The sequence below is a fragment of the Rhipicephalus microplus genome, chromosome 6 (genome assembly GCF_043290135.1).
Source record: "Rhipicephalus microplus isolate Deutch F79 chromosome 6, USDA_Rmic, whole genome shotgun sequence".
Classification (NCBI taxonomy): domain Eukaryota; kingdom Metazoa; phylum Arthropoda; class Arachnida; order Ixodida; family Ixodidae; genus Rhipicephalus; species Rhipicephalus microplus.
In genome coordinates this window covers 12,553,652-12,623,951 of record NC_134705.1, presented here as the reverse complement: position 1 = coordinate 12,623,951, position 70,300 = coordinate 12,553,652, and the positions used below count along the sequence as shown (strand labels likewise).

Sequence of the window (70,300 nt, the reverse complement as noted above, 5' to 3'; positions counted from 1 at the left end):
AACTATCTAAACCTTACAAATTAATACGTTATTCATGAGCACGCTAAGTAAAACTATGCTAATCAGCCCTTAATAATATGATGACAATTAGTACGGTGCTAATCCTAAATACGTTTATTAGCTTCATAGTGATCATGACCTTGCTAATTGTGTCCGAGATAATTGCCTTTTGATTGAAACCGTTTTAATGAAAAAAACAATCTTTGTATTGTTCATTAGGCCTTAGTCAATTATTACAATCAAATGTGGGGCAGAGCTCATGCAGTCTTCACATCGAAGTGGACCAAGCACATGAGTAGACGGCAAACTTGAAAGGCTGCAAGAAGATAGGCTTTAACAAGCTGGCCCATGGCTCCAGCCTTGCACAAGTAGTGCAAGCTCACCAACCTACTTTACACCCAAAGAAGCTGCCGCTAAGCGTTCGCCGCGCCAAACACTTGGCAGTCACACCGGCATTGTGACAGTCAGGAATTGATCTGGGGCCTTCTCACAGTCAACGCGTTTGTATCTGAGTTGACGAGGCAATCAGTTTGATTGACAGATGCCCGCGGCGAAGATCAGGTACGCCCACCTAGTTTGCTCTTGTCGAGGAGCAGTACTCATGTCGCGCGGAACGATTATTCTATAAGCTTTATCGCGCAAACTGTGCACACGCGCATGCAGAAGTAAAAGTGATATTATCACGTGGCTCTTTGTAAGCCTCCTGGTTTCTGTGCTGAAGGTAAGTACTGGCAAGATGCAGCTGTTTTATATCTGCCTCTTGAGGACTAGTGGCAGATTTCCTTTTATGATTTCAGAATGCTTGCAGAACGCGATCCACTCCATCCCTATTCTTCTAGTTATTTCACTTTCAAGATTCGGCACCACGGTTATTACCTGTCCTAAGTAGACATATTCCTTTAAACGTTCAGCGTCTCTCCACCTAACACAAAGTACTGTTCTCTGCCGAGACTGTTGCACATTATTTTATTTTGTGCATAATTATTTAAAAACCCACTTTTCTGCTGTTTCGTGTCCAGTTCTGTAATCATGAGCTGTAATTCGTCCCCTGAGTTACTCAACAAGAAGATGGTAGAATGCGTCAGGGAACAAACCGGGGTGGAGAATATTATAAATGAAATCAAGAAGATGAAATGGACAAGGGCCGGGCAGGTAGGCAGGATAACTGCTGGTCCTAAAGGGTAACTGAATGAATTCACAGAGAAGGCAAACGCACGAAGGGGAGACAGAAAATTAGGTGGGCCGATGAGATTAAAAAGTTCGCAGGAATAGCGTGGCAACAGAAAGCACAAGGCCGAGTTCATTGGTGGACCATGGGAAAAGATTTTGCCCTGCAGTGGGTGTAGACAGACTGATGATGATGATGATGATCACGCGGCTGCGATGTCTCGCATTCCATTTTACCACGCTCATGACGTATCCAGTCACAGCCGTGTGGCAATTTCCATGCTGCAGGTGGAAATAAAGAGCCTTTCCAAAAGAGGACAAACGCCCACGAACACGCTTGGGGGAGCACTCTAAGGCAAAAGGGTGTTAAAAGGGTGTGTGGTTCGTTCTTTTGGGGACTAATGGGGCTCTCACAACCGAGTCTAACAGTTAGTCCCCTCAGACGAGCTCAAATAACCAACATTTAGTCCTCACATTTACATCTTAGTGAGTAACCGTTAATCTCCACAATCACACCTTACCGGGCAACCGTTAGTCCTCACAGTGGCACCTTGCCGGACGAAAGGTTGATCCACTCAAATATTCCAATCGGACGAAATTCTTGTCCCTAGTTCAAACATTGTTTTAAATGCGAAGCATTTCTTAGCGAACTTCGGTGACTTTGAGCGTATCTATCTACCTATCTATCTAGCTGCCTACGACTTTTAGCTCTCCTGGCCGTTTGGATAATGGTATCGATACCAAACTTGGTATGGCATGGCATGACTGTATGACGAGCATATTCGATTAGTCGTAACATGAAAATCGTGATATTTATGTCATGAGTGTCATGCTTTGCATTTCATTGTCTTGCTGCTCTTGCGGTGGCTCGTTCACATGACATGTTGCAAAACTGGCATGGTGTGACATAATTACATGGCAAACACAAGCGACAGACCCTAACGTGGAAATCATGACATGAATGTCATGTTAGTCATGAGTAATGACTACACGCCACGCTCATGATGCGCATGCCGCCGTCTCGCTAGCTTCACATATGCCAAATTCGGCGTTACGTGATTGGAATGGATGACAAAGGTATGATACTGGTGCAAGCATGTCAAACATGAGATGCGTGTCATGTAACAACATGACTGCATGCTACGTTCATGATGCGCTCGTGGCCGTGTCGCTAGCTTCACATGTACCAAACTCTGTATTACGTGAGGCGAACGGACTACCTATGTAAGTGACATATCCGAACACGATAATCAAGACATGCGTATAATGTAACAACATGACTACATGCCACACTCATGATGCGCTCGGGGCCATTTCGCTAGACTCGTATATGCCCCTTTTAGTATTACGTCAGGTGAATGGATGACGAAGGTATGCGACTCGTGCGAACATAATAATCATGAGATGCGTGTCATGTCAGAGCATGAACACATGTCACACTCACGGCGCCAATACACTTAGACGTGAGCCGGTGCGCGTGTGCTCCAGCGTTCGTTTCGTCGCGTCATGCCGGCGATGCCACGCCAGGCGCCTATCTGCCTGGCACTCGCAGGCGCTTGCCGCACTGCGTTGCTTTGACGCATGCGCGTTTGAGCACCTTGGTGTCCCTTCGTCACGAAGCCAGGCAGACGTGGTGCATTCTGGGTAACGTGGTTGGTGCGAAATGCATCATGTCACGTTTTGCACCGGTTGCCGCCGGGTTGTGCCGAGAGACGCTGGTCGCGTTTGGCGTCAGACTATAAAGTGTTCCGTTTTGCTAGTGTAGCGTCGCTCCGCCCTGCGTGCGCTCGTCAACGTTTTGGTGAAGTTTATTGGGCTCTTCAAGATGCTCTCCCCGCCGTTTCGCTAGCTTCACATATTCCAAGTTTGGTATTACAGGACGTGAATGGACGACGAAGATATGTTAGTGGTGCAAACATGATATTCATGAGATGCGTGTCATGTAACAACATGACCACATGCCACGCTCATGATGTGCTCGTGGTCGTTTCCCTAGCTTCACATATATCAAATTGGTATTCCATGACGTCGATAGACAGCGAAGGTAAATTACGCGTCCGAACATGATAATCATAATATACGTGTCGTGTAAAATCTGACTACATGCTACGCTCACAGCACGCTCGCAACCATTTCGCTAGCTCCACATTTAAAAAATTTGGTATCAGGTGGCGTGAATAGATGATGAAGGTGAATGACACGTCCAAATATAATAATTATGACATGGAAGTTATGTACGGTATAATGTACCTCCGCCTCGTAACGTTGTTTTGATTTTAAACTGACATATAAACCTTCCTCATTCGTGCTTCGCATATCATCGATTCCCACTGCACGTGGGATCTGCCAATTTTTAAATGCGAAGCATTTATTAGCAAACTTCGGCGACGTTGTGCCGCCGAAATTCACTATCTATCTATCTATCTATCTATCTATCTATCTATCTATCTATATATCTATCTATCTATCTATCTATCTAGGAGCCTATGACTTTTAGCTCTCCTGGCCGTTTGGATAATGCCAAACTTAGTATGGCATAACATGACTATATGGCAAGCATATCACACTAGTCATAACAAAAAATTGATGACATGTATGTCATGAATGTCATGATTTACAATTCATGGTCTTGCTGCTCTTGCGGTGGTTTCGTTCAAATGACATGATCCATAACTGGTATGGTATGAAATGATTGCATGGTGAATACAAGCGACCACCCAGAACATGAAAATCATGGCATGCGTATCATGTAACAACATGACTACATGTCACGCTCATGATGTGCTCGCGGCCATTCCGTTAGCGTCATATATACTAAATTCAGTATTACCGTACATGAATGGAAAACGAAAGTACGTGACTGGTGCAAACATGATTATCATGAGATGCGTGTCATGAAAAATAACTTGGCAGCATATCCACGGAGTGTATGATGGAGAGTGGGGCGAAGCATTCGTCCGTTCATGCGTCCGTCTGTGTGACCGTCCATGCGTCCATCCGCCCATCCGTGCATGCGTCTGTTCATGCGTCCATCCCTGCGTTCGTCCATGCATCCGCCCCTGCATCTGTTCATGCGTTAATTTATTTATTTATTTATTTACGATACTGCTGACCCCAGTTAAGGGGTCTTAGCAGGGTGGAAAGAAACGTGTGCTACATTTCACAATAAAACAGACAAAACGAATGCATAACATAGGCCAATTCACAGTGGCGCGTGAATAATATCTTGCGAAAAACACAAAAAAGAAATGAAGAAACCGATACACGCATTGCAACAACACACACTGCAAAAAGAAGAGTACACATTATTGTCCGGCGAGTGCAATATACACCGAGAACCAGAACACGTATCAAGTGATCAACAAGACAGAAAAGTTTAAAAGTCAAGTAGGCTTTCAAATTTGTTAATATCAGTTTGCTCGACAACATGACTTTCAAGGCTATTCCATTCATTCACTTTTCTTGGAAAAAAAGAATACTTAAAGACATTGATTCTCGGCTGGAAGGGGGTTAAGTTCAGCGAGTGACGGTGGCGGGATGAATGACCTGAAGAAAAATACGTTAAGTATTGATGAGTATCGCTTTTGAGAAGGTTCTTCACAATTTTAAAAAGAAAGCGTAAGCGGCATAATTTATTTCTGTCTGCAATGTTCAATAAACCAGCCTTGACTGTCAGTTCCGAAACTGATGCACGGCCATAGCAATTAAAGATAAAACGGACTGCTTTATTTTGTACACGATTTAATTTAGATAAGTTAGCCGCCGTGAAAGGGTCCCAAATTACATTTCCATAATCGATAATGCATCTGTCTGTATTTCCGTTCGTCCATCTATTCAACGCTCCAAGTACCACCATCTTGCATCTTTTCATCATATATTCCCCATATAGAAGCACCGCCATCCAGCGGACTTTCCAAGGACTAAACGAGAGTTAGCACACGCACACTTTCTTACGGCTTGCGCTTCGTATGACTTTCCCACCTTTAACCACCTCGAGTTCATGGTATATACTAGTTCATTGTATTCATGGCATTGCGGCTCAGTGCTTGTTAAACCTTTCTAAAACTAAGGAGGTTACACCCAGCGAGTATAACGTAGCAACCATTTCTTGTCAGATAGTGCTCAATGTATATGCGAATGGCTGCCAATGGGGACCGCAGCGTGCGCGTTAACTAAAAGCCGAATGCTCTTTTCTCTCATTCCCCATTAGCAGCCATTGGCTTGTACATTGAGCCCTATTTTTATTGTTTAACAACGCACAGAAGAAATCTCTCACTGGCACCACCTTGGAGGTCAAAATGTTATACTTGTTACACACTCTAGCGGCTACGAGGGATGAACGGGTGCCGTTCTGAGGAGCTTCGCCTCTAAAACATGGCTAAAGGCCACGCTCATGATGCGCTGGTGGCCGTTTCGCTAGCTTCAGCTATACCAAATTTGATATAACGAGATGTCAATGGATGACGAAGGTATGAAACTGGTGCAAACATGATTCACATGACATGCGTGACGGCGAGGCGTTAACCACTGAGCCACCGCGGAAACATGATATGCGTATCATGTAACCACATGACTACATGCCAAGCTCACTATGCGCTCTCGGCCATTTTGTTAGCGTCAAATATGCGAAATTTCGTATTATGGTACGTAATAGAAGACATTGGTAAATGACACATCCAAGCAAGATAACCACGTCATGCGGTTAATTTAACAACATGACTATAAGGCACACTCATGATGCGATCACGGCCGTTTCACTAGCATCGCATAAGCCGAATTTGGTACTACGTGACGTAAATGAATGACGAAGGAATGTGACTGGTGCAAACAGGATAATAATGAGATGCATGTCAAGTAAAAACATGACTACATGGCACACTCAAGGCGCCAATACACTTCGACGTGACACGGCGGGCGTGCGCTCCGGCGTTCGTTTCGTCACGTCATGTCGGCGTTGCTACGCCCAGCCGCCTGTGCCGCGCTGTGTTGCTTTGACGCATGCGCATTTCAGAGCATCCGGTGTCCCTCCGTCACGAAAAGAGGCAGACGCAGTGCTGTCTGGATAACACAATGGGTGTGAAACGCAGCGCGTCGCATTTCGCGCCGGTTGGCGTAGGGCTGCATGGACGGACGCAGGTCGCGCTGGTCGCGCGTGGCGTCAGACTATGGAGTTCTTACGTTTTGCTAACGTATAGCGTTGCTGTGCCAAGCGTGCACGCGTGGCAACGTTAGGTTGGAGTATATTGGGCCCTTCATGATGCACTCGCGGCCGTTTCGCTAGCTCCAGATGTACAAAATTTGGTGTTACGTGACGTCAATGGATGAGGAATGTATATGACTGGTGCAAACATCATAATCATGACATGCGTGTCATGTAAGAACATGAAAACATACTAAGCTCTTAGAGTGCTCGCGGCCGTCTCTCTGGGATTCACATATACTAAATTCGGCACCACGTGACATGAATAGATGACGAAGGTAAACGACACATTTAAACACCTTCACCTCGTGACGTTGAGGGGATCTTAAAGTGACATATCCACCTTCTCCATTCGTGATTCGCATATTGTCGATTCCCACTGTACGTGGAAACTGCGATATTTTTGTTGATTTTCCGCCAGGCCTAATACTTTTTTCACCTGTTTTTCTGTGCAGTGAGCAACAAAATGCGCAGAAAAGAACACGCAAAAAAAATAGTTAGCCACCTATGTGTAACTGCTTTCGCAGTCACGGCAACAACGAAAGACAAAAGTGAGAAAGGTGAGATTGGGAAGCCAACTGTAATGGCGACCAATATTCAGTGAGTTCCGACGCTAGCGAAAGCCCCACCAGTCCGGGCTGGTGCACTTGCAGCACGCGACATACTACAACCAAGTTCTTTACGAGAACCCTCAACGTGTTTCCGACGACTCCCAACACAGCGACGAGGTCTCAGCCCAATATCGTCAGCCCGTAGCTCATCGCGGCGGTGAAGACAGGCGAGCACTCGATGAGCGAGCGTACGGGAAGCCGATGGCAATGGCGGCCTATATCCAGGCGGTCGCAAAGCACAGACGCACTGTAGACGTTGAAGTTGACCTTCGCGATGCATTTCGTGCGCGCGATATACCACACGACCGAGCCCGTTACCGGCAAGCGCGATCCGCATCGCACACGCGACAACTAGAGTAGAATAAAGAATGATAGCCTACTTGCCTTAGAATACAGCGGTTTTTTCTGCCCTGAGTCAGACTGAAGTATATATCCGAGAGGCCTGTTGCCTTCTCGGCCGCCATATTGGCCTTTCCAACTGTTGCTGTCGTGTGTTGGTCGTGAGTATCTTGAAGCCTGAGATCTACAGCGCTGCGTGGTGACTTGTCGAGACTTGATTGATTGATTGATTGATTGATATGTGAAGTTTAACGACCCAAAAGCACCATATGGTTATGAGAAACGCTGTAGTGGAGGGCTCCAAAAATTTCTACCACCTGGGGTTCTTTAACGTGCACCCAAAAATCTGCACACGGGCCTAAACATTTCTGCCTCCATCGGAAATGCAGCCGCCGCCGCCGGGATATGAACCCGCGACCTGCGGGTCAGCAGCCAGTACCTTAGCCACTAGACCACTCAGCGGGGCGACGTGTCGAGACTTTCTGCATTCTTCATGGGTGCAGTACGTGATACGCAAAAGCAGCAGCACACGCTCGTCCAAGCGTACACACAAGCACCACGTCGTAATTCTTATATCGTCGAATCCAGGCAGCCGTGGTCGAGCACTCCGAGCACGACGCAACACGAACCGTGGCTGGCAAAATACGGGGAAAGACTGAGCCTTGTTGCGAACGACGGACCGATCCCGCCGAAGCCACCACTGTTGCGTAGCGTATGTTTATCAGCTCGCGACTGCTTCTGCGCAGAGCCGATAAGACGAGCGGACGAGACGACGGTGAGTTAAACAAGGTTTATGTACAGCATATATACAGAGGCGTTACAATTTCGGCACTGGGGCTGACAGAGACTCGAAGAGCCGAGTTCTCCTCTCTAACACATAGGTCAGCCTTTCGCCTAAGACCGCTGACTCACACACATGTCGGCCCTCCGACATGGGGACTCCTCTCTCTAGGACTGCCGATCGCGACGCGCCGCAGGGCTTCTTTTATTTACACCGGGTCCACCCAAAATGTCCAATCAGAAGCGCCGCTGGTCGTCAGGGCAGATTCCGCCAATGGGGGCCGCCGCGCCATGCGTCAGACCACCCGACACGCGGCCGCCGGCTCGCTGTCACGCGCGCAGCTGACTCAATGCACGTGGGCCAGAGGGGCGCCGCGCGTGTTCACGCCGTCGAGGTGATCGCGCCAGGCCGACTGCGGGCTGGCCTTGACCCAGATTGCCTTTTTCAGAGGCACGGTCGTTTGACGAGGACTCGCTGGCATAACAGCACCCCCGCCGCCAGACAATGCACCGGAAAGACGAGCTGCTTCCACGGGGCTCGGATGTCAGGTGCGCTCGTTCGCCAGGTCCCTCCAGGTTCGCCTCCAGGGCCATGGGGAGAATACAGCTCCAGACTGGTCCGGGAACACATCCCATTTTTGACGACGGATCCCAGCTCCACTGGCTTGTCGCCACAACTTGTCGACCAGCTTCACTCGTCTCTTCTGACCATCTTCGGTTTCAGCACTTGTCGATGGTTCTGCAACTTGCCAAGAACGGTTCGACAACAGACAACACACGACACAAGCAAGTGCCCTCGGTCACCCGACAGAACACCAGACAAAGTATAGTACAACATATACCTATCTACGTGTCTATCGGAATTTTGTTCCCTCTACATCAAGAGGCACCTGTGGGACACAAGACTCTTAAAATGACAACTCAATATTTTTTTTTCCCACGTACACCAACGTAACGAATTAGAATACCACAAAGTTGGCCCCTTGAGATCACTCTGAACGAGAGCGCTCAGCCCAGGTCGTGATGAGGTCAAAATTTTGCCCCGAATCGCCAGCAAGAAACCGAAAGGTTGAGAAGGTACTAACTAAACGCACTGCTCAATGCACCTGCATTAACGTTTACCTTTCCCTTTTTTTTCTTTAGCGAACGTCAAAGTTGCGCTGTGGAGCAACATGCTCCACCTCAGTAACCGGCCACTTTTAGGCGACGATACCTATGCGGCACCAAGAGCGGCTCACACTTGCGACGTTCCACAGGAGAACAACGATACGGCTTGCTAGGAATTGGTTCCTCACAAGTTAGCTCTATTTCGTGTTCGATCACCGTCGTGTCTCCGGGACGGTCCGAGAACACATATCCAAACTCGGAAACAATCCTTTTCAGGTCCTCCTCCTGGACTTCACTTAACCTAGGCTTTAGGTTCAACTCCTCCCAGATTACTTTCGATCCCCCTTCGAATATATCAGTAGAACTCCAAATTTCTGCTCCCTCTTCCTCTGAAGCATTCAACAGCTGATTGACGACTGCTTTCAAGTTGTAAATTTTGTTCTGCCGCCTTCCTACTTGCACCTCATAATTTGTATCGCAAGGCTTCGATAATACTTCGGCGGGCCCTTCCCAATCAACCTCAAGCTTGTTCCTTTTGAACGGCTGCAGCAGCATTACCTGACTCCCTACTTCAAAAGCACGCTTCTTCACCGATTCCCCGTAGTGCTCCTTCGACAGCACTTTTGCCGCGTTTTTCTGGCTTTCCACTAGCGCTTCAATTTGGCTTTCCGCTAGCGCTTCAATTTGGCTTTCCACTAGCGCTTCAATTTGGCTTTCCACTAGCGCTTCAATTTGGCTTTCCACTAGCGCTTCAATCGAGAGATCCTCACTCTGCTCTCGAATGAGCGTTTCTCGATCAACTCTCGGCAGCTCGCTCCAACTTTCCGCTACAGGCGAGAGCATTGCAGCCCTCTCTCTCTGATCCAATGGCGCCATGTCGTCTCCCCTTTCTCCGGAAACCGCGCCGGTCGTGTCGGCGACGGGCCGCTCGCGTGACTGCTCACATGACTCATGCGGAAACTTTCCTTTCTGGGGTTCCGTCGACCCGCCGACAAGGTCACTTGAGAGTTCACCGCATGGAACCAGGTCCAGCTTCCGCGAAAGCTTTCGCGCTTGCGATCGCGTGAGGGCCATGCACGCTAAGTTGGGGAAGAACGATTTGCCCTGCTCTTTGAGGAGCTGCTCCGAGTTGTTGGAGAAAAGATAAGGAAAACGATCGTTCAGCGCGGCAGACACAGCCGCTTCGGTGCGAAGCTTACCGAACGGGCCTTCAATGACAACCGTGGCGATTGGTAAGCGAACACTCTGCTCCTCGGCGACTTGCCTGATTCACGCGCATTCTCCTGTGAAGTCATCCGGAGACACCAATGAAGGATGGACAACGTCCATGGTTGCCGCTGAGTCTCTAAGTGCTCGGCACGTTTTCTCATTGACCCTAATTTCTTGGAGATACGGCTCCAACAACCGAATGTTTTCTTCTGATTCTCGGATCGTTGCGAAGGCAAACTTTTCCTGACAGTTTCTCGCGATGTGCCCTTCCTTTTTACAGTTGTAGCAGATTAGCGGCTTCTGTTTGTTTTCCGATTCAAATGCCTGTGTGGTAGAAACCTCACTCGATTTCTCCGCTTCTGTTTGCCCTTCCCCTACACTGTCCTTCGTAAGAGACGGGTCCTTTTTGAAATTACGGTGCGGAACGGGTTTCTGTTGATCAGGTTTCCTTGAAAAGCCCTCTTTCCTTTCATCCTTTTCAACGCGCACTGCCCTGCTATGCAACTTTCGGCGAGTATAATACTCCTCAGCTAACTCAGCTGCCTTATTTAACTGTACTTCCCCAAGTCTGTCCTGCAGCCAAAGTCTGACATCCTCCTCGATGCAGCGGTAGAATTTCTCCAATGCAACGCATTCCACCACTTTATCGCGGTCGTCATAAACACCTTCGCCCTTGAGCCATTCAATTAAATCGGCTTTAAGACGAAACGCGAAGTCAACGTGTGACTCATTCCCCTTTTTAGCATACCGGAACCTTTGCCTGAAAGCCTCGGGTGACAACTTATAACGTCTCAAGAGCACTTCCTTAACCTTGTCATAGCTCTCGAACGCTTCCCTCGACAAGCAAGTTATCGCGTCGGACACTTCGCCGGGAAGAAGAGCTAGCAGGTTCCGCGCCCAAAGAGACTGCTCCAAAGCATTTCGCTCACAGACGTGTTCAAACTTGACGAGATACTTCGCCATGTCCTCGCCTACTACGAACGGTGGCAGTTGGTCCCGAATTCTGAAACCGCTGACCTGAATCGTCGGAGAAGCTATGCTAGGCGCCTGCGAACACTGTAGGATTGCCAATTCTAGTCGTTTCAACTCTAGGCGCTCTTGTCTCTCGGCCTCCTCGCGCTCGCGAGCTTCTCGCCTTTCTTCACGTTCGCGAGCTTCGCGCCTTTCTTCACGTTCGCGAGCTTCGCGCCTTTCAGCCTCCTCACGTTCGCGAGCTTCGCGCCTTTCAGCCTCCTCACGTTCGCGAGCTTCTACTTCTCGCCTTTCAGCCTCCTCACGGCGTGCTTTGATATCCACCCAGGCCTCATCGACTTCCTCAGCCGACACTCCCTCATCCTTCATGATCTCAAGGATCGCTTGCTTTCGTTTCGCACGGCCCAAAGTAATGCCGAGTTCCTCACAAATTTCGATGAGTTCCTTCACTTTAAGGTTCTCCATCGTTCACACTAGCCTCTTGCTGTTTCCCCTGTTAAGAATCTACTTGCCGTACCCACTATAAGCCTACTAGCAAGACGCGCAAGCAATTTTTTCACACTCCCGTGTTTACCCCCTCCGCATTAACTTTGGTTTCAAAGCGCTTCGACTTGGCTTGAAACGATCAAAGCTCACTTCAATGCTTCACACAGCCCTTCTCTAAACTACTACAACCTGAGCTAGAGTAGTCTGGTGAACTGAGGGGAAAACATCAGGCACTCACCGCATCGATGTCGCTGACGCCGGCCGATCCCGCAGCTGCCAACCACTGTTGCGAACGACGGACCGGTCCCGCCGAAGCCACCACTGTTGCGTAGCGTATGTTTATCAGCTCGCGACTGCTTCTGCGCAGAGCCGATAAGACGAGCGGACGAGACGACGGTGAGTTAAACAAGGTTTATGTACAGCATATATACAGAGGCGTTACAATTTCGGCACTGGGGCCGACAGAGACTCGAAGAGCCGAGTTCTCCTCTCTAACACATAGGTCAGCCTTTCGCCTAAGACCGCTGACTCACACACATGTCGGCCCTCCGACATGGGGACTCCTCTCTCTAGGACTGCCGATCGCGACGCGCCGCAGGGCTTCTTTTATTTACACCGGGTCCACCCAAAATGTCCAATCAGAAGCGCCGCTGGTCGTCAGGGCAGATTCCGCCAATGGGGGCCGCCGCGCCATGCGTCAGACCACCCGACACGCGGCCGCCGGCTCGCTGTCACGCGCGCAGCTGACTCAATGCACGTGGGCCAGGGGGGCGCCGCGCGTGTTCACGCCGTCGAGGTGATCGCGCCAGGCCGACTGCGGGCTGGCCTTGACCCAGATTGCCTTTTTCAGAGGCACGGTCGTTTGACGAGGACTCGCTGGCATAACAGCCTGCAGAGGAGGATAAAGATGGCTGGTCACCTTGGCAACGATTCTCGCGCTACCTGATATCCCCGGGTGGTTCATCCCTTTAGAGTGTGTTTGTAGACTAAGTGGTTCCGCGTGGCACGCTTCACTCTGTGGTTGCTCCTCAACGGTCTATCCATTCATCGCGCGCGCCTAGTTGGCTCCGTTACTTCTTTTTCGGCTGTGAATTGCTTGGCTGTGAATGCTTTTCCTAAGTCAGTAATTACTGCAGATGGAGCGCCATGCCTCAGGACTATATTTTCAATAGAAAACCAGGCTGCTTCACTTGCTGTGCCCTGCTCCAACGCCTTAATTTCAGCGTAGCGAGTAAGATAGTTTGTGGCTACAATTATCCATTTGTAACCAGCAGCCAAACTTGGAAATGTTCCTAAAAGATCCATTCCATCTCGAGCGAATGGAGTTTCCGGAACATCAATTGGATGGAGGAGCCCTGCTGATTTGACGGCTGGCGCTTTCCCATACATTGACACTCAAGACAAGTTCGAACGTGCTGATGAACGGTTGCCTCCAGTCTCGACCAGTAACACTTCTGTCTCACTCGACATAGCGTTCGTGTGTTGCCTAAATGACCGGATGTCAGTTCGTCATAGCACGCCTCTAGTACTTTTTTCCTGAGTGTGGTGTTGGGACGACAAGTAAGTAGGTGCTGCCACTCGGAGAAAAAGTTCACCTTATAAAGGACCCCACTGCGAAAACAAAACGATGCTACCCCTTTTCCGAAGAGCTTTGGCCTAGCATATGTGCGTCCCTCCAAGAAATAAATAAGGTGTTGCAACGCAGAGCCGTCGCGTTGCTGCTGTACGATTGTAGACGTGTTGACTACACCGACAAACGCCGTACAGTCATAATATTCGGCATATGCGTCTTCTAATGGGGCGCGAGAAAAGCAATCGGCGTCTGTGTGTCACTTTCCAGATTCATAAACTATAGCCATATTGAATTCTTGAAACTTGAGGCTCCAGCGCACCAATAATCCTGATGGGTCTTTTATTTTCGCCAACCAGCAAAGCGAGGATGATCGCTGATGACTTTAAACGGGCGGCCGTACAAATATGGGCAAAACTTCATGACCACCCACACCACCGCAAGGCGCTCTTTTTCAGTGGTGGAGTAATTCTCCTCTGTACAGGAGAGAGTCCTACTTGCATAAGCGATTACTCGTTCGGCGCCATCTTTCCACTGAACGAGAACTGCTCCTAAGCCGACAATGCTGGCGCCGGTGCGAACCACGGTCGGAGCGTCGTCGTCGAAGCGTTCGAAAACTGGCGGGTTTTGAAGACGTTGTCGCAGCTCGTTGAACGCTGCCTGCTGCTCTTCACCCAACACGAACGGGACGTCTTCTGGGGTGAGCTGTGTCAAAAGTGATGCAATACGCAAAAATTTCTCTATGAAGCGTCGCTAATAGGCGTGCATGCCTAAAAATCGCCTCACTGACTTTTTGTCTTATGGCGTGGGAAAATTTGCAACAGTGGCTACTTTGTTTGGATCAGGCCGTACACCTTCACTGCCGACAAGGTGTCCCAAGAAAAGGAGCTCTTCGAAGCCAAAGTGACATTTTTCTGGCTTCAGCATTAGTCCGGCATATTTTATCACTTGCAATACCGTGTGTAGTCGCTTCAAGGGCTCGTAAAATGTCACTGAAAATACAATTACATCGTCCAAACATACCAGGCTCGTTTGCCACTTCAGGCCTGATAGGGCTGTGTCCATGAGCCGCTGAAACGTTGCCGATGCTGAGCACAAGCCGAACGGGAGAACTTCACTATCTGGTGTCATGAATGCTGTTTTTTTCTCGATCTCTTTTGTCAACTTCTATTTGCCCATATACGCTCCATAAATCCACCGACGAAAAATACCGTGCATGGCGCAGTCGATCGAGAGAATCGTCTATACAAGGCAGCGGGTAAACGACCTAATTCGTAACCTGATTGAGCTTGCCGTAATCAACGTAGACACGTAAGGTGCCGTCTTTTTTATTCAATACTACCAGTGATGCCCAAGGACTTTTTGACGGCTGAATAACGCCATCCCGGAGGATCTTTCGCACCTGACTTTCTATGGCGTCACGTTCCCGTGGAGCTACTCGGTATGGGTTCTGCCATATGGGTCATGCCGTTTCATCCTTAATTATGTGATGTATCGTCAACGACGTTTGGCAAGCTCTGGACGTAAAAAAAAACGGTACTGAAACTCACTAATAAGCTCCAGAAGGTTTCGCTTTTGCGGGGGCAGTAAACGTGGGCCGACGACGACGAATAGAGCGGCTAACCCAGTGACGTCGGCTTTCTCCACAGTCAAGCAGCCTGCAACCTCTATGAGTTCCTCTACGCACGCGACTGCCATACCTCTTGCAAGATGTCGTCGCTCTGTACTGAAATTCGTAACCAGAACGTGCGTGTGTCCACAATTGAGGCTTACGATGGCTCTTGCAATAGATAGGCTGTAATTTGTTCAGCGATGTGGTGGACGTTGCCTGGGTGGTCGCATGTTACAGCTACGAGAGCACTTGAATGTGGTGGAAAGGTCAGGTGATCTTCGAAGACGCGCAGATAATTACGTCGCTGGTCATTACATCTCAAATCTGAAACTTGATCTGGGGCCATCAAAAATGTAACTGACCTGTCTGGAATGTCTGAGATGGTGCCGTATTCACACAGGAAATCCATCCCCAAGATCAGGGGCCGTATTTACAAAACGCACTTTCAAAAACACTTTTGCACAAGAGAAATTTTGTTACGTAAGCCTATTCACGAAAAAAAAACGTCGTAAGAGGCCACCGTTGTCACATCGGCCGCTGCAATCAAGCGCGCTCGGATTGCCCTGGAACATGTCAGCGATGGTAAGGCAGTTGGTATATTTGCTTACGTCACCGAAAAGTGCTCGTAAGTGGATTCACGAAGCAAAAGGTTCCGTAAAAACAGCGTGACTAAAAAATGCTATGAGTGGTCCGTATACCATTCTTAGGAAATTTGTGGCCACTTAAAACCTGCCGCCACGGCGGCGTACTTTGGTACCCTGGCTGGTTTTGAGTCAACTCACGCTCATGAAGGGCTGCCTGATGACTTCTCGTGCGTTTTCATTTTTTTCGGCGCTTTGAGTTTCGTCTGTTGTTTCCCTTGCACGCTGTGGATGGCATTGGCAACTACCGTATTCCAATGAGTTCGAAGTCTCAGTAATCGAATAATCCAATTGGGCGTCAGTGGCATAAAATTACGGATATAAAGCATTGTGGTTGGATGAAAACCAATGTGCTACGTGAATGGTCGGGACATTCGAACGCGGCAAGGCATAAGATCAACCTTATTTGTTATGTTGTGTTGCGCCCAATCTCATCCAATTAAAAGTACGACTCGAGATCCTTGCCTCAAAGGTGAAAATTACAATCAAAGAGGCTAAGTGGAGAACATTCCTTGCACGCTATTTGAAATAAAAATTAGGGGAACTTTGCAGTGAGTGGTGCATAAAGCTGGTGATCTAGTGTACTTCGATTGGCTCTAACTGTCCAATGGGCGGGATCTCTGAAATACAGCTGTCGATACAGTTTGAGACTATGTTGAACGGCGCGTACTTTGTAAACCGAAGCGTTAAACTTAAGGCCATTGCTTAAGTGTTGCTTGTCCTCAAACCCGTACTCTCACCTTCTCATCTTCTTGTTTCCCACGCACCATTGTAGACTGGAACGGCCTTCCCTACGCCGTCGTTGCCACCACCAACCCAGATGCTTTCATTGATGCTGTAAAAGTGCACCGCTCATCCTGAATGGTCATGTATCATGTATCCTTACTGTACACCCACCCCTTATGTAATGCCCCCACTCAGGGCCTTTAAGAAAGTGAAAGTGAAAGCATTAGGTGTGTGCGTGATAACGCATGGAAATACAAACAAATCAAGTGTTTTCAGCTTCAATGTTCTGAAATCGCTAAGGACCGTGATAATATGGAAAGCAGTTGGGATAAAATTACCCTAGTAACAATAAATGACAACGAAAATATGCAAACCTTCACTATTCTGGAGCATACCTTGGCTGAATTCGTCCCTGCGACAATTACCAGCCGTTTAACTTGGCGCACGAACATCATTAAAAGATAGAGCGAGCCACTGACATGTATTTTATGCGCCGCAGCGACCACTTGACCTTGGAATAAGTGCGTTGCGAAGACGAATCCCCCGTCGCATGCTCCGATCGAAGCAGACGACAAATGCGAGCGGACGACGGTTTGGCCGACTGGCACAGCTTGTGATTGGTTGTGAAGAAATACCCTCAACATCAGCTCCCTTCATGGCGTTGCCAAAACACTTCTTCATCTGACACGCCTGTCGTGTTCGTCCTATTATCCCCCTCGCACAAAAGAGCAAAATGAGCCACGCCATGAAAAATGCGCTAGTACTTTCTAAGAGCTATTTTACAGCTTTTCCTTACTCTATGTCCTCTTACGTTTTCAGCAGTTGTCAAAAACAACATGGTGTCGTAAACAGAGTATCGATCGGTGAGAAATTTAGCAAACGCCTCTCGCTCGAGTTCTTTTAGCGTTCGATTGGATGTGCTGCGATTACCGCTGCTTTTTTGGTGCTATTAAGCGGTGTGAAAATCAGTGGCAGTTTATTGGTGTACGGTGACGCGTAGCAAAGTCTGTGCCTAGGTGTGTTTCTCAAGCGAGATCGGCGCCTGTGCATCAATGACAACTAGCACTCGTGAAGGCTGCAATGTGTTTTTGTGCGCTGGTAACAGTTCATTCGCTTCACTTTTCAGTCTCTCAGTTGGGTATATGGTATGGTATGGAGAACTTTAATGAAGTCCTGAGGATCAGCCTAGGACTGATGCTGGCTGCTTCCACGTAGAGACAGTAAAGCCAAAACCCTCTGCCGCCATACGGGTTCTCTGGACAGCCCTCAGTTGGGCGCTGTGCGACATTTCGGATTTACAGCGTTTTGGCACCTTACTTGAATGACACCAAGTACGTACGGAAACGTATGAACTACGCGCTGTGTTCCGTTCTTGCTTCGCCACTGGTTAGCCCGTACGCTTCTATTTTCTTGTGAGTAATCTAGTGTTCGGGAGTGAAACAAGGTTCGTTGTGAACAGTGATGCTGTGTTGACGTTTCCAAGACTTGTGAAGAAGCTGTGCTCGTGTGACCAAATATTAAGAGACAGCGTTGATAACTGTTTTGCCTTGCGAAGTTGCGGTGGTGGCATTACGGCATCTCTAGTGCGGTGGCGGCACTACGGCATCTCTCATTATCATATGGTAGTTTTGGAACGTTAAACCCCACATATCTATTAATCAATCAATGTTATATACATACATAAATTATGAAGAGGCCGGCATATACATCAGAAGCTTTTTAGTGATTTGATATAAGTGAGCTCTTGTTTGATTATTAGGATGGTCCTGCCTATTTACCACGTTTGATAGTTGGAACGTTGATGGGAATGTATTTTCCAGGAGCCAGGTTGCACTTGAGGAATTCACGTTATTGAGAAAATTAGTTCTATAGACGATTACCTCTGTGGTTGCACTATACTTCACTAGGACATATATATTGCGGTACGTAAATTGTACATGGGGCTTCAGTTTGTTTCAAAGTGATTATAAGAGATTTGATCACTTTGAAAAAGTGATAGCTTCGTCAAAGAAGTATTAGAAGTTACTGTTTTTAATGATTGTTTATAACTATCTCGTTTTAGGCTTAGTTTAGTTTGTTAAGGTCCTGTGATGCATCAGTTGCAGGCACTGGCACATAAAGCCTCATCATGACTACGAGCACCTGCACGAAAATAGGAAAGACACGTGCTTCCTAACTGTGCAAGTCTACGTCACTGCTGGGACTGTTATCATTCAGTGGACCCAGATGTGGCCTGGAAGCATGCATGGTAGCCTCATCTGGAAGGACTGCAATCTGCTTGGGAGCTTCGGGGGCACAAAACTGCCTAACGGCTGGCTGCAAGGTTAGTTTTTCTTTAATACATATGATTAAGGGAACACCACTTACTGTGCACAAATTGAAAAGCCAAGTATGGTTGCTTGCAGTGGATACCTGTATTGTTCTTACGCACAATGCTTATTGAACAATATTAGAACTAAATTGGGAAATAATTGAGAATGTTGAAAGTTGAAAGCCTGCAGCTTATGAACGAAACTCCATTCATCTGAGGCTCAAAAGCTCGTACTTTTTAACGAGCACAAATACTTTGATTCCTTATTGAGCTGTCGAGCTTGCGACTCACTCTGTGAATCAAAAGCTCTGGAAGGAAATAGCAAGTGGGTGAACATCACCTGGCTGTTCACAAATTGCAAGGAGGAAGACCTGTCGAACAAGCCTCAGATGACCTAGGGCCAGTAACTGCATCTTTTACTTGATATAGCTTTTTCTCTCTCTGTGTTGTGGCGTGTTGTGTTTCAGCCGAACACGTTCACCACGATTGCACAGCGATATATTTTTTTTTACCAATTGAACCTAACCTAAGTATGCATTGTTTATCTCTAAATGTGACGTCGAGTGTGCCTCAAAGCCATGGCTCCTCATCTCTCTGTCTGTGGCTAGCCCACTTCAGCAGCAGTGCGATGCAGCCAGCACACATTCAAGCCAAGTCATGGAGCGCTCCTTAGGGGTTGGACACAGCATATTCATCCGGCAAGACACTGACATCAACAATAATGGTGAGTGTTGGCGGCCCTGTAGGAGCCCATTGTGTTTGTTGCGTATGAATAATTTTTCTGATGAAGTGAATTTTGAAAAGTTTTCTTCGTCTTAAATAAGCGATGTGAGCAGCAAGCACACTCATAATCCACAAGTGCTTTGTGTCTTCTAGACTGCCCATTAGCTCCTATACGCGGTATCGTGAGCTGTCTATATTAGACAGCCTTAAAGTTATGAACATTAGCTGTTGTGTTGTAATGCAGTCTAACTTGTGCTTCTTAGGGAACTTTAAAGAGAAAAAACTTTGTTGGCCTAGTATGCCTGGCAGAAGTTTCACGCCCTCATCTATAACATTGTAGTTTTTCTCTTGTATCACAATAGAATATATATTCAATCATCAGTGTGTGTGTGTGTGTCTTGAGACTTCGTTTCTTGTTATTATTTCTGCATACTTCTCATCGGCTTCTGAAAATACATCTGTAAATATGAGCACATATTTAACAACTGTACACTTGTCTACAACTGTGATCATGGTAACAATGATCAGTATTTTTCTAGTTTCAGCAGTAACAAGGAATTTGGTGCTCCAAGGTCTTGTACAATGTATCAAGAACAAAGCACCGAAGACAAACAAGTAGAAAGGGACTGCCAGTGACTGTTCTCCTGCTCAAAGTTTATGACAACAGAAAGAGCACAATGTGATGTTAGAAATAGTTTGAATTGTGCACGTAGTAACATTCTGTGCAGCTGCAGTTTAAATTCTTAGCAGTGCTTTATTTACCAGTTCCTTTGCTTGCAATCCAAATTATTTAAACTTTGCATTGATGATACCAAACTATGACACTAATTTGAAGGTTGCTGCAGTGTTAGTGTGCAAATACTTTTGAGCTGAAGTTTTTAACAAGCATGTTAATCAAAGTGCCTGCGTGTGTCTGCATTTAAATGCCACACCTCACAGCATCCATGGTCGGCAATGGTAACTGTGTTTGCATTCTTTGCAGCACAAGAAGTAAAGCCATGCATGTGGTAATCTTTTACTTAGTCGTTATAATCCTTCAGTATACACTCATTTGTATGGCACCAATGATTTCAAGTGTGTATAAGCTCTGGCAAGCTCTGAATTATTTTATTTGAAAGGAAGAGGATCATTACTACTCCTAGTATATCTACCAGTAGATTTTAGTGCTTGTGTATTGTTATCCCACTGCCTGTCCGTTCTTCAACAGTCTACTTTTCTGTTTCTACTGTGTAAGTGTAACTTTTTTATTGTATACTTTGCTCGGATATGTTCGTTCATAATATAATTTTGTACTATGCAAGTGACTTATAAACTATGCAGGTTTACTCAGACTAGAAATATATGTATTTATTTCAATTTATATGTAGTAATAGCATGCATATATTTATCTTTTTCTAGGTGCCTGTACAGTTGTTTAGCCCTATAAAGGTATTGGTATACTCTAATAATTAGGCTGGCATATTGAAATTGTTTGTTGGTGGGAGTAACAATGCATTTATAATTATTATTACTATTCTCAGATGAGCTGTGAAAACTCTAGTGTCATATTTTAAACTGTGTGAAGGTAAATATTCTTATGTTCTTTTATTGTGGTCTCTGTTTCAGGCAAAAGACACAGAATTGCTTTGTAGTGACATAGTATTAGTTGTTATTTTACACATATGTGCAGAGCAACATTGCCGTTGAGGCCAGCATCAAGACATACATGAAGTGCACTGGAGCATCACCTCACCTAATTTGTGTAAAGCCGTTGCTCACCAGTGAACTGAATTGCTTTCAAACAGACTAACAGACAGCTCTACGGGAACTGCGTTGACGTACAAACTTTGAGGTTTTTTTGAGGAGTGTTTTCGGGAAACAAAATGGGGTCTATAGATGTCAATATAAACATTGTTTGCACCGAGGAGCTTCGTAGCTTGGAATTGTATTATTCATGTATTGTCTAGAATTTCTTTGTGCTGTGCCGACTTTTCAGCCCAAGTGTCCTAACATGCTTTGTTAGTGTGTTGCGAATGAGCCAACTATGTAAATAAACAGAGTAACAGTGCATACATGTACGAAACTTTGATGCACAGCCCTTTTCTTTAGCAAGACATTGTCAAGGGTTTTATTCTTGTGTTTCCTATAAAAACTGTTTGTCACTGGGAAGCAGCAGAAACTATGCATCAAGCTTTTCCGAGATGGTTCGAGAAACACCAAGTTGACATAACTGGGATGTTGGATTTCTTTCGTAAGTAAATCGCTGTATATTCAAAATGAGTGCACTAGAATGGTTGTTTTATAGCCATTCATCTTGATATTCACACCTCATTGTATATATATATATATATATATATATATATATATATATATATATATATATATATATATATATATATATATATATATATATATATATATATATATATATATATATATATATATATATTAAAATAGAGGTGTTGTACGTCGAGAAAGGTTCAGACGTAGCTTGGCAAAATGTCCTTTATCAGGCAGGTCTGGCTAATGGCGAGCGGCGTGCGCGAGCTACTACTGCAGCCACCGATCATCATCGTCTTCTTCGTTGCCAGCAGAGCGTCCGTTACTCAGATTCATTAATTCATTACAATTACTCCCCGCGAAATAAGGAGCCATCCTGGCGACCTATGGACAAGTAAACACGAAAGGATCGTAGCAGGGCTTAAGTCTCGAGACGTGGACAATTTCCTGGCCACGACGACGTTGGTCAGAAGATGGTTCCAGTGGCTCGATGAGAAAATTCACCGGTGACGTTTTTTGTAGCACACGATATGGGCCGTGATACTTGGGGACCAACTTGGTGGAAAGGCCAGGTGTAGCAGAGGGAACATGCAGCCAGACGAGTGAACCTGGATCGTAGGAAGTGGTGTTATTTGATGCGTCATGGTGGTGCTTTTGGCGTCCTTGGTCTTGGGTTGTGAATGCTCTTGCCAGTTGGCGGCATTCCTCAGCGTATGTAGCGGCTTGAGACAAAGTCGTGGACTCTGAGGAGTCAGGTTTGTACGAAAGAATGGTGTCCATAGTGCAAGAAGGTTCGCGTCCGTAAAGGAGGAAAAAAGGAGAGAACCCAGTAGTGCTTTGAATGGCGGTATTATAAGCGAACGTGATAAACGGGAGCACTCGGTCCCAATTGGAGTGGTCTGACGAGATATACATAGACAGCATGTCACCAAGGGTACGGTTGAAGCGCTCTGTCATTCCATTGGTCTGGGGATGATAGGCGCTTGTAGTGCGGTGAACGACGTGGCACTCACGCAGCAATGCTGTGATGACGTCTGACAAGAATACGCGACCACGATCGCTCAGTAACTCCCGAGGTGCTCCATGACGTAATACGATGTTGTGAAGAACGAAAGTCGCAACGTCTTTTGCTGTAGACGAGGGAAGGGATGAAGTTTCGGCATACCGCGTGAGATGGTCGACGACAACTATGATCCAGCGGTTACCGTCAGCAGTGTTGGGAAGGGGACCATAGATATCGATGCCGACGCGGTCGAATGGTCGGGATGGGCATGGTAAGGGTAGCAAGGTACCGCTGGCGTGACAAGGGGGAGTTTTTCGTCTCTGACGCGTCGAGCAGGCCCGAACGTATTGTCGTATAAAACGGTACATGCCACGCCAGTAATATCGGAGACGTATGCGAGAATAAGTCTTCAGGAAACCTGCGTGGCCACATTGGGGGTCGTCATGAAACGTGGAACAAATTTCGGATCGCAGATGACGTGGAATCACGAGTAGCCACTGACGTCCACCGGGTGCGTAGTTGCGTCGGTACAGCACGTCGTCGCGAGTGGCGAAGTGCTCCACTTGCCGACGCAACGTGCGAGAAGGGGGGGAAGCCGTCCGCCCAGCCAGGATGTCTAGAATCGAAGCAACCCAAGGGTCCTTGCGTTGCTCAGATGGCATGTCGGCGATGGTGATGGCAGTGGCATCACAGGTTATACTTTCGAAGCAGTCCGGGTCAGGGGGTAGAGGCGAACGGGATAGGGCGTCTGCGTCCGAATGTTTCCGGCCGGAGCGATAGACCACGCGAATATTATATTCTTGGAGGCGTAATGCCCATCGGGCGAGGCGACCGCTTGGATCCTTCAATGACGACAACCAGCAGAGGGCGTGGTGGTCAGTCACGACGTCAAAAGGGCACCCGTACACGTAAGGTCGAAATTTTTCTATCGCCCAATTAATGGCGAGGCATTCCTTTTCAGTGACAGAATAGTTGCTTTCGGCTTTGCTAAGAGTTCGGCTTGCGTAGGCAACCACGTACTCTTGGAAGCCGTCTTTCTTCTGTACAAGAATAGCGCCTAGCCCGACACCACTAGCGTCGGTGTGGATCTCTGTGGGTGCCGATGGGTCGTAGTGTCGCAGAATAGGCGGCGACGTGAGGAGGCGGCGCAGTTCATTGAAAGAGTCGTCACAGGTGGCAGACCAGGCTGAAAGGTTTCTGGAGCCGGCGAGGAGCTTGGTCAAAGGAGCGATGATCGTCGCGAAATTGCGGACGAAGCGCCGGAAGTAAGAGCAAAGGCCTATGAAGCTTCGGAGCTCTTTCATGGTGGTCGGTTTGGGAAACGCTGAAACGGCTGTAAGTTTGGAAGGGTCAGGAAGAATGCCGTCTTTTGAAACCACGTGGGCAAGGATCGTAAGCTTTCGAGCGGCGAAATTGCACTTCTTCAGATTCAGTTGCAGCCCCGCGGCAGAAATACACGCGAGGACTTTCTCGAGGCGGGTTAAATGGGTTGCAAAATCAGTTGAAAAGACGACAATATCATCTAAATAACAAAGGCAAACGTTCCATTTGAGGCCTCGAAGGATAGAGTCCATCATCCGCTCGAAAGTAGCTGGCGCGTTGCAGAGGCCGAAGGGCATCACTGTGAATTCGTAAAGCCCGTCGGGCGTGATGAAAGCAGTTTTTTCACGATCGGCCTCTGCCATGGGTACCTGCCAGTATCCAGAGCAGAGATCTAAAGAAGAGAAAAATTCGGCTCCCTGTAGGCAGTCCAAGGCATCGTCAATGCGTGGCAGCGGATAGACATCCTTGCGCGTGTTTCGATTGAGACGCCGGTAGTCCACGCAAAACCTGATGGATCCGTCCTTCTTCTTCACCAACACAACTGGAGAGGCCCAGGGACTGCTTGACGGTTCGATTATGCCACGTGTCAGCATGTCGTCAACCTGTTCATTGATGGCACGGCGTTCGGTAGTTGACACACGATATGGACGCTGCCGTAATGGCGTCTCTTGACCGGTATCTATACGGTGTACAACAGATGACGCTCGACCGAAGGAAGGCTGATTGTGGTCAAACGAGGCTCGAAAACGCTGTAGGAGCTTGATCAGCTGTTTCTGCTGCCCAGGCGTGAGGTTACAATCGATGGACTTGTGGAATACATCCATAGGTTCATTAGCGTCAGTTGCGGGTGTAATGGCACAAGTCGGTAGAAATGGCTTGTCTGTATAGATCGGGTCTTCGAAAATACAATTTAAGGTCTCGAGGCTTCCCAGACACTCACCGCGTAGCAGGATGTACGGGCAAGCAGAAACGTTGCATGCATAAAGTACCGCCGAACCATTGGAAAAGTTGATGACGGCAAACGGGAGGACGATGGTTCGGTGTTGCACACTAGCTATAGTTGGTTGGAACAGGAGCGTCGAGTTAGTGGCAGCAGGGGAAAACACAGGCACTAGGACGGCGGACAACGGCGCGATGCGGACGTCAGCTGCGGCAAACACTTTCGAGGGACTGTGGTGGTCGATATCAAGGCACGGATTTGTCAACGTGAGTTCAGCACGAGCGCAGTCGATGAGGGCCTGATGGGTAGAAAGGAAATTCCATCCTAGTATCACGTCGTAAGATGAACGTGGGAGAAGAACAAAGTTGATGGCGTACCAAACATCTTGAATAAGAACGCGTGCTGTGCACTGAGCTGTCGGCGCGATGAAATGGGAGGTGGCTGTACGCAGAGCAAGATTCGTAAGCGGCGTTGTAACTTTTCTCAAATCGCGACACAGTTTTTCACTAATTACAGAAACGACGGCGCCTGTGTCGACAAGTGCACGTACAGCAACACCTTCTACTAGCACATCAATTTCGTTGGACGGACAAAGAGGAGGTCTTAGAAAGTTCGACGACGACGCAGTTCTTGCCTCCGGAACTGCGGCTGTCAGTTTTCCTCTCGAGCGGGGCTCGTGCGCCGAAGCATCGGGGAGACAGATCGGCGACGGGGTGGTAATGACCGGCGAGAATCGACGGGGCGTCGTGGGGACAATGAGTTGGTGATAGGAGAAGATGGTCGTTGGGGATTATGGGCAGCCTGGTAGTTTGCAGAATTCCCATGGTCTGGAGGCTGGAAGTTGCGACGGCGACAGTAGCGTGCTATATGTCCCACGAAACCGCATGCGAAACAGATGGGTAGATTATCCAAGGTGCGCCATGGGTTAACGACAGAAGGTGCAGGGGGCGAAACGGGATGGGGTGCCGTGTATGTAGGCACCGTCGTAGGGTAGGAGGACCCGGTGCCCCGGTATGCGCCAGAGACAGGTGGGGCTGGGGGTCTAGCAACGACGGCAGCGTAGGTCAGCGGCGTAGGGACAGGTGGCGATGGAGGCAGTGCTTGCGTGACCTGTGTCTCAATGACCTGGCGTAGACGTGGGTCTAACGAGGTCACGGGCGCGGATGCTTCGGCCACAAGAGAAAGCTGACGCGCAACTTCCTCACGAATGAATTGTTTGATTTGGGGGAGTAAGACGGTGTGATCAGCAGCGACGTCGTGTACGAGGGCGGAAACTTCAGTCGTACTTTCTGCGGCCCTGCGCGTCGAGACATGCTGCTTACGCAACTCGTCGTACTCCTGACAGAGGTGGACAACATCGGTGACAGTCTGTGGATTCCTAGCGACGAGCATCTGGAAGGTGTCGTCGTCAACTCCTTTGATGATGTGCTTGATTTTGTCGCGTTTGGTTAGAGATTCATCGACGCGCTTGCAAAGGGACAAGACATCTTCAATGTAACTCGTAAAGGCCTCGTCCCTGCGCTGGACTCGACTACGGAGACGCTGTTCCGCGCGAAGCCGGCGCACGGCGGGACGGCCGAAGACCGCGGAGATGGTGGTCTTGAAGGCGGACCAGTTGGTAATTTCGCCTTGGTGGTTCTTGAACCAGAGGCTGGCCACATCAGCGAGGTAAATGCGCACGTTTGTGAGCTGGTCGCAGGCGTTCCACTTGTTGGAAGCGCTTACGATTTCGTACTCGACGAGCCAGTCCTCGACGTCTTGTTCATCGTTGCCGCGAAAAATTGGTGGGTCGCGTTGCCGAGGCGCGCCAGTACAGTAGACTGTCGTTGGTGAGGCAGCTTGAGAAGGGCCAGGAGCAGTCATGGTGAACGGTGAGGGTAGCGTCCGATTGCGAAGTTCCAGGTTGATGGGAACCCCGGCTCCTCCACCACTTAAAATAGAGGTGTTGTACGTCGAGAAAGGTTCAGACGTAGCTTGGCAAAATGTCCTTTATCAGGCAGGTCTGGCTAATGGCGAGCGGCGTGCGCGAGCTACTACTGCAGCCACCGATCATCATCGTCTTCTTCGTTGCCAGCAGAGCGTCCGTTACTCAGATTCATTTATTCATTACAATATATATTGAAATACAACGGTGCAGCTGACGCTTTATTGAAGCAACAGCAAAATGGCGCCGATCATGAAGAGGAACGTGCCGAAGACTGATGATGATAATTGATAGATGAGGAAGATGACGTACAATGAATTCTCACACTAATTTCCGCCGTCGACGGAAGCGGCCAGCCTGGCCGCGAATTACGCTGTGGAACGCATACAATAGGGCTTGAGACGCGAAACATGCACAATCTCTGTCCCGCGGCAGCGTTGGTCAGTGGGAACATGAACAGGTGTGACACGGTAGTTCACCGGTGAGGTCTGTTCGATAACTTTGTAAGGGCCAAGATAGCGTGACTCAAACTTTTCGCATAAGCCAGGCGTTCGCGCAGGAGTCCACAGAAGTACATTGTCGCCAGGGCGGTAGAGAACGACGCGGTGAGTGGCATCGTAACGATGTTTGCGATCTTCTTGGCTAGCTTCGGTGTTTACGCGGGCAAGACGACGGCATCGAGCAACGCGGGACAGAAACTGGTCGCAAACGAATGGTGAAGAGTTGACGGGGCCAGAAAAGAATGAAACGTCGAGTGGTGATGTCGGTTGGCGTCCGTATACTAGGAAAAATGGAGAATAGCCTGTGGTTCGTTGAACTGACGTATTATATGCATACGTGACAAAGGGTAGTATGGCATCCCAATTGCGATGGTCCGGTCGGATATACATGGACAGCATGTCACACAGCGTGCGATGAAATCTTTCCGTTAAGCCATTGGTTTGCGGGTGATAGCTAGATGTTGTTTTATGAACTGTTTTTGATGCTTGAAGAACTTCACTGAGCGTGCTTGAAAGAAATGCCTTTCCCCGGTCGCTCAAAAGGACACGAGGGGCTCCATGACGTAGATAAATAGCATTCAAGAAGAAAGTTGCTACTTCCGAAGCACTTCCTGAAGTGATTGAGGCCGTCTCAGCGTACCGGGTCAAGTGATCAACCACGGTGACTATCCACCTCTTGCCGTCTGATGTAGTTGGGAGGGGCCCGAAGAGGTCAATTCCGACGACAGAGAACGGCTCCGATGGACAAGGAAGTGGTTGTAGGGTCCCGACTGGAGGAGTAGTGGGCCGCTTGCGGTGTTGGCAAAGTGCGCACGAGGCAATATATTTAGCTACTGTCGTGGAAAGACCTGGCCAGAAAAATCGACTGCGGATGCGCTCGTATGTTTTGTAGTAACCCAAGTGTCCTGACGTCGGGTCGTCGTGGGAAGCGCGCAGAACTTCAGTGCGTAGTGCGCGTGGTACGACGGGAACCCATCGGTGGCCTTCCGGGTGCAAAATGTATCGATATAGCACATCGTCCTCCAACTTGAATAGTCGGAGTTGTCTCCGGAGCCTGGCATTAGGGGAAGACGAAGCACCGGTAAGCCGACCAATGATGTCAGTGCAATAAGAATCGGCTCGCTGGTGAGTAGCAAGTGCTGACGGACGGGTGGATGAAGGTAGGGAAGAAATGGATGATATCGACGAGGCGTCCTCCGTATAGCCAATTTGACAAGGGGATGTGACGTGCACCGAAAACTGCGGCAAAGGGCATCGTGACAAAGCGTCGGCATCTTGATGTTGTCTTCCAGTCTTGTAGATGACGTCAAAGTCATAAGATTGTAATCGGAGAATCCAGCGGCCAAGTCGTCCCGACAAGTTTTTGATTGTGGACAACCAGCAAAGAGCATGGTGGTCTGTCACAACAGTAAAATGTCGACCATGTAGGTACGGACGAAATTTTTGGATGGACCAGACAACAGCCAAGCACTCTTGTTCGGTTATCGAGTACCTCTTCTCTGCAGTGGTCAGAGTGCGGCTTGCATACGCGACAACTTTCTCGCGAAAGGCATGGTCGCGCTGGAGCAGTACGGCGCCGATTACTTGTCCACTCGCGTCAGTGTGTAATATCGTAGGTGCCTTGTCATCGAAATAACAAAGCACCGGTGGGGATGTCAGTGCCTGCTTGAGTTCTTGGAATGAGGCTTCGCATTGATCATTCCAATCGAAGGAACCGGTACTAGCAAGGAGCTTGTGGAGAGGAGCGGCAATAGTGGCAAAGTTGCGAATGAAGCGGCGAAAGTACGATGCGAGTCCAAGAAAACTGCGTAGTTCTTTGGAGCGAAAGGGTCGCGGAAAGTTGAGGACTGCGGAAATTTTGTCCGCATCGGGCTGGATGCCATCTTTAGTAACGAGATATCCTAGTACTTTTATAGCTGGATGCCAAAATGGCACTTCCTTGTGTTTAGTTGAAGTCCAGCGTTGGAGAGACATGTAAGCACTTGATCTAGGCGTTGCAGATGATCATCAAAAGTGGAAGAAAACACGACGATATCATCGAGGTAGCATAGACAAGTTTTCCACTTGAGGCCACGAAGAACAGTGTCGATCATCCTTTCAAATGTGGCGGGAGCATTACATAGACCGAATGGCATTACGTTAAACTCGTAAAGACCGTCCGGCGTAGAAAAGGCGGTCTTTTCTTTGTCTGCTTCGTCCATTGGTATTTGCCAATACCAGGACCGAAGGTCAAGGGTGGAGAAGTATTGGGCGCCTTGCAATGAGTCAAGTGCATCATCTATACGGGGCATCGGATATACATCCTTTCGGGTAATCTGGTTGAGCGCGCGGTAATCAACACAAAATCGTACCGATCCATCCTTCTTTTGTACCAACACAACGGGTGATGACCAAGAACTGGTAGAGGGTCGTATGATGTTTCTGTTGAGCATATCGGTCACGTTCTCGTCGATGATTTTGCGCTCGGCCAAGGAGACTCGGTAGGGACGACGGCGTACAACAGTCTGACCTTCAGTGTCGATGCGATGATGCGCAACTGTGGTCTGTCCTAGTGCCGAAGCATTGGCGTCGAAGGACGCCTGGTGTTTCCTGAGCAAATTCAGCAACGCCTCACGCTGAGAAGCAGAAAGGTCAGGATTTATCCCGGGAGCAAAGGAGGAGGACGTAACAGATATATATGAGATATAACAGACAGTAATGCCAAGAAATGTACAGGGGAAGTTATTAAAATCAATGGAATATAAATAAGAAGAAAGAAAGGTGGATGAAAAATTACCAACTGTGAGCAGGAATCGAACCTACGACCTTCGAATTACGCGTTCGATGCTCTAACCACTGAGCTATCACAGCGGCCCTCCCTCCATCCACTTTTTGGGGTTTATCTGTGAATTTAGAAGTAGGAGCGACAGTCAGCGCCATCTATAAGCCAAACAACGAGTGTGAAAACACTCTTATGCGCATGTTTGGCGTCACGTAGCACGTGAACTTAATATGAGCGGGCAGCTGATTAATTGTCCCTCTTATACAACCTAAACACACCAAGTCTGCCAGTACGAGACCCTCGTTCAATGAAATAAGGGAAAGAAGTGTATACCTAAGAGTCGTTTTTCCGTGTTTTTAACACAATATTAATGAGATATAACAGACAGTAATGCCAAGGAATGTACAGGGGAAGTTATTAAATTCAATGGAATATAAATAAGAAGAAAGAAAGGTGGATGAAAAAATTACCAACTGTGAGCAGGAATCGAACCTACGACCTTCGAATTGCGCGTTCGATGCTCTAACCACTGAGCTATCACAGCGGCCCTCCCTCCATCCACTTTTTGGGGTTTATCTGTGAATTTAGAAGTAGGAGCGACAGTCAGCGCCATCTATAAGCCAAACAACGAGTGTGAAAACACTCTTATGCGCATGTTTGGCGTCACGTAGCACGTGAACTTAATATGAGCGGGCAGCTGATTAATTGTCCCTCTTATACAACCTAAACACACCAAGTCTGCCAGTACGAGACCCTCGTTCAATGAAATAAGGGAAAGAAGTGTATACCTAAGGGCTCGTTTTTCCGTGTTTTTAACACAATATTAATGAGATATAACAGACAGTAATGCCAAGGAATGTACAGGGGAAGTTATTAAAATCAATGGAATATAAATAAGAAGAAAGAAAGGTGGATGAAAAAATTACCAACTGTGAGCAGGAATCGAACCTACGACCTTCGAATTACGCGTTCGATGCTCTAACCACTGAGCTATCACAGCGGCCCTCCCTCCATCCACTTTTTGGGGTTTATCTGTGAATTTAGAAGTAGGAGCGACAGTCAGCGCCATCTATAAGCCAAACAACGAGTGTGAAAACACTCTTATGCGCATGTTTGGCGTCACGTAGCACGTGAACTTAATATGAGCAGGCAGCTGATTAATTGTCCCTCTTATACAACCTAAACACACCAAGTCTGCCAGTACGAGACCCTCGTTCAATGAAATAAGGGAAAGAAGTGTATACCTAAGGGCTCGTTTTTCCGTGTTTTTAACACAATATTAATGAGATATAACAGACAGTAATGCCAAGGAATGTACAGGAGAAGTTATTAAAATCAATGGAATATAAATAAGAAGAAAGAAAGGTGGATGAAAAAATGACCAACTGTGAGCAGGAATCGAGCCTACGACCTTCAAATTACGCGTTCGATGCTCTAACCACTGAGCTATCACAGCGGCCCTCCCTCCATCCACTTTTTGGGGTTTATCTGTTAATTTAGAAGTAGGAGCGACAGTCAGCGCCATCTATAAGCCAAACAACGAGTGTGAAAACACTCTTATGCGCATGTTTGGCGTCACGTAGCACGTGAACTTAATATGAGCGGGCAGCTGATTAATTGTCCCTCTTATACAACCTAAACACACCAAGTCTGCCAGTACGAGACCCTCGTTCAATGAAATAAGGGAAAGAAGTGTATACCTAAGGGCTCGTTTTTCCGTGTTTTTAACACAATATTAATGAGATATAACAGACAGTAATGCCAAGGAATGTACAGGGGAAGTTATTAAAATCAATGGAATATAAATAAGAAGAAAGAAAGGTGGATGAAAAAATTACCAACTGTGAGCAGGAATCGAACCTACGACCTTCGAATTACGCGTTCGATGCTCTAACCACTGAGCTATCACAGCGGCCCTCCCTCCATCCACTTTTTGGGGTTTATCTGTGAATTTAGAAGTAGGAGCGACAGTCAGCGTCATCTATAAGCCAAACAACGAGTGTGAAAACACTCTTATGCGCATGTTTGGCGTCACGTAGCACGTGAACTTAATATGAGCAGGCAGCTGATTAATTGTCCCTCTTATACAACCTAAACACACCAAGTCTGCCAGTACGAGACCCTCGTTCAATGAAATAAGGGAAAGAAGTGTATACCTAAGGGCTCGTTTTTCCGTGTTTTTAACACAATATTAATGAGATATAACAGACAGTAATGCCAAAGAATGTACATGGGAAGTTATTAAAATCAATGGAATATAAATAAGAAGAAAGAAAGGTGGATGAAAAAATTACCAACTGTGAGCAGGAATCGAGCCTACGACCTTCGAATTACGCGTTCGATGCTCTAACCACTGAGCTATCACAGCGGCCCTCCCTCCATCCACTTTTTGGGGTTTATCTGTGAATTTAGAAGTAGGAGCGACAGTCAGCGCCATCTATAGGCCAAACAACGAGTGTGAAAACACTCTTATGCGCATGTTTGGCGTCACGTAGCACGTGAACTTAATATGAGCGGGCAGCTGATTAATTGTCCCTCTTATACAACCTAAACACACCAAGTCTGCCAGTACGAGACCCTCGTTCAATGAAATAAGGGAAAGAAGTGTATACCTAAGGGCTCGTTTTTCCATGTTTTTAACACAATATTAATGAGATATAACAGACAGTAATGCCAAGGAATGTACAGGGGAAGTTATTAAAATCAATGGAATATAAATAAGAAGAAAGAAAGGTGGATGAAAAAATTACCAACTGTGAGCAGGAATCGAACCTACGACCTTCGAATTACGCGTTCGATGCTCTAACCACTGAGCTATCACAGCGGCCCTCCCTCCATCCACTTTTTGGGGTTTATCTGTGAATTTAGAAGTAGGAGCGACAGTCAGCGCCATCTATAAGTCAAACAACGAGTGTGAAAACACTCTTATGCGCATGTTTGGCGTCACGTAGCACGTGAACTTAATATGAACGGGCAGCTGATTAATTGTCCCTCTTATACAACCTAAACACACCAAGTTTGCCAGCACGAGACCCTCGTTCAATGAAATAAGGGAAAGAAGTGTATACCTAAGGGCTCGTTTTTCCGTGTTTTAACACAATAGTAATGAGATATAACAGACAGTAATGCCAAGGAATCTACAGGGAAAGTTATTAAAATCAATGGAATATAAATAAGAAGAAAGAAAGGTGGATGAAAAAATTACCAACTGTGAGCAGGAATCGAACCTACGACCTTCGAATTACGCGTTCGATGCTCTAACCACTGAGCTATCACAGCGGCCCTCCCTCCATCCACTTTTTGGGGTTTATCTGTGAATTTAAAAGTAGGAGCGACAGTCAGCGCCATCTATAAGCCAAACAACGAGTGTGAAAACACTCTTATGCGCATGTTTGGCGTCACGTAGCACGTGAACTTAATATGAGCGGACAGCTGATTAATTGTCCCTCTTATACAACCTAAACACACCAAGTCTGCCAGTACGAGACCCTCGTTCAATGAAATAAGGGAAAGAAGTGTATACCTAAGGGCTCGTTTTTCTGTGTTTTTAACACAATAATAATGAGATATAACAGACAGTAATGCCAAGGACTGTACAGGGAAAGTTATTAAAATCAATGGAATATAAATAAGAAGAAAGAAAGGTGGATGAAAAATTACCAACTGTGAGCAGGAATCGAACCTACGACCTTCGAATTACGCGTTCGATGCTCTAACCACTGAGCTATCACAGCGGCCCTCCCTCCATCCACTTTTTGGGGTTTATCTGTGAATTTAGAAGTAGGAGCGACAGTCAGCGCCATCTATAAGCCAAACAACGAGTGTGAAAACACTTTTATGCGCATGTTTGGCGTCACGTAGCACGTGAACTTAATATGAGCGGGCAGCTGATTAATTGTCCCTCTTATACAACATAAACACACCAAGTCTGCCAGTACGAGACCCTCGTTCAATGAAATAAGGGAAAGAAGTGTATACCTAAGGGCTCGTTTTTTCGTGTTTTTAACACAATAATAATGAGATATAACAGACAGTAATGCCAAGGAATGTACAGGGGAAGTTATTAAAATCAATGGAATATAAATAAGAAGAAAGAAAGGTGGATGAAAAAATTACCAACTGTGAGCAGGAATCGAACCTACGACCTTCGAATTACGCGTTCGATGCTCTAACCACTGAGCTATCACAGCGGCCTTCCCTCCATCCACTTTTTGGGGTTTATCTGTGAATTTAGAAGTAGGAGCGACAGTCAGCGACATCTATAAGCCAAACAACGAGTGTGAAAACACTCTTATGCGCATGTTTGGCGTCACGTAGCACGTGAACTTAATATGAGCGGGCAGCTGATTAATTGTCCCTCTTATACAACCTAAACACACCAAGTCTGCCAGTACGAGACCCTCGTTCAATGAAATAAGGGAAAGAAGTGTATACCTAAGGGCTCGTTTTTCCGTGTTTTTAACACAATATTAATGAGATATAACAGACAGTAATGCCAAGGAATGTACAGGGGAAGTTATTAAAATCAATGGAATATAAATAAGAAGAAAGAAAGGTGGATGAAAAAATTACCAACTGTGAGCAGGAATCGAACCTACGACCTTCGAATTACGCGTTCGATGCTCTAACCACTGAGCTATCACAGCGGCCCTCCCTCCATCCACTTTTTGGGGTTTATCTGTGAATTTAGAAGTAGGAGCGACAGTCAGTGCCATCTATAAGTCAAACAACGAGTGTGAAAACACTCTTATGCGCATGTTTGGCGTCACGTAGCACGTGAACTTAATATGAACGGGCAGCTGATTAATTGTCCCTCTTATACAACCTAAACACACCAAGTTTGCCAGTACGAGACCCTCGTTCAATGAAATAAGGGAAAGAAGTGTATACCTAAGGGCTCGTTTTTCCGTGTTTTTAACACAATATTAATGAGATATAACAGACAGTAATGCCAAGGAATGTACAGGGGAAGTTATTAAAATCAATGGAATATAAATAAGAAGAAAGAAAGGTGGATGAAAAAATTACCAACTGTGAGCAGGAATCGAACCTACGACCTTCGAATTACGCGTTCGATGCTCTAACCACTGAGCTATCACAGCGGCCCTCCCTCCATCCACTTTTTGGGGTTTATCTGTGAATTTAAAAGTAGGAGCGACAGTCAGCGCCATCTATAAGCCAAACAACGAGTGTGAAAACACTCTTATGCGCATGTTTGGCGTCACGTAGCACGTGAACTTAATATGAGCGGGCAGCTGATTAATTGTCCCTCTTATACAACCTAAACACACCAAGTCTGCCAGTACGAGACCCTCGTTCAATGAAATAAGGGAAAGAAGTGTATACCTAAGGGCTCGTTTTTCTGTGTTTTTAACACAATAATAATGAGATATAACAGACAGTAATGCCAAGGACTGTACAGGGAAAGTTATTAAAATCAATGGAATATAAATAAGAAGAAAGAAAGGTGGATGAAAAATTACCAACTGTGAGCAGGAATCAAACCTACGACCTTCGAATTACGCGTTCGATGCTCTAACCACTGAGCTATCACAGCGGCCCTCCCTCCATCCACTTTTTGGGGTTTATCTGTGAATTTAGAAGTAGGAGCGACAGTCAGCGCCATCTATAAGCCAAACAACGAGTGTGAAAACACTCTTATGCGCATGTTTGGCGTCACGTAGCACGTGAACTTAATATGAGCGGGCAGCTGATTAATTGTCCCTCTTATACAACCTAAACACACCAAGTCTGCCAGTACGAGACCCTCGTTCAATGAAATAAGGGAAAGAAGTGTATACCTAAGGGCTCGTTTTTCCGTGTTTTTAACACAATATTAATGAGATATAACAGACAGTAATGCCAAGGAATGTACAGGGGAAGTTATTAAAATCAATGGAATATAAATAAGAAGAAAGAAAGGTGGATGAAAAAATTACCAACTGTGAGCAGGAATCGAACCTACGACCTTCGAATTACGCGTTCGATGCTCTAACCACTGAGCTATCACAGCGGCCCTCCCTCCATCCACTTTTTGGGGTTTATCTGTGAATTTAGAAGTAGGAGCGACAGTCAGCGCCATCTATAAGCCAAACAACGAGTGTGAAAACACTCTTATGCGCATGTTTGGCGTCACGTAGCACGTGAACTTAATATGAGCGGGCAGCTGATTAATTGTCCCTCTTATACAACCTAAACACACCAAGTCTGCCAGTACGAGACCCTCGTTCAATGAAATAAGGGAAAGAAGTGTATACCTAAGGGCTCGTTTTTCCGTGTTTTAACACAATAGTAATGAGATATAACAGACAGTAATGCCAAGGAATCTACAGGGAAAGTTAATAATATCAATGGAATATAAATAAGAAGAAAGAAAGGTGGATGAAAAAATTACCAACTGTGAGCAGGAATCGAACCTACGACCTTCGAATTACGCGTTCGATGCTCTAACCACTGAGCTATCACAGCGGCCCTCCCTCCATCCACTTTTTGGGGTTTATCTGTGAATTTAGAAGTAGGAGCGACAGTCAGCGCCATCTATAAGCCAAACAACGAGTGTGAAAACACTCTTATGCGCATGTTTGGCGTCACGTAGCACGTGAACTTAATATTAGCGGGCAGCTGATTAATTGTCCCTCTTATACAACCGAAACACACCAAGTCTGCCAGTACGAGACCCTCGTTCAATGAAATAAGGGAAAGAAGTGTATACCTAAGGGCTCGTTTTTCCGTGTTTTTAACACAATATTAATGAGATATAACAGACAGTAATGCCAAGGAATGTACAGGGGAAGTTATTAAAATCAATGGAATATAAATAAGAAGAAAGAAAGGTGGATAAAAAAATTACCAACTGTGAGCAGGAATCGAACCTACGACCTTCGAATTACACGTCCGATGCTCTAACCACTGAGCTATCACAGCGGCCCTCCCTCCATCCACTTTTTGGGGTTTACCTGTGAATTTATAAGTAGAAGCGACAGTCAGCGCCATCTATAAGCCAAACAACGAGTGTGAAAACACTCTTATGCGCATGTTTGGCGTCACGTAGCACGTGAACTTAATATGAGCGGGCAGCTGATTAATTGTCCCTCTTATACAACCTAAACACACCAAGTCTGCCAGTACGAGACCCTCGTTCAATGAAATAAGGGAAAGAAGTGTATACCTAAGGGCTCGTTTTTCCGTGTTTTTAACACAATATTAATGAGATATAACAGACAGTAATGCCAAGGAATGTACAGGGGAAGTTATTAAAATCAATGGAATATAAATAAGAAGAAAGAAAGGTGGATGAAAAAATTACCAACTGTGAGCAGGAATCGAACCTACGACCTTTGAATTACGCGTTCGATGCTCTAACCACTGAGCTATCACAGCGGCCCTCCCTCCATCCACTTTTTGGGGTTTATCTGTGAATTTAGAAGTAGGAGCGACAGTCAGCGCCATCTATAAGCCAAACAACGAGTGTGAAAACACTCTTATGCGCATGTTTGGCGTCACGTAGCACGTGAACTTAATATGAGCGGGCAGCTGATTAATTGTCCCTCTTATACAACCTAAACACACCAAGTCTGCCAGTACGAGACCCTCGTTCAATGAAATAAGGGAAAGAAGTGTATACCTAAGGGCTCGTTTTTCCGTGTTTTAACACAATATTAATGAGATATAACAGACAGTAATGCCAAGGAATGTACAGGGAAAGTTATTAAAATCAATGGAATATAAATAAGAAGAAAGAAAGGTGGAAGAAAAAATTACCAACTGTGAGCAGGAATCGAACCTACGACCTTTGAATTACGCGTTCGATGCTCTAACCACTGAGCTATCACAGCGGCCCTCCCTCCATCCACTTTTTGGGGTTTATCTGTGAATTTAGAAGTAGGAGCGACAGTCAGCGCCATCTATAAGCCAAACAACGAGTGTGAAAACACTCTTATGCGCATGTTTGGCGTCACGTAGCACGTGAACTTAATATGAGCGGGCAGCTGATTAATTGTCTCTCTTATACAGCCTAAACACACCAAGTCTGCCAGTACGAGACCCTCGTTCAATGAAATAAGGGAAAGAAGTGTATACCTAAGGGCTCGTTTTTCCGTGTTTTTAACACAATATTAATGAGATATAACAGACAGTAATGCCAAGGAATGTACAGGGGAAGTTATTAAAATCAATGGAATATAAATAAGAAGAAAGAAAGGTGGATGAAAAAATTACCAACTGTGAGCAGGAATCGAACCTACGACCTTCGAATTACGCGTTCGATGCTCTAACCACTGAGCTATCACAGCGGCCCTCCCTCCATCCACTTTTTGGGGTTTATCTGTGAATTTAAAAGTAGGAGCGACAGTCAGCGCCATCTATAAGCCAAACAACGAGTGTGAAAACACTCTTATGCGCATGTTTGGCGTCACGTAGCACGTGAACTTAATATGAGCGGGCAGCTGATTAATTGTCCCTCTTATACAACCTAAACACACCAAGTCTGCCAGTACGAGACCCTCGTTCAATGAAATAAGGGAAAGAAGTGTATACCTAAGGGCTCGTTTTTCTGTGTTTTTAACACAATAATAATGAGATATAACAGACAGTAATGCCAAGGACTGTACAGGGAAAGTTATTAAAATCAATGGAATATAAATAAGAAGAAAGAAAGGTGGATGAAAAATTACCAACTGTGAGCAGGAATCAAACCTACGACCTTCGAATTACGCGTTCGATGCTCTAACCACTGAGCTATCACAGCGGCCCTCCCTCCATCCACTTTTTGGGGTTTATCTGTGAATTTAGAAGTAGGAGCGACAGTCAGCGCCATCTATAAGCCAAACAACGAGTGTGAAAACACTCTTATGCGCATGTTTGGCGTCACGTAGCACGTGAACTTAATATGAGCGGGCAGCTGATTAATTGTCCCTCTTATACAACCTAAACACACCAAGTCTGCCAGTACGAGACCCTCGTTCAATGAAATAAGGGAAAGAAGTGTATACCTAAGGGCTCGTTTTTCCGTGTTTTTAACACAATATTAATGAGATATAACAGACAGTAATGCCAAGGAATGTACAGGGGAAGTTATTAAAATCAATGGAATATAAATAAGAAGAAAGAAAGGTGGATGAAAAAATTACCAACTGTGAGCAGGAATCGAACCTACGACCTTCGAATTACGCGTTCGATGCTCTAACCACTGAGCTATCACAGCGGCCCTCCCTCCATCCACTTTTTGGGGTTTATCTGTGAATTTAGAAGTAGGAGCGACAGTCAGCGCCATCTATAAGCCAAACAACGAGTGTGAAAACACTCTTATGCGCATGTTTGGCGTCACGTAGCACGTGAACTTAATATGAGCGGGCAGCTGATTAATTGTCCCTCTTATACAACCTAAACACACCAAGTCTGCCAGTACGAGACCCTCGTTCAATGAAATAAGGGAAAGAAGTGTATACCTAAGGGCTCGTTTTTCCGTGTTTTAACACAATAGTAATGAGATATAACAGACAGTAATGCCAAGGAATCTACAGGGAAAGTTAATAATATCAATGGAATATAAATAAGAAGAAAGAAAGGTGGATGAAAAAATTACCAACTGTGAGCAGGAATCGAACCTACGACCTTCGAATTACGCGTTCGATGCTCTAACCACTGAGCTATCACAGCGGCCCTCCCTCCATCCACTTTTTGGGGTTTATCTGTGAATTTAGAAGTAGGAGCGACAGTCAGCGCCATCTATAAGCCAAACAACGAGTGTGAAAACACTCTTATGCGCATGTTTGGCGTCACGTAGCACGTGAACTTAATATGAGCGGGCAGCTGATTAATTGTCCCTCTTATACAACCGAAACACACCAAGTCTGCCAGTACGAGACCCTCGTTCAATGAAATAAGGGAAAGAAGTGTATACCTAAGGGCTCGTTTTTCCGTGTTTTTAACACAATATTAATGAGATATAACAGACAGTAATGCCAAGGAATGTACAGGGGAAGTTATTAAAATCAATGGAATATAAATAAGAAGAAAGAAAGGTGGATAAAAAAATTACCAACTGTGAGCAGGAATCGAACCTACGACCTTCGAATTACACGTCCGATGCTCTAACCACTGAGCTATCACAGCGGCCCTCCCTCCATCCACTTTTTGGGGTTTACCTGTGAATTTATAAGTAGAAGCGACAGTCAGCGCCATCTATAAGCCAAACAACGAGTGTGAAAACACTCTTATGCGCATGTTTGGCGTCACGTAGCACGTGAACTTAATATGAGCGGGCAGCTGATTAATTGTCCCTCTTATACAACCTAAACACACCAAGTCTGCCAGTACGAGACCCTCGTTCAATGAAATAAGGGAAAGAAGTGTATACCTAAGGGCTCGTTTTTCCGTGTTTTTAACACAATATTAATGAGATATAACAGACAGTAATGCCAAGGAATGTACAGGGGAAGTTATTAAAATCAATGGAATATAAATAAGAAGAAAGAAAGGTGGATGAAAAAATTACCAACTGTGAGCAGGAATCGAACCTACGACCTTTGAATTACGCGTTCGATGCTCTAACCACTGAGCTATCACAGCGGCCCTCCCTCCATCCACTTTTTGGGGTTTATCTGTGAATTTAGAAGTAGGAGCGACAGTCAGCGCCATCTATAAGCCAAACAACGAGTGTGAAAACACTCTTATGCGCATGTTTGGCGTCACGTAGCACGTGAACTTAATATGAGCGGGCAGCTGATTAATTGTCCCTCTTATACAACCTAAACACACCAAGTCTGCCAGTACGAGACCCTCGTTCAATGAAATAAGGGAAAGAAGTGTATACCTAAGGGCTCGTTTTTCCGTGTTTTAACACAATATTAATGAGATATAACAGACAGTAATGCCAAGGAATGTACAGGGAAAGTTATTAAAATCAATGGAATATAAATAAGAAGAAAGAAAGGTGGAAGAAAAAATTACCAACTGTGAGCAGGAATCGAACCTACGACCTTTGAATTACGCGTTCGATGCTCTAACCACTGAGCTATCACAGCGGCCCTCCCTCCATCCACTTTTTGGGGTTTATCTGTGAATTTAGAAGTAGGAGCGACAGTCAGCGCCATCTATAAGCCAAACAACGAGTGTGAAAACACTCTTATGCGCATGTTTGGCGTCACGTAGCACGTGAACTTAATATGAGCGGGCAGCTGATTAATTGTCTCTCTTATACAGCCTAAACACACCAAGTCTGCCAGTACGAGACCCTCGTTCAATGAAATAAGGGAAAGAAGTGTATACCTAAGGGCTCGTTTTTCCGTGTTTTTAACACAATATAATGAGATATAACAGACAGTAATGCCAAGGAATGTACAGGGGAAGTTATTAAAATCAATTAAATAGAAATAAGAAGAAAGAAAGGTGGATGAAAAAATTACCAACTGTGAGCAGGAATCGAACCTACGACCTTCGAATTACGCGTTCGATGCTCTAACCACTGAGCTATCACAGCGGCCCTCCCTCCATCCACTTTTTGGGGTTTATCTGTGAATTTAGAAGTAGGAGCGACAGTCAGCGCCATCTATAAGCCAAACAACGAGTGTGAAAACACTCTTATGCGCATGTTTGGCGTCACGTAGCACGTGAACTTAATATGAGCGGGCAGCTGATTAATTGTCCCTCTTATACAACCTAAACACACCAAGTCTGCCAGTACGAGACCCTCGTTCAATGAAATAAGGGAAAGAAGTGTATACCTAAGGGCTCGTTTTTCCGTGTTTTAACACAATATTAATGAGATATAACAGACAGTAATGCCAAGGAATGTACAGGGAAAGTTACTAAAATCAATGGAATATAAATAAGAAGAAAGAAAGGTGGATGAAAAAATTACCAACTGTGAGCAGGAATCGAACCTACGACCTTCGAATTACGCGTTCGATGCTCTAACCACTGAGCTATCACAGCGGCCCTCCCTCCATCCACTTTTTGGGGTTTATCTGTGAATTTAGAAGTAGGAGCGACAGTCAGCGCCATCTATAAGCCAAACAACGAGTGTGAAAACACTCTTATGCGCATGTTTGGCGTCACGTAGCACGTGAACTTAATATGAGCGGGCAGCTGATTAATTGTCCCTCTTATACAACCTAAACACACCAAGTCTGCCAGTACGAGACCCTCGTTCAATGAAATAAGGGAAAGAAGTGTATACCTAAGGGCTCGTTTTTCCGTGTTTTTAACACAATATTAATGAGATATAACAGACAGTAATGCCAAGGAATGTACAGGGAAAGTTATTAAAATCTATGGAATATAAATAAGAAGAAAGAAAGGTGGATGAAAAAATTACCAACTGTGAGCAGGAATCGAACCTACGACCTTCGAATTACGCGTTCGATGCTCTAACCACTGAGCCATCACAGCGGCCCTCCCTCCATCCACTTTTTGGGGTTTATGCTGAATTTAGAAGTAGGAGCGACAGTCAGCGCCATCTATAAGCCAAACAACGAGTGTGAAAACACTCTTATGCGCATGTTTGGCGTCACGTAGCACGTGAACTTAATATGAGCGGGCAGCTGATGAATTGTCCCTCTTATACAACATAAACACACCAAGTCTGCCAGTACGAGACCCTCGTTCAATGAAATAAGGGAAAGAAGTGTATACCTAAGGGCTCGCTTTTTCGTGTTTTTAACACAATAATAATGAGATATAACAGACAGTAATGCCAAGGAATGTACAGGGGAAGTTATTAAAATCAATGGAATATAAATAAGAAGAAAGAAAGGTGGATGAAAAAATTACCAACTGTGAGCAGGAATCGAACCTACGACCTTCGAATTACGCGTTCGATGCTCTAACCACTGAGCTATCACAGCGGCCCTCTCTCCATCCACAGTTTGGGGTTTATCTGTGAATTTAGAAGTAGGAGCGACAGTCAGCGCCATCTATAAGCCAAACAACGAGTGTGAAAACACTCTTAAGCGCATGTTTGGCGTCACGTAGCACGTGAACTTAATATGAGCGGGCAGCTGATTAATTGTCCCTCTTATACAACCTAAACACACCAAGTCTGCCAGTACGAGACCCTCGTTCAATGAAATAAGGGAAAGAAGTGTATACCTAAGGGCTCGTTTTTCCGTGTTTTTAACACAATAATAATGAGATATAACAGACAGTAATGCCAAGGAATGTACAGGGGAAGTTATTAAAATCAATGGAATATAAATAAGAAGAAAGAAAGGTGGATGAAAAAATTACCAACTGTGAGCAGGAATCGAACCTACGACCTTCGAATTACGCGTTCGATGCTCTAACCACTGAGCTATCACAGCGGCCCTCCCTCCATCCACTTTTTGGGGTTTATCTGTGAATTTACAAGTAGGAGCGACAGTCAGCGCCATCTATAAGCCAAACAACGAGTGTGAAAACACTCTTATGCGCATGTTTGGCGTCACGTAGCACGTGAACTTAATATGAGCGGGCAGCTGATTAATTGTCCCTCTTATACAACCTAAACACACCAAGTCTGCCAGTACGAGACCCTCGTTCAATGAAATAAGGGAAAGAAGTGTATACCTAAGGGCTCGTTTTTCCGTGTTTTTAACACAATAATAATGAGATATAACAGACAGTAATGCCAAGGAATGTACAGGGGAAGTTATTAAAATCAATGGAATATAAATAAGAAGAAAGAAAGGTGGATGGAAAAATTACCAACTGTGAGCAGGAATCGAACCTACGACCTTCGAATTACGCGTTCGATGCTCTAACCACTGAGCTATCACAGCGGCCCTCCCTCCATCTACTTTTTGGGGTTGATCTGTGAATTTAGAAGTAGGAGCGACAGTCAGCGCCATCTATAAGCCAAACAACGAGTGTGAAAACACTCTTATGCGCATGTTTGGCGTCACGTAGCACGTGAACTTAATATGAGCGGGCAGCTGATTAATTGTCCCTCTTATACAACCTAAACACACCAAGTCTGCCAGTACGAGACCCTCGTTCAATGAAATAAGGGAAAGAAGTGTATACCTAAGGGCTCGTTTTTCCGTGTTTTTAACACAATATTAATGAGATATAACAGACAGTAATGCCAAGGAATGTACAGGGGAAGTTATTAAAATCAATGGAATATAAATAAGAAGAAAGAAAGGTGGATGAAAAAATTACCAACTGTGAGCAGGAATTGAACCTACGACCTTCGAATTACGCGTTCGATGCTCTAACCACTGAGCTATCACAGCGGACCTCCCTCCATCCACTTTTTGGGGTTTATCTGTGAATTTAGAAGTAGGAGCGACAGTCAGCGCCATCTATAAGCCAAACAACGAGTGTGAAAACACTCTTATGCGCATGTTTGGCGTCACGTAGCACGTGAACTTAATATGAGCGGGCAGCTGATTAATTGTCCCTCTTATACAACCTAAACACACCAAGTCTGCCAGTACGAGACCCTCGTTCAATGAAATAAGGGAAAGAAGTGTATACCTAAGGGCTCGTTTTTCCGTGTTTTTAACACAATATTAATGAGATATAACAGACAGTAATGCCAAGGAATGTACAGGGGAAGTTATTAATATCAATGGAATATAAATAAGAAGAAAGAAAGGTGGATGAAAAAATTACCAACTGTGAGCAGGAATCGAACCTACGACCTTCGAATTACGCGTTCGATGCTCTAACCACTGAGCTATCACAGCGGCCCTCCCTCCATCCACTTTTTGGGGTTTATCTGTGAATTTAGAAGTAGGAGCGACAGTCAGCGCCATCTATAAGCCAAACAACGAGTGTGAAAACACTCTTATGCGCATGTTTGGCGTCACGTAGCACGTGAACTTAATATGAGCGGGCAGCTGATTAATTGTCCCTCTTATACAACCTAAACACACCAAGTCTGCCAGTACGAGACCCTCGTTCAATGAAATAAGGGAAAGAAGTGTATACCTAAGGGCTCGTTTTTCCGTGTTTTTAACACAATATTAATGAGATATAACAGACAGTAATGCCAAGGAATGTACAGGGGAAGTTATTAATATCAATGGAATATAAATAAGAAGAAAGAAAGGTGGATGAAAAAATTACCAACTGTGAGCAGGAATCGAACCTACGACCTTCGAATTACGCGTTCGATGCTCTAACCACTGAGCTATCACAGCGGCCCTCCCTCCATCCACTTTTTGGGGTTTATCTGTGAATTTAGAAGTAGGAGCGACAGTCAGCGCCATCTATAAGCCAAACAACGAGTGTGAAAACACTCTTATGCGCATGTTTGGCGTCACGTAGCACGTGAACTTAATATGAGCGGGCAGCTGATTAATTGTCCCTCTTATACAACCTAAACACACCAAGTCTGCCAGTACGAGACCCTCGTTCAATGAAATAAGGGAAAGAAGTGTATACCTAAGGGCTCGTTTTTCCGTGTTTTTAACACAATATTAATGAGATATAACAGACAGTAATGCCAAGGAATGTACAGGGGAAGTTATTAAAATCAATGGAATATAAATAAGAAGAAAGAAAGGTGGATGAAAAAATTACCAACTGTGAGCAGGAATCGAACCTACGACCTTCTAATTACGCGTTCGATGCTCTAACCACTGAGCTATCACACCTTTCTTTCTTCTTATTTATATTCCATTGATTTTAATAACTTCCCCTGTATTTTCCTTGGCATTACTGTCTGTTATATCTCATTAATATTGTGTTAAAAACACGGAAAAACGAGCCCTTAGGTATACACTTCTTTCCCTTATTTCATTGAACGGGGGTCTCGTACTGGCAGATTTGGTGTGTTTAGGTTGTATAAGAGGGACAATTAATCAGCTGCCCGCTCATATTAAGTTCACGTGCTACGTGACGCCAAACATGCGCATAAGAGTGTTTTCACACTCGTTGTTTGGCTTATAGATGGCGCTGACTGTCGCTCCTACTTCTAAATTCACAGATAAACCCCAAAAAGTGGATGGAGGGAGGGCCGCTGTGATAGCTCAGTGGTTAGAGCATCGAACGCGTAATTCGAAGGTCGTAGGTTCGATTCCTGCTCACAGTTGGTAATTTTTTCATCCACCTTTCTTTCTTCTTATTTATATTCCATTGATTTTAATAACTTCCCCTGTACATTCCTTGGCATTATTGTCTGTTATATCTCATTAATATTGTGTTAAAAACACGGAAAAACGAGCCCTTAGGTATACACTTCTTTTTCTTATTTCATTGAACGAGGGTCTCGTACTGGCAGACTTGGTGTGTTTAGGTTGTATAAGAGGGACAATTAATCAGCTGCCCGCTCATAATAAGTTCACGTGCTACGTGACGCCAAACATTTGCATAAGAGTGTTTTCACACTCGTTGTTTGGCTTATAGATGGCGCTGACTGTCGCTCCTACTTCTAAATTCACAGATAAACCCCAAAAAGTGGATGGAGGGAGGGCCGCTGTGATAGCTCAGTGGTTAGAGCATCGAACGCGTAATTCGAAGGTCGTAGGTTCGATTCCTGCTCACAGTTGGTAATTTTTTCATCCACCTTTCTTTCTTCTTATTTATATTCCATTGATTTTAATAACTTCCCTTTACATTCCTTGGCATTACTGTCTGTTATATCTCATTAATATTGTGTTAAAAACACGGAAAAACGAGCCCTTAGGTATACACTTCTTTCCCTTATATATATATATATATATATATATATATATATATATATATATATATACATATATATATATATATATATATATATATATATATATATATATATATATATATATATATATATATATATATATATATATATATATATATATATGTGTGTGTGTGTGTGAATCCATTTATCGATGATGAGTAGGTTTGGTAATGATTTAGCTGAATTTCGTTCTAGCTCTTTTTCTTCGAAGCCATTATACATTTTGATTTGTTTTTTACTGCATAAAAATAAATGTAACCTTACACAAAATTTGTGCATTCGAAGAAGTTGTTTCATTTGCCAACGTACAGCCATGAGCGAGAAATCGGGTAATATAGAACCGACCAGTGAAGATTAGTTTAGAGCATAGCTAATCTATATAGAATATTTGTATTATTAGATTGGTCGAATATGTTGATTTCAACATATCAGTTTTAAACATAATAAACAAGCTATCACTTGTGGTTGTACATGTGTGTGATATTTATGCATATTGTAATGCCGGTTGACAATTACTATTGAGGTCACAAATCTAGTCAAGCTGAGTACACGAGTTTTTGTCCATGCACCTTTCATGTGTACTGGAACTGTTGTTAATAAAAAATGAAATTCGGTTACTACAGTTTATTGTAATAACCAAAAGCAGAGTATCTCTCTATGACACAAATCAAATTGCTATTGTTCTGTTTCGCTCTGGACAATAAGGGACCCTCTCAGCAGAACTCGATCAGCTGCTATAGTTTATTTTAACCATTGACAGCGACATTACACTGAAGCGTGCAGCATGAAAGATAGCGGGAGAGAAGACACAAACTAATCACTCTGTTTGTGTCTTCTCTAACTATCCGTGATCTTTCGCCTTGCTGTATGTAATGATGCCCACCAAATTAGCACGAAAACGTGTCCCGACAAAGGCAGTCAACTTGGCTGCAAGCAATTATCTAGCTGCATGTCTAGATTTTCTTCAAAACACCGTGATGACTGATCGCTGGTTGAATATGCAAACATGCAAAAAAGTAACATACCAGGTATATTATTGGTATTTCAGCACTGGGCACTTTTGCGATAAGAGATGACGATAGGGTAAATTGTGAACCCTGAATTGTGTCATTTATGAAGGAGCACAGCACAGTGCTTTGGGTCAAAAGGGGAATGAAAGAAGCGAGCGCGAAAGCCGCTTTTCAAGAAATTAGTACCCACCGCCACGCATACTCTCAGACCGCGCAAGCTTTAAAAAAAGTGCTTGGTGACACTGCGAATCAAACCCAGTAACTCCTAGATTGTAGCTGAGCGCTGTAACCGCTCGTCCAGAGCAGCAATGCTCACTTTCACCCTATTGCTGATATATCGTCAATGCTTTGAATGATGCCAAATGCAAGAACGTCCTGTGAAACTTGGTCAAAAATAGAAAAAAAATAAGTAGGATGGGTGTGCCTAAGGTTACTAGAAGATAGAAACCACCTCATGTGGCTGTATAACTGTTCACTATTTATCTTGTACATTGCTGTCATGATGATGGGATAGCCGGCTCTAACGTACGCTACCTTCTCATAGTTTGCCAACTATAAATAAAAAAACAAAAATATATTGGCCTGTGACAGCGCTAATAACTATTATGAATTCAATGTCAGGAGTGTCACTTTCACTAGATAAAAGATCAGTTTGTTTCCATTATAGTTATTTAAGGAAGAATTGGCTCATTAACTCACAACTCTCTTAATTACATTGATTCTCACATCTAAAGACAGTCACACTTCATCTCGCTTTCTGTGTGGCTGTAGCTCCCATAAAGCGCGTACTCCACTTTTTGTGCTCTCCAAGCAACCGACGCTGCTTGCGAAAACTTTCCCTGACGTCTGCTGGGCCAGAAAATTGTCTTTACGATCTATCGATTTCAAGCTTTCGCGGAGACGAAACGAGTCTCTCTTTCTTTTGTTTTCGTCCTTTTTGCACGTGTGATAACGTCTCTCGGTTTCAAGACTCGTATACACGTCCCTTGCTTTGTTTGCTCACTCAAGCATCGCTGGACGAAATATTTGCACCGTGTTTTGTGAAAAGCATTAGCACTGAAACACCTCCCGACGAGTCTCCCTCGTTTTACGTAGACACATATCTAAGCGTAAGTGTACGCACGTTCTCACATTCCGGCTTTATGAAAAACGCTGCGGTGCCTGGAACCTGCAAAATTCTGCTCCCAATTTCATTTGATTGCTGCTGTTCTATAATTCTGCACAATTTGTCCACAGGCACAAAAGTCGCTCCTGTGTCTTGCAATAAGAATATTGTAAGAATTGATGATTGATTTGTGGGATTCAACGTCCCGAAACCACCATATGATTATGAGAGATGCAATATTGTAAGAAAGACAACCTTTTATGTCTAGGTACGAAACAACGTTCCGTTCACCACTATTCCGTGCTCGATTACGCCGCATTAGTTGAGTAGCAGCGCAGCTTCATTAAAATGTAAGGTAACTGGTCACGTTAAACAGGGGAAGATATTTGAGGCCCATTTTCAAACATGGCATGCATCAATTTATGCGTGGTTTGATTGATGTGGTGCACCTGGAGTGTTGTTTACTTGTACTTGGTGAGATAGTGCATGGATTATTGCTGAAGGCCATCGAGTGATTCCTTTTTTAGCTACAGTCATTGATGAAAGGCGAGTGCTTGGCTTTGCGCGACACACCAAGACGTCTATTACAAGGTACGCCGCATCCCGTAAGTGCTGTAGCAGACGCTCGCGAAATTGAAACTGAGATACAGGAAATCATTGGCTATCGTATAATCTCGATGCTAGGCGCTTTGCGTGTTACTTTGATATAATCGGCACCCACTTCTTTCTTTCTTTGTCAATTCATCGGCTATCGTGGGTCCTTGTCACTCTGTTAAGTGCCCGCGCTATAGTAATCCCTCCAGATAAGAGAATTTTTGGCTAAGAAAATGCGTAGCCTAGAGAAATCAGGTTTTTGCAGCACTCGGACAAAATCACGAACGTGGCAACAAAAGCTGAATCACCGATACTAATTCTGGCAGTGCACTTTCTAGTCGTCGTCATCAGTTGATGACCTCCCGCAGTTCTTATGTTAGGCCGCCCCGTCCATGAAGTTTTACATTTTTAAGCCAATCAGCAAGCTTTCTGCTCGCGATAGAAAAATCTGCGCCAGTGTGTGATAGCGCTGTCTCAGGACGTCCGTCTATGTAAACAGCTAGGCCAGCGCTTAGAATTTTCTGCGTGGTCGGCGGCGTTGCATCGTTCGTCGTATCGTACTGGTACTGGAAGTGTTGTAGCATCTCGACGGGCGGAAACCTTCTCTCCAAAGGTCGCAGCTGTTAGTTTCCCCAATGAGGGCTTGGGGACCTGCCCCAGACAGCGTCGGCGTAACTACGATGGTTCGGAGAAGAGCTCGGCGAAGGTGCCAGAGAGCGGGATCGACGATACAGGCGGATGGCTGAGCTTGCTGGTGCGTGCTGTCACGTCGACTGTCGAAATGAGGTCGTGAAAATGTCGGCGCATAATCGGGTATTTTTGTTCACGACATGGGCAGATGCGGCAAACATGTACAGCTTCTCCACAATTGAAACACAGTGGACGGCAGCCGACGGTGCACCACAGATCCATCTTGCGAACGAATAGTCGACTGGTAGGCACCCTCGGTGACCAAGTTGCAGGTGTCGGCGGAGGGTAGAACGGCGTGTGGAACGGAGTTTCAGTACATGCGTTATATTGCGGAGTCATCGTCGTTGGGGGCGGAAGCGGCGGTGGCGCCGGCGGTGGGTTGTAGACTGGTGCAGCCGGCGCGTTGTAAGAATGAGCCAGTGCAAACGAGTTGTACGGCACTGGCGACGGACGATGAGTGGCTGCCGCAGAGTTAATAGATCGCTGGACTGGCAGTTATTCGGACTACGAAAATGCTTGCTGATTTCCTGCCGCACAACTCCTCCAATTGAAGCCATCGCACGTTCTTGCGGAGTCACAAGGAAGCTTCGGATCTCCTCACAAACTGCCTCGGGAATAAGCTCACGCAGAGAGCCGTCACTGCCAGCCGTCAGAGCAGAGACGCTGATTGAGGCACCGTTTGGTCGTTCGTAATTGCGACACCGTTGCTGCAGTGTGCGCTTGATAGCTGTAGCTTTTTGATGAATTCCCCAACGGTCATCGGTGGATTGCGAAGAAGCGAAGAAGGCTGACAAAGATTATTTTTGACGCCTCGCATCAAATGGCGGAGTTTCTTGGCTTCAGGCATGTCAGGGTCAGCCTTCCAAATAGGCGGGTCATGTCCTCCACAAACATGGCGACACTCTCATTCGGTTTCTGGACCCGAGCCTCGATGAGTTGCCGAAAAAAGTCACGGCATTCTTTGTTTGCGAATGTGCTGAGAATCTGCTGCCGAAATTCATCCCATGAAGACAGCATTGCCTCGCTGTTTTCATACAACGTACGAGTGCTGTTTTCTAAAGCAAAGTAGGTCCATGAAAGCTTTAGCTCGGTGCTCCAGTAGTTTGCCTTGGTGACTCACTCATACTGGGATAACTATTCCTCAACGTCTTCATACGCCTCACCATGGAATATCTCCGGAATATGAGGCTGCTCAAAAGTAAGCTGGTAAGCACCTGCAGGCGCCATTTCTCCAGGCAGAGTGTTTACTGGGAAAGCTCCAGGGGAGTCAACTCAGGACTAAAGCCTTGCTGTCGGCGACTGTAGTGGTGGACAAGGATATCCATTGAAGGAACGGGTTGCGGTGTCGGACTTGAATTGCCGGGCCATGGAGGAGTCCCGAGCATCAGTCGTAGAAGTCCAGCACCTCCACCAGTGTCGTAACGTGCAAAGAACGGGACACAAGGCTTCATTTCGACGTGAACAGCAAGGCTCTATATTCGCACACAAGAACGAAACGCAAGAGCAGATGCCCAACGTCGTCTTCTTCGGAAAAACGCCAGAGACTGCCACTGGTGAGGCTGGCTTCTTCCTCTTCTGTTGTGCTTACGGCTAATAACCATGACAATATTATTAAAACTATACGTCTTTACTGGTACACCTTTTCTCTGATCGTGGAACTATATCGGCTATGTCGCAAAACATGCCATTTGCCCTTCCGTTGGGCTGCGTCTGAGAGATTGCGCATGAAATTTGGTGACTTAAATGGTATCAGATGTTACTAAGCGTATTCATTGCCAAAATTATTATCCTTACAGATTGTATTCCACGGAGTATGTACAGACTTACAGTACAGTTCAGTCAGTGGTCGCAATGAAAACAAGTATGTATTTTTGCAAGCAATTGCACTCGTTCTTGCGGTAGTTGCACAAGCTGAAATTGTGGCATAAAAGGAAAATGAAAACTTCGTGGTCTCAGCTTTTTTTACTTATCGTCCTAATTTTCTAAAAGCTTCTGACATACCCTTACTGATTAGATAAACATGGAACACTTTCTCATGAGCATTTACCGCTGAACCGATTGGTTCGTGGGAAGTTTAATGCATATTGTACGTTTTCAACTGATATTCTGAATTCCTTTAGCATACGGTTTAAAATTTTCGCGCTACATTATCACTCACTGAGAATATAAAAACTACCGTGCCGAGAAAGCTGTAGTAAGCGCCCATGAGAAAAATAGGTTGAAATTGAACCGGACGCCGAAGGGGAGCGCCAGCTCCTTACGTGCTGCTAACGTTAACAAAAAAACGCTTTTGTCGTAATGCAACAAAACGTCAAGAACGCGCCTCATCTCATGACAATGAAGAGCTGTCAGTCAATTTTTAGCAGCCTAGTTTTCTATCAGCAAGGAAGTCATGACGAATAGTCAAACAATTGATAAATGGTAGTATCTACCACATGCCCATTTGCCCTTCCGTTGGGCTGCTGGCGTTTCAAACCAAGGCATAAATACATCGAGTGCAACTTTATCTTACCGTACACACACCACTCCTACTACACATATCAATAAGCTGAACAGCAAGTAAATTGCCCGGTCAAGGTGTGATTTCCCGATCAATTTAAGGATGCAATCGAGCGCTATGGAGAGAACGTCAACCCCGACTGCACATTTAGCATATCGTAAAAGTCAGCGAAAACTGACAAGTTTCACGTAGGGAACAAGTAAATGGCGTCTTGCATCAAGTGTTTGAACACATTCACCTCCGCACCTAACGAACACAACCGTGACCTGAGATGAGAATGGTGAGTTCATGAAGAGAAGTATATGACGACAGTCGCCGCACATTACATTCCCAATCATTCCACTTACCGCGGCATTGATTTAAAAACATCGATAACTGGAAACCACTTCTAATGCCGTCCTCAAGAAACACACAAACATGTATTCCAGTTCTACCGGTCTCAACGTGGCATTACGCTATGAAGTGAAACTGAGCAGCACCGTGATTAAACAGCAACATTCAGCGGACTTCTGAGTTAGCGAAAAGACACAATATTCACCAAGAAGTAAATGGCGTTTTGTGTTAAGTCAATGAACATATACACCTCTGTACCGACCAAACAAAATGATACTGAGAAAGCCATGATAATCATGAAGAGAGTTGGCAAGCACATGGTACCACACGCCGCACATTGCATTCACAATCACGCCACCTACTGCGCCGTTCATTAATAACCCTGGCATGACTCGAAATCACTTCTAGTATCCTCTTGAAGAATTATACACAAATATAACAGTTCAGGCTAGAATAACATGGCACCGGGGCGGAAAGATTGGTCTGATCTCCAAGCATGCCAGCTGCTCTACTGACAGCTGCAGGAACGGAAATATCCGCCGCCTAATGTGCTTGTGGGCAGCCTACCTTTGTGGTACTGTGAAAAGTTTTGAGAGACCCTAGGTCTTAATTTTAAGCTTGATTTTAAACATTTTAATCCTGGTTAGTTCTTGAAAAGTGTATCTGTCATTCGGCGAGCCTTGATCGGTGAGCGAAGAAAATGTAATGCGCCACTGGAAGAGTTCGAAGGAAGAACGAACAAGGGCGGATGTGCTGATCAGCACCATTTAACCATCCCTTGCATATGGCGTGTCCCTTCGTTTACTTCATCTCAAATAAGCCCATATCAGTCGTAACAATAAGTACAGTTTTCTGGCTTCTGTAGATGGATACATTTTGGAAGCAATTTCCTAGAAACACATCCAGAAAGTTCACAGGATGCTTGCTACACTCGTCTGCACAGGCATACGCGAGCATTTATCATCGTGCAAAGCAAGAAGGGCTTCCAACTGTGATTGCCGGTTTCCTAGCTCAGTAGTTTCATGTTTCATACCGATGAGGCTCATTTGTATGTTGTTCATTAGAAAGAGTGCAATTACATCATATGCGTAATTTTTGGTTGCTTCAAAACAGCGGCAAACGACATATCTCGTCACCGTTATTGTGCAAAGTTGCAATGTTCAATCATTTCACAAGAGCATGGTTTTTCTATGGCTTGTTTATTTTAGCTGCAGCCAAAGCGCCTTGTGAAATATGCAATGGAAAATCGATTCCCGGAACCTGTTTGTTGCCTATGTTCAAAAAGGACTAAACGTACCGAAGGGACGTCTAAAGTGAGTTAGAAATGTCACGTGATGTAAATATGCATAGGATTCCGTTGTTTGAAATTCTGTTCACGCTATGGAAGTTACTTTCTTTATAGCGGTGTTACAATTCACCCGCATTAAAAACGTCATGGCAGTGGCCGGGATCGAATGCGTGGCTTCTAAGTCGGCAACCGTATACCACTGTACCACTGTGGCGCAGAAGCATTTAGTTTTTTTTTTTTTTTACGGCAGTGTATTCCTTCTTTTACTCTTTCCAGCTTCCTCTTGTTGTCTTCTTTTTTTCTCGTGCAGAAAATAAAACGTCCTCTGCCCCGAAATTTATTGTGCGTCAATCGTAGTAATTTTTCAAATCTAATTTTTAAAACTGAATTAAACTGAACTGAACTTTATTTCGCATCTATGCATGGTACAGATAAGAGAGACAGCGACAAAAATCCACGCAAAGGCTTGGCGAGGTCTGTGTTCCTTTTTCTTTGCCAGCAAACAGTGGACGGGCAAAGAAAAAATGCAATGCTTAAACTGGTAATGTACAAAAAAATATGTTCGTAAAGACACGACTGAACTTGAATCAATTAAAAAAAAACGTGTTTGTGCAGCTTTCAGAAAAAATATAAAAACATTAAAATGGAGATAATTGAAAACACACTTGTATCTGAAACATCGAACTGATTCATACGACTACTAGGTTTATGTGGGAAACACGTCTTGCTAACAGGTGATTTTAACTTGCCATCTATTGTTTGGGATAATTTAAGCTATGGCTGCTCTCCTTCGGGTGACTCAATTCTTGGCATCATGTTTTTGCTCAACCTCAAGCAAGCGGTGGATGTCTGTACTCGAGGCGGGTCGATTTTGGATTTACTCTTTCTAAGTGAGATATTTTCTGATGGCCATGTTGCAATCGAACCGGGCATTTCTGATCATAAACTGATTTTTTTTACTTGGAATAACGCTTTACATCATGCTAAAAATACCCAGCCTGCCACACTTATAAAGGAATTTACTAGGGCGAATGATGTAGCTATAATTGACTACCTTGAAACGCATATCGGATCCTTGTTACACAATGTTGAGACCTCTTGGCAATCGTTTGTTAGAACAATACGTCATTGTGTTGAAAATTTTGTACCGTGTCGAAAAACTTATAAGCATCGTGCAAACCCTTGGATTAGCCGAGAAATAATCCACATGAAGCGTAAAATTAAAAGGCTTCGCAAGAAGCATGTGCCAATGACACCCCAGCTTAAAGTACTGAAAGACGAACTGGAAACAAACTTGGCGCAAGCAAGAAACACTTTTTATAGTAATACGCTGACTGAATTTCTTCAGAATAGCCCTGTAAAATTTTGGAGGTTTTTAAGCGAGTCTAAGACAGGGAGTAGTAAAATGAAGTTTAATGATGTAATAATAACGGACGCTCCTACTATTGCTGAACATTTTAATGCATACTTCCAGAGTGTTTTTTCTCAAACCGATGATTATGAACTTGAGAATTCATTTGTTGACTCAGACAATGACCTATTAGGGACGAAAGAAGGCGTTTTGCACATGCTATTACAACTTGATCCCAAAAAACCTCCGGGGCCTGACGGCATTCCTAATGCTTTTTTAACCGCTATGCTGAATACTTATCGGAGTTCCTAACTGGTCTTTTTAATCTTTCAATTGCTACGGGGGAAATACCGGCTGATTGGGGTATAGCACATGTGAAACCAATTCATAAAAAAGGTGACCCCTTATCATTTGAGAATTACCGCCCTATTTCTATTACGAGCAGTTGTTGCAAGCTTCTTGAGCACGTTATTGCTAATTACGTCTATGAATTTCTCAGTGAACACAATGTACTATCAAAGCATCAGCATGGCTTCAGAAGGAGGTTATCTACTGTTACCCAGTTAGTTACAACTGTCCATGAATTTTCACGTGTGCTTGATGTTTCTGGGCAAACTGATGTACTGTTTTTAGATCTTTGTAAAGCCTTTGATAAAGTGCCACACGGGAAATTGTTACACAAATTACAGCGTATTGGACTACCTACAAAAATATTTCTGTGGATTCAGGCTTATCTTCAAGATAGACGTCTGTATGTAGGGATTGGTAATTCTTCATCGACTGTTCTTCGTGTGTCCTCTGGAGTCCCACAGGGAAGTGTGCTAGGGCCACTTTTGTTTTTAATTTATGTTAATGATTTAGCTTCTCTTATTCCTGAAAATGTGTCTGTGCGTTTGTTCGCGGACGATTGCGTCATTTTTAAGCAAATTTCCTCACCGTGTGATCATGTGGCTTTACAAGATGCACTTATCGCTATTGATAACTGGTGTCAGAACGGGGGCATGCAGTTAAACACTAACAAAACTGTGCTTCTGCGCATCACCAGGAAGCTAAGCCCTAGTCAATTCCACTATACTCTAAGAGGCACTAACATAAATAATGTAGACAAATATAAGTACTTGGGCGTCGCACTCTCAAGCAAATTAACTTGGTCGACCCACATAACTGACATTACCACTTCTGCATTACGTGAGCTAAGGTTTCTAAAAAGAAAACTAGTATCTGCACCCCCGCGTACTAAAATTCTAGCCTATAATGCCTGTGTTCGTTCAAAGCTTGAGTATGCTTCTATTATCTGGGATCCGCATACCAAGAAAGATATTATGAATCTGGAACGTATTAACAGAAAGGCTGTAAGGTTTATTTTTGGTAAATATCGTAGGTTTGATTCCCCGACCACCTTAATGCAATTAAACGACATTTCTACTTTAGAAGCTCGGAGAAAGTTCAGTCGTCTTTCCTTTCTTTACAATTGTTTGTGTGGTATTGTAAAAATTGATCTCCCTGACTGTGTTAAACCGCTCTCAGTACGACTTACTCGTCATGGTCATGAACATGCTCTAACCCCAATTTTTGCCCGATCAAATGCTTTTAAATATAGTTTTTTTTCCTAGAACTGTCGATGACTGGAATTGTTTGCCGTGTGACATCTTCCATTCTAATAAGTTTCTTGGTGACCTTGAGCGTCACCTTCTTTCTTAACCTTTTGTTTCTTTTGTATTGTTGTCTGTTGTTTTCTACAATTACGTTTTGATGTATCCACTCCTGCTTGGGCCAGCACATTGGCCTGCAGTATTGTGAAATAAATAAACAAATAAATAAATAAAATTAAAACACGTCACTAGACACTTTACACATGATAAACAAGGGATATGCGTAATAAACATTCAAGCATAATAAATACTCGCTATTGAATATGAAAAAGTTCAAACACACATCACCGCATACTTTACAACACATAATGAATGTTCATTAAAAAAAAAGAGATGAATGATCATCAAATACACATCCTTCGAAACAGGAAATATGACAATCAGTGAAGAGAGTAAAGTAAAGATCGTAAGACAGCGTAGCATTCGTTTTTCTTGATAAGACAGATGCTTGGGCTAGTTGTTGATTGGTTTTCCAAAATTTGTTTGACAATGTGGGACATACCAGCTTTTCTGTGACTTGTACTGAACGCACTCGAATTTCACGTTAACCGTGACAGATTGTTCAGAAAACCCATGGTATTTTTTTTCTCTACATTAAAATGAGTTTGCTCAAAATTGTATTATGCACTACCTGTATTGGTATGATATCTAGCTGTTCGATAATAGCATCAGTGTTGACATTGACGAAGCATTTCAAATTGTTCGAACAGCTTTTTTTTTTGCAATAGGAATAAAATGTTCATGTTTGAGCTGGCTGTTTTGCCCCTTAGGAGATGACAGTAGTTCATATAGGATAGAAGAAAAGAACTATAAAGTAAGCGCTCAACTTTCAATGGCAACAAGAGGCGTACTCTTAGTAGTATACATGTCTCTCGAGAAAGCTTGTTGGCGTTGATATACACTTGTTCATTCCATAACCTCTTTTCCTGAACAATGAAATCTAAACTCTTGACGGCTCTTCTATTACGGCTCTTATTTGAAGACATCCATGAACGATTTGTTTTTGAATGCGAAGCATTTCTTGGTGAACTTTGGTGACTTTGAGCCTATCTATCTATCTATCTATCTATCTATCTATCTATCTATCTATCTATCTATCTATCTATCTATCTATCTATCTATCTATCTATCCACCTATCTATCTATCTATCTATCTATCTATCTATCTATCTATCTATCTATCTATCTATCTATCTATCTATCTATCTATCTATCTATCTATCTATCTATTTGGCCGCCTACGACTTCAGGCTCTCCTGTCCGTTTCGATATTGGTATCGATACCAAACTTAGTATGGCTTATTATGACTGTATGAAGAACATATTTGACTATTTATAACACGAAAATCATGATATGTATGTCATGAATGTCATGATTTCCATTTCATGGTCCTGCATCTCTTGCGGTGGCTTAGTTCACATGGCATGTTGGAAAAGTTGAATGGTGTGGCATGATTGCATGACGAACACACACAAGCGACAGACCCTAACGTGAAAATTAGGACATGTGTGTCATGTAGCAACATGACTACATGCCACGCTCATGATGCGCTCGTGGCCATTTCGCTAGGTCCATATATACTAAATTTGGTATCAGGTGACGTGGTTAGATGACGCAGGTAAACGACACATCCAAACATGATAATCCTGACACAGAAGTCATGTACGGCATCATATACCTCCACCTCGTAACGTTGTGCTGAAACTAAAGGGACATATCAACATTTCTCATTCGTGCTTGCATATCATCGATTCCCACTGTACGTTGGATCTGCCATTTTTTTTGTTCTGTGGTTAAAAAAACACGCCTTTTGTTTTGGTTGCATTATAGTGAGGACTCCACTAGTTTATTCGTTTTATAGTATCATTGGCAGTGGCTGATTAGCTCTTCAACCTTTTTGGAAGTCATAAATGAACTGGTGTCGTCCGCATTTAAAACAAATCGTGCCGTAGTGTTGATAATCGTTAAATAATTTATATAATTATTAATTAATAGAGGTCCTCGTAAGCTTCATTGTGAAACCCTAGCACGAATCGTAAGTTTTCGGGATTGTGATTGCCTGTAACAGTTTGATACCTATACTTCAGATAGCTTTTGATGAAATTCAGAAATGTACCCCTAAAACCTGTAATGTCAAGATTTGTTCGTGAAGTGCTGTGAGTTATGGTATCAAATGCCTTTAAAAATCAATGAATATGCCAAGACTTCCCAAATTTTTTTCAAAGCCTAGCAGAGTTATTGCTTTTTGAGTCAATAGTGCTAATTCAGTTGAGCGACTTTTTTGAAATACCAATTGAAAATCTCTAAGTAAATTGTTCTTGTTACAGAATGATGTTATTTTTTATTGCAACAGCTTTTCGAGACATTTGGAAAAAACAGGCAGGATCTAATACATGCTTTACTGAGCGAATCTGCAGATTATCGATATCGAAACCTTTAGTATATCGAATACTGCCAAACATGCATGCTTCAGACGCTAACATACCCTAGCCTCGTAACCTATAGCCATTACTCCGACACTACAGGACTTAGTCCGTACTGCCACGATCGCAGTGATTTTAACCACATTCTCTAGAGGCGCCCCTCTTTACAAAGAAAAAATGGAGAATTTTCCGAATACTCCTTTTATTTAATGCTCACTAGTCTGGTTCACATACAACCACTCAAGGCTGCCCAGAAGGCCCATGATGCAGCGGTGAGGCTGGGCCTCTCCTTTCCTAAGTGGGAGCGGCTTACGATCCTACCCCTATAAAGCGGGGGTAGAATCTTTCAGGACCCCAATAAAAGTTTTTCATCCATCGTGAGTGTCAATCGGGTTTAGAAATGCACTTCGAATGATTTTCAGTTTTGGTTATCATATGTATTGGGTATCAAGGGAACTATTTACAAGTGACACGAAATAATTGCTAAATTGCGAATATATATGTGTAATTCAAGTTTTTTTCTAGGTTATTATAATGTACGTTATATGTCCAAAAGTGTGTTTCTTGGCCTTTCTTTTATTGTGCAGAGGCAACGCACCACATTACTTCCACTTCCATTATTTGTGTTTCGTATGCATCTTCGACTGTCCTATACTTTTTTACTCTTAATTTTCTTCTGTTTTAATCATTTCTTTTGTGTTGTTGTGTTCTTATATATGTATATTTTGCATAAAGTTTTCCACCCCTCCGCACACATGATTCCCGTGAAGCCTGTGCTGTACTTTAAAATAACATAAATAAGGTCACGCCAGGTCTCATTCTAGGGGAGTTTCCTGCAACCCTTAAGTTGTGCAACATTTGGTTTTGATGCTCTCTAGCTTCTTGCTTCGACCTTCCGTTAAAAGCCACATCACTTTCAACACACGCTTAATCTTATTGCACGTCAAAAAATCGCTGGCCTGGCAGAAGTTATCGAGATCTGTCGCTGTTTTGTAGGTATGTCCTCTAACCCAAAGCCAATTTACATGGGGCTCAAAATGAAGATTTCAAAATCGTAGTTGCTATTCGTGGTGAGATAGGGCTCTAGGTGGCATCACCGTCCTACCCAAGTGTGGATAGGCGGTCGGCGGCGCATATACAAATATACGCAGCGGCACTTTGTTGCGTGTGGTCTGAGCCGATTGCCAACAGATAAAATGCGGTGACAACAGTTTACTTTTAATATCTACGCTCTTCTCTACTGAATCAGTGCACTACGCCTATGCAACGTTAACATTACCGGCAAATAAAGCACATACTGTCTTTCATAGGGATGCTCGCCCTGGGTGTCTCTCTTCACGCTTTCGCGCTCAATCACGCCTTTGTTATGTTGGGAGATGATTCAGACTCCAACCAAAAGTTTCGAAGAAACCCGACGTTTCGGAACCGCCTCAGTTCCTTCCTCGGAGGTGACGGTGGAGGCTACGTAGCAGCGGCGTCTTCAAAGCACTCGCTGGGTGGCTAATGATTTCTCTTTGTCTCTCTCTCTCTCTCTCTCTCTCTCTCTCTCTCTCGTTTTGTCGTGGAGCGCAGTCCGTGTGAATACACGGGGGGGAGGGTTCCGAGAGAGCAGTTGATAATATGGGCTGTCCTCTTTATGTTCTAAGACTCGAGTAACAACCTTCTCCTCCAGTTCGGCTCGCTTTCAAGGATGACCGTCGCTTCGAAATTAATTTTGTGATCCAACGTCTCAGCATGTTCGGTGACTGCGCTCCGCTCTTTGTAGAACTTCCGCACATCGTTGGCGTGTTGCTTCAGTCGTTCCGGTAAGTTTTTCGTCTTGCCGATATACGATGAGGGGCACTCGGCACGCGGAATTTTGTAAACGCACCGGGGCTCCTGTCCATTGCTGGTCGCTCTTTCGAGCGGGGAAGGAGGCGGCCTAGCGTACACGAAGGCACGTGCGCGATGTCAACCCCTTCCTTCCTGAAGATCGGCGCCAACATCTCGCTGGTTCCCTGAACGTATGGAGCCAGTACGCGTTTCGGGGGTTTGCCAATCAAGGTTGATTGAGGTTTTCGTATCCTCTGGGGCTCTACGCCGCGGCGGGTGGCAGCTCGAATCAAGTTTTTTGGGTATCAGTTTTTTCTGAGGTCAGCAATCACGCGGGACTCCTCTTTCTTTCGCTCGGTGTCATTAGAGCATAAGTTCCTAGCTCTCTAGAGTAGCATGGTCAGAACCGAGGCCTTGTGGCAGGCGGGGTGGGAAGAATCGAATCGAAGGTAGCGGCCAGTGTGCGTTGGCTTCCTATGAACGCAGAACTCCAGGCCGTTGCGCTTTCTTTCCACCTAGAAAGGGCAGGCAGTGGTCGCTTTCGCACTCGGTCGTGAATTGTATGGCTGGGTGCACGGAATTTAGGTGTTGTCGGACGTTTTCAACTTCAGCCGTCTTAATTACGCAAAGGCAATTGTCCACATAACGCAGAAAAAGCTTGGGTCGCGGCAAGAAGGAGCTGAGTGCTTTCTTTTCTATGTACTCCATGGCCAGGTTTGCTGTCGTGACGGAGATGGAGGCTCCTATCGCGGCTCTACTGTTCTGCCTGAAAATAGTTCCTTTGTAGGAGAAGTACGTACTGGAGAGGCAGAACTCCCGTAGACGACAGAGCTCGTCAACCGCCAAAGGAGTCCTCTCACTCAGGCTTGCGTCCTCCTCAAGCGCAACACGGGCAGCGGAGGCCGCTAAAGGAACTGGCACGTTGGTGAACTATGAAATGACGTCAAATGAGACCATGCTCTCGTCATCACCGATGCTCACATCTGACGCTAGCTGCATGAAATGGCTGGCGTCATGGACATTAGTTGGTGCCTTCCGGGTTAGTGAGGCGCAGATGTGGTGTAGAAAATTTGAAAGGGCTAGGCATGGGGAGAAAGTGAAGTCTACAATCGGTCGGAGGGGTACGTCAGGCTTGTGAATTTTCGGTAGTCCGTAAAAACTCGGCGCGGATCCATTACGGCCGATTAGTCGCAGGTAAAGTGTTCTGAGATCCGTGTTGCTTGAAAATTTCTGCGAGTAGCTTGTTTAGGTGTGTCTGGGTTCGCTTCGTTGGGTCCTTTCCTAGCTGCTTGTATGCGTCCCCTTCTAAAAGAGCTGAAACCTTCTGATCGTAGTCCCCGCTGTCCAACACCACCGTCGAATTGCCCTTGTCGGTGGAAAAGATGACAATGTTTCGATCCCGTCAGAGTTCCCCCGTCGGAGTGCTTGTACGTGGTTAGCTTGTGTACCACCTGCTGCGCAATGCTGTAGCATGACTGTACAATTATTTACATCTATTTATTCTGCATGACAAAAAAGAGAGGAAGAAAGATAGAAAGCCTGCAGATTTGTGCGATTCATTCAGTACCACCATTCCACCTTATATGTATTTGATTTTTTTCTTTCATTCTGTTCACCGTGAGTCGTGTGATAGTCGAGAAGTCTAGTCAGGAAAGCTCAGTGGCTGACGGCGATTAGCGCTGCACTGCGTTTACGGCGTGTACACAAATGTTCTTGCACCAGTAAAAATATTGTATGAGAATTCAGCAGAAAGCTCTCATCGATGGATTACACGCATGGCGATGCTACAACGAAGGCCTGGTTAAAGGACAAGCATGTTTTTTTTAAGACAAAATATAACCACTGCCTTCAGTCGGCGACTAACAATGCCGTACAAACGCTGAAAACAATTTAAAATATGAAACTTTTAGTGAAATATACGACATTATATATAAGGCATGCCGTCTGATTCAATTTTCAACGTCGAGGCTCTTTTAAATGTTCGTAAATCTAAGTACACGGTTGCGTACTGTAACTTTGTTTCAAATACAGTGTCAGTACTTAAGTCTCACTCTTTGTGTGATAGTAATATTTTCATAGGAATAGCGTAATATTTCTATGTAGAGGTAGCACGGCCAGATGACCATAACTAAGGCTCCTCGCTTGATAAAAAAACTACAGTGTCGTAATTGTACCTATCAACAGCACGCAACTACCTAGAGCCTGTTTTTTTGTTTTTTTTTACAACGGAGTCGCCAGAAATTGCTGCATTCACACAGCATTTTTTAGTCTGCATGTTTGGGAGGATGCGAAGAGCATTTCACAATGTGCTTCAAATAGAAAGCGCCACCCACTCTGATTTACTCTGGTGAACGGAGGATACGGCGACAATAAACAACACTCTGAAAAGTCGAACTTGCCGATCTTATTAAAAAGCATTAGCAGCCGAGCAAGACCAAAGGGTTTCGTACATCATTTCAGGCATACGTAGAAACAGGTACACTCGCACTGACATGACCGGACAAGCCACATTTTGAAAACGTGCATGACGTATGCGCACATAGAGACAAGACGTGGCTAGCTGACGACGCAAGGAGCAATCCACACTTCACCGTTTCGGTCAGTTGCCGCCAGGTGGCGACACTGCTCGATCTCGCGGCCAATCACCGTGAGGTTTAGGTTGGAGCCCTCGACACCAGTTCCGATATGTTGCAGCAGGTCATAAACAGTGCAACAATGCTTAGAGATAAGTCAAGGAAAATTGGGTGGTTAAAGAGACAACTGCCGCAATATCTCCACTGTATTATGTTTGCAGACCTTGGGGCGCACTTCGTTTTTTATCGTGTCTCGGACCCGTTCACTGACGTAGTCTAGTTGGGCTGTACTATTCTTCGCTTTAAACTCGATACTTACAGCGAACACTACTATAATAGTTTGCTGTTGACCGGTCTCCGACTACACGCGCCCACGCTTTGTGCTTGGTCGAACTCAAACGACCAGCTCTTTCGTGCACCCGGGGTTCAGATGTGTGCGCAGGAGCGAAAATAGATGGCAGCCGCGTGGTCCCTAGCCGTCACATATGTAGGTATCGCCAGTGGCGGTCATTCACCTGCTGCCTCGCACGCGTTCTATTTTGGCCCGTCCGAACCCATGCAGCGCTTCAAAAGCTGCGGCAGTGTGCACCCAGTGCCTCCTGCAGAGGGTTGCGAGCACCACTGGTCATGGTAATGTGGCCGAATCAGAGAGAACCCTGTTTTATTGTGAACATCGCGTTATATTCTGCCTTATGCGACTGTCGCTCAAAAGGATGAAAAAAAATTAGGACGCTTTAGCTTCGCAACGTGGTATTGTGATAGCACACATGGACGGACAAGACAAAACAGGAGAAGCGCCAACTTTCAACTCGTTGTTTATGCTGAGAAGCAACATTACAACTGCCGCATCCAGAAAAGTAAAAAAGGACCACTGACTGCAAGTGAATTGATCTTACTTTCTTGACGTGGCAGGCTTTCATGTTCTACGCACTGATTTACACATATAGGTGCTTCTCAGAATAAACAGTCAGTTAAATGTTAGCACTTCTTCTATTTTGTTTTTTCTGTTCGTGTGTGTCAACGCAATACCACATTTTCATCAAAGTACTGAGTTGTTGCGGTTTCATATCTTGCTTAGGGGAGTGCAGATTTGGTTAGGTAGAAGCGTCGACAGGAAAGACGCTAACTTTAAGTGAGAGTCTTTGCAAAATAGATTCACAAACAAAAAAAGCTTATGCGCAAGCACACTGAAGACGCTGTCCGAAAAAAAACATAACTTTGACAATATATTAGGCGTAGCAAAAACACAGCGCGTAACACAGGACCGTGACATAGACGGACGAAGCGCTGTCCAGAGATCAAGCGCCGTCCAGGGACGCGGCGGTGAGGCTCCACCTATCCATCCTGACATGGGAGCTGCTCCACCGCCTTGAGGTATAGTGTCCCTCAAGGTCCTAATCAAATTTTGTGTATGTATATTTCTAGGGAATCTCGTAACAGCTGTGGAAGAAGTTCAATTCCTTTATCACCAAGTACACCGAATGCATGTCTGCACCAATCTTAACCTGGTGCACCTCTAGAATCTTTCTCTCGCGCCTGCGTTTATATTTCTCGACTTGTAACGTCTGTCTCTTCGAAGAGTGCTGTGAAACCACACTTTCTGCAATGCGCAGGAAGAAATGCTCCGTCATTCTGAGCCTTGAAGCTAGTCCAGTGCTTTCTTAGCTTTTCATTAGGACGTCAGTCAAACAGGCCGATCTAAGCTTTACCACAACTGAGTGAAATCTTGTATGCCACTTCGGCACCAGTGCGAACAAATCGCTGATTATATTTCTTTTCACGCTCGCCATTTTCTTTGTTCAATCCTTGGTAAGAGAACACAGGCGTGCAAGCTTCAGGGGCGCCGCGAATACAAGGATCACGCCATGCTTTAGTTCCATCCTCTTAAGGTCGCGAGAAATACTGGGCATGGTTAGCAAGGCAGCATACTTGCCAAACTTCTGTGTTGGTGAAACGCAGGGTGAAAAGCACCAAACTCCCTAACATGTCATGGCAAGAAGCAAGAGACAAGGTAAACCCGATCCAAAAAGACTGGTGGCCTAAGCTATGGTTGACATATGAGTGCATGACTTGGTCCAAGCAAAGTTGACACATAAAAAAACAATTTTCCTTATGATCATTTTACTACAAGCAAAGTTGAAGACAAAAATTGCTTTACTTGACCGCACCTTGTAGTCGAAAAAAATAAGGTCGCCACGAGTAAAAATTAGGACAAATGTGAGAAAGGGATATGTGTCCTTTTCAGAGAGTTACGTTGCGAATGATAATGAGAGCGAACACTGCTTGCAACAGTTCCAGACACTCTCAAGAATATCTGCATAGATAGCATTGTCGAGGCCCGAGTTGAAATTTAGTATTCCTTGATAAAACAGATGCTTGGGCTAGTTGGCGATCGGAAATCAACATATTTGCACAGCGCAAGACTACGAGTAGTTACGACGTAACTACAGAAGAAGAAACAGACAGAAAGAGCGCTGACTTCAACTGAAATTATATTAGCGAAAACGGGGGGAAATATATACTCGTGTCAGAATATCACAGCGCAATCGCGCAACCTATTGCGCCAAAGCAAGATAATCATCATCTCATTATATGGTTACAACACCACAACTCAGCCCAAGTTCACAATCTATCCGGAGCCCTCCACTACGGCGTCTCTCATAATCATATGGTGTTTTTTTTTAAGTTTATTCAGACAGTCATGGTCTGAGATGAAGGGGCTAAAGGCAGGTGCAACTGCCTGACAAAGGCCCCCTTACCCATACATTGTTCAGGGGTGGAAAGCCGCCGTACATGCGCAAATACAGGTAACAAGAAAAGGAAAAAAACAAAACAAAAAAGAACAGGCGCACAGGCGATCAAAACACAATAGGTAGAACAGTTACCTTCGGTACACACTAATGAAGCGTGACATGAAAATGTTTATACAAGCCCTGATGATGATCAATGTTACAAAACAGTATAGAACAAAATATGAAAAAATCAAAAGACAGCAAATGCACAATATAAAGAGAAGATTAGGAGCTAAACAAGAGGTAATCTTTAACTTTTTTTCGTAGGCTGCATGTCGAACAGTTGTCTTGGATCATATTGGCGATTTCTCGATTATTATTAAAAAAATGTGGCATTAAATAGGCTAGTGTCTGAGTACCATATTTAGTTCGGAACATAGGTGTCCTGAGTCTACTTTGCATTAGGTGATATTGTGAATGTACAGATAACGATGATGAGGACAGGATTTAGGGGTCATGCAAAATTTCCCTATGTGTATGCATAGCAAGTCTTAGTTGGAATAGCTCATCTATACTGATTATATTAAGCTTTGAAAAGGATGGCGCTGTGTGGTCATTTCGCTTAAGATTTTCAATGCAACGGACAGCTCTTTTTTGTAAAATTAGTATTCTATCAAAATTTGTTTGAGTAGTGGTACCCCAGATTAGGAGACAGCATTGCAAATGAGAATGAACGAGGGAATAATATAACTGTAGTTTCAACCTTTTAGGCACCAAGGAGCTAACTTTATACAGTATTGAAATTGACCTGCACATATTTGCATGAATCTTGTTTACGTGAGGTGTCCAGCTCACATTCTCTTCAAAAACAACACCTAGAATTTTATAACTAGGAATCTGTTCGATGGCGCGGTTTTGAAATAATATACAGACATTATTATCGTCAGGCTTATTATGGCTCTTGAAAATAATATATTTAGTTTTTTTTACATTAGGTTGAAGTTGGTTTAGATGCAAGCAGTGTGAAAGTTCAGTTAGCCATCTATTAGCTACATTTTGAAGTTCAAGTAGATGTTTACCTGAAAAAAAAGTACTCGTGTCGTCTGCATAGAGAATTATGTCAGGAGTTCGCGGTATGTTCACAATATCATTTATGTAAAGGAGAAAGAATAAAGGTCCCAGAATGGAACCTTGCGGAACGCCATATTTGATTGGCTGAGATTGAGAAGAGTAGCCATTTAGACTAGTGAATTGTACCCTGTCAGATAAGTAACTGCTGATCAAATTTAATACGATATCTCTAATACCGTAGTAAGGGAGTTTGTGAAACAAAATGAAATGCTATATGAAATCAAACGCCTTTTTGAAGTCTAAAAATATTGCAAGAGTACATTGCTTATGATCCATGTTAATATGTAATTTTTCTTTAATATCCAAGAGTGCCATTTCAGTGGATTTTTTTTCATGGAACCCGAACTGTTGCCTTGCAAGCATTTGATGGTCACCAAGAAACTTCATTATTCGTGATTTTAATGTTTATTCTAAAACTTTGGAAAATAAAGGTAGCACGGAAATAGGCCGGTAGTTATTCAAGTCGTCGTGAGAGCCACTTTTGTGGATGACTACAACCTTAGCTATATTTATGCCATCAGGAAAAATACAATTGGCAAAAGCTTGATTGCAGATATGCTGCAGTGGGCCACACAGTAATTCGGTGACATGTTTATTTGGTTCTACCTTAATGTCATCGTAACCAGTGGCAATGTCAATGGCATTCATGTAATATAGATATGTCTCTTATCCTAATGAAGTTATGGTATAGTTTATCTCGTTCTCTGATTCTGTTGTAAAAACCTCTGTTAATCCATGGTTTCCTAGACTTTCCGTGCTTTTTATAGTATTGTAGTGGGAAGGCAGCATCATAACAGCGCTTTACATGTTGCAGGAACAGATCATACGATATATTAGGGTTTTGCTCATGAAATGCTGACAAGGCATTGGTATTGAAAGAACGATATGGAACAGGAGCATCGTTAACACTATTTTTTCTTTCTTAGCTGCAGAAAAAAAAACAGAAAATGGACAAGTGATCGCTCAGATCAGTTGTTAGCACACCAGCACTGACGTCGTTTCTATCATAATTAGTTATACATAGGTCTAGCATAGTTTCACTTTCTGCTGTTATTCTAGTAGGCAAACTTATAAAGTAACGACACGAAAATGATTCCATTACATCTAAACATTGTCTACTTTGTGGAGTAAGAAGTAAGAAACCAATATTAATATCACCGACAAGCACAATATGCAAATTTCTCAAGGACGCATATTCAAGCATCGAAGTTATAAAACACAGAAATTCTTGAATATCCCCTGATCGGGGCCGATAAACTGTGACAATCAGGGACATTACACATTGAACGGCAATGGATTCATAATGTGCGCTGACACAACAAAATTCGGGAAGCACGGCATATGAAACATCTTTTTGTATATATAGCGACACACCACCACCCCTACGATTCGGTCTATGCACGCTTTCATGCTTGTATCCTTCGATGAACACTACATCAGACGTGCAAGAGTACCAAGTCTCAGTGAAGGCCAAAAATTCGAACGTATGATCTAAAGAATCAAACAGCACATCAGTTTGCTTGTTTCTCATACTACGTATGTTTAAATGACTACGAGTAGTCATTTAAACATACGTTTAAATGACTACTCGCAGTCATTTAAACATAAGCACCCGTTTTGGGACGTTGAAGCCCACATATCCATCTATCAATCAAGTTCAGAATCTATTCTGTCAATGCCAGAAACTCCATTTATTTTTTAGTCAGAGCAAGCGAAGGCATGCTGATACATCGATCACCCAGCTTTTGCATTTCATTGGCTTTCATAATCTCTCGTGTTAGCTGGGGACGGTGTTTGGCTAAAACAGTGCACTTTTCGAATTCAGGTATGCAACCAGAATCCCTACAATGGATGCCCAAATGACCTTGCACGGCTAGGCATACAATGTAATGATTCTCTTTTGAACGCTCATTCAGGCATCAACCCGTTTGCCCAACATATATCTTGCCGCATGACAACGGGAACGAATAAACCATGGCTATCACACATGCTACGAATAGCCTTCTATGTTTGATTGTGCAGCAGCTCCTTCGTGTGGACTGCGCATTCACTCGTTTGCAGAGCGCTGAAAGCTTTTCTTGGGCAGACAAAATCACCTTCACATCTACCTTATCACCTATCCTTTTCAAATTGTGAGAAATCCTATGTAGATAGCGAATCACAGCCTCGTGCTTTGAACTGCAAGCCACGCAGTTCACTGGGGCTTCTCATTTCTGTTTAATTGTCCTAAGCAACTTTTCTGCCACCAAGACCAGCACATGAGAGGGGAAACCAGTGCTGATCAGACGGGATG

The 70,300-nt window shown here is 44.6% G+C and overlaps 28 non-coding genes across 28 annotated transcripts; 2 read left to right on the top strand and 26 right to left on the bottom strand.

The window, feature by feature from the left end:
* Positions 1-30,180: 30,180 nt before the first annotated feature.
* On the bottom strand, positions 30,181-30,253 carry TRNAT-CGU (transfer RNA threonine (anticodon CGU)). The gene has a single exon. It is a non-coding gene; the product is annotated as a tRNA-Thr (tRNA).
* Positions 30,254-30,635: 382 nt separating this feature from the next.
* On the bottom strand, positions 30,636-30,708 carry TRNAA-CGC (transfer RNA alanine (anticodon CGC)). Its single transcript has one exon. It is a non-coding gene; the product is annotated as a tRNA-Ala (tRNA).
* Positions 30,709-31,091: 383 nt separating this feature from the next.
* Positions 31,092-31,164, bottom strand: TRNAT-CGU (transfer RNA threonine (anticodon CGU)). Its single transcript has one exon. It is a non-coding gene; the product is annotated as a tRNA-Thr (tRNA).
* An 839-nt stretch (positions 31,165-32,003) lies between these two features.
* On the bottom strand, positions 32,004-32,076 carry TRNAT-CGU (transfer RNA threonine (anticodon CGU)). The gene has a single exon. It is a non-coding gene; the product is annotated as a tRNA-Thr (tRNA).
* Positions 32,077-32,915: 839 nt separating this feature from the next.
* Positions 32,916-32,988, bottom strand: TRNAT-CGU (transfer RNA threonine (anticodon CGU)). The gene has a single exon. It is a non-coding gene; the product is annotated as a tRNA-Thr (tRNA).
* A 382-nt stretch (positions 32,989-33,370) lies between these two features.
* TRNAT-CGU (transfer RNA threonine (anticodon CGU)) lies at positions 33,371-33,443 on the bottom strand. Its single transcript has one exon. It is a non-coding gene; the product is annotated as a tRNA-Thr (tRNA).
* Positions 33,444-33,825: 382 nt separating this feature from the next.
* Positions 33,826-33,898, bottom strand: TRNAT-CGU (transfer RNA threonine (anticodon CGU)). Its single transcript has one exon. It is a non-coding gene; the product is annotated as a tRNA-Thr (tRNA).
* Positions 33,899-34,281: 383 nt separating this feature from the next.
* Positions 34,282-34,354, bottom strand: TRNAT-CGU (transfer RNA threonine (anticodon CGU)). Its single transcript has one exon. It is a non-coding gene; the product is annotated as a tRNA-Thr (tRNA).
* A 383-nt stretch (positions 34,355-34,737) lies between these two features.
* TRNAT-CGU (transfer RNA threonine (anticodon CGU)) lies at positions 34,738-34,810 on the bottom strand. Its single transcript has one exon. It is a non-coding gene; the product is annotated as a tRNA-Thr (tRNA).
* Positions 34,811-35,193: 383 nt separating this feature from the next.
* TRNAT-CGU (transfer RNA threonine (anticodon CGU)) lies at positions 35,194-35,266 on the bottom strand. The gene has a single exon. It is a non-coding gene; the product is annotated as a tRNA-Thr (tRNA).
* Positions 35,267-36,104: 838 nt separating this feature from the next.
* TRNAT-CGU (transfer RNA threonine (anticodon CGU)) lies at positions 36,105-36,177 on the bottom strand. The gene has a single exon. It is a non-coding gene; the product is annotated as a tRNA-Thr (tRNA).
* Positions 36,178-36,559: 382 nt separating this feature from the next.
* On the bottom strand, positions 36,560-36,632 carry TRNAT-CGU (transfer RNA threonine (anticodon CGU)). Its single transcript has one exon. It is a non-coding gene; the product is annotated as a tRNA-Thr (tRNA).
* Positions 36,633-37,015: 383 nt separating this feature from the next.
* On the bottom strand, positions 37,016-37,088 carry TRNAT-UGU (transfer RNA threonine (anticodon UGU)). The gene has a single exon. It is a non-coding gene; the product is annotated as a tRNA-Thr (tRNA).
* Positions 37,089-38,382: 1,294 nt separating this feature from the next.
* Positions 38,383-38,455, bottom strand: TRNAT-CGU (transfer RNA threonine (anticodon CGU)). Its single transcript has one exon. It is a non-coding gene; the product is annotated as a tRNA-Thr (tRNA).
* Positions 38,456-39,293: 838 nt separating this feature from the next.
* On the bottom strand, positions 39,294-39,366 carry TRNAT-CGU (transfer RNA threonine (anticodon CGU)). Its single transcript has one exon. It is a non-coding gene; the product is annotated as a tRNA-Thr (tRNA).
* Positions 39,367-39,748: 382 nt separating this feature from the next.
* Positions 39,749-39,821, bottom strand: TRNAT-CGU (transfer RNA threonine (anticodon CGU)). The gene has a single exon. It is a non-coding gene; the product is annotated as a tRNA-Thr (tRNA).
* Positions 39,822-40,204: 383 nt separating this feature from the next.
* TRNAT-UGU (transfer RNA threonine (anticodon UGU)) lies at positions 40,205-40,277 on the bottom strand. Its single transcript has one exon. It is a non-coding gene; the product is annotated as a tRNA-Thr (tRNA).
* A 1,293-nt stretch (positions 40,278-41,570) lies between these two features.
* On the bottom strand, positions 41,571-41,643 carry TRNAT-CGU (transfer RNA threonine (anticodon CGU)). The gene has a single exon. It is a non-coding gene; the product is annotated as a tRNA-Thr (tRNA).
* Positions 41,644-42,025: 382 nt separating this feature from the next.
* On the bottom strand, positions 42,026-42,098 carry TRNAT-CGU (transfer RNA threonine (anticodon CGU)). Its single transcript has one exon. It is a non-coding gene; the product is annotated as a tRNA-Thr (tRNA).
* A 383-nt stretch (positions 42,099-42,481) lies between these two features.
* TRNAT-CGU (transfer RNA threonine (anticodon CGU)) lies at positions 42,482-42,554 on the bottom strand. The gene has a single exon. It is a non-coding gene; the product is annotated as a tRNA-Thr (tRNA).
* Positions 42,555-42,936: 382 nt separating this feature from the next.
* TRNAT-CGU (transfer RNA threonine (anticodon CGU)) lies at positions 42,937-43,009 on the bottom strand. The gene has a single exon. It is a non-coding gene; the product is annotated as a tRNA-Thr (tRNA).
* A 383-nt stretch (positions 43,010-43,392) lies between these two features.
* TRNAT-CGU (transfer RNA threonine (anticodon CGU)) lies at positions 43,393-43,465 on the bottom strand. The gene has a single exon. It is a non-coding gene; the product is annotated as a tRNA-Thr (tRNA).
* Positions 43,466-43,848: 383 nt separating this feature from the next.
* On the bottom strand, positions 43,849-43,921 carry TRNAT-CGU (transfer RNA threonine (anticodon CGU)). Its single transcript has one exon. It is a non-coding gene; the product is annotated as a tRNA-Thr (tRNA).
* Positions 43,922-44,304: 383 nt separating this feature from the next.
* On the bottom strand, positions 44,305-44,377 carry TRNAT-CGU (transfer RNA threonine (anticodon CGU)). The gene has a single exon. It is a non-coding gene; the product is annotated as a tRNA-Thr (tRNA).
* Positions 44,378-44,760: 383 nt separating this feature from the next.
* Positions 44,761-44,833, bottom strand: TRNAT-CGU (transfer RNA threonine (anticodon CGU)). The gene has a single exon. It is a non-coding gene; the product is annotated as a tRNA-Thr (tRNA).
* Positions 44,834-45,216: 383 nt separating this feature from the next.
* On the bottom strand, positions 45,217-45,289 carry TRNAT-CGU (transfer RNA threonine (anticodon CGU)). Its single transcript has one exon. It is a non-coding gene; the product is annotated as a tRNA-Thr (tRNA).
* Positions 45,290-46,109: 820 nt separating this feature from the next.
* TRNAT-CGU (transfer RNA threonine (anticodon CGU)) lies at positions 46,110-46,182 on the top strand. Its single transcript has one exon. It is a non-coding gene; the product is annotated as a tRNA-Thr (tRNA).
* A 383-nt stretch (positions 46,183-46,565) lies between these two features.
* On the top strand, positions 46,566-46,638 carry TRNAT-CGU (transfer RNA threonine (anticodon CGU)). Its single transcript has one exon. It is a non-coding gene; the product is annotated as a tRNA-Thr (tRNA).
* Positions 46,639-70,300: the final 23,662 nt, after the last annotated feature.